Raw genomic sequence first — 71,425 nt, 5'->3', positions numbered from 1 at the left:
CCCCCACCCCCCCCCCCCCCCACCCCCCCCCCCCCCCACCCCCCCCCCCCCCCACCCCCCCCCCCCCCCACCCCCCCCCCCCCCCACCCCCCCCCCCCCCCACCCCCCCCCCCCCCCACCCCCCCCCCCCCCCACCCCCCCCCCCCCCCACCCCCCCCCCCCCCCACCCCCCCCCCCCCCCACCCCCCCCCCCCCCCACCCCCCCCCCCCCCCACCCCCCCCCCCCCCCACCCCCCCCCCCCCCCACCCCCCCCCCCCCCCACCCCCCCCCCCCCCCACCCCCCCCCCCCCCCACCCCCCCCCCCCCCCACCCCCCCCCCCCCCCACCCCCCCCCCCCCCCACCCCCCCCCCCCCCCACCCCCCCCCCCCCCCACCCCCCCCCCCCCCCACCCCCCCCCCCCCCCACCCCCCCCCCCCCCCACCCCCCCCCCCCCCCACCCCCCCCCCCCCCCACCCCCCCCCCCCCCCACCCCCCCCCCCCCCCACCCCCCCCCCCCCCCACCCCCCCCCCCCCCCACCCCCCCCCCCCCCCACCCCCCCCCCCCCCCACCCCCCCCCCCCCCCACCCCCCCCCCCCCCCACCCCCCCCCCCCCCCACCCCCCCCCCCCCCCACCCCCCCCCCCCCCCACCCCCCCCCCCCCCCACCCCCCCCCCCCCCCACCCCCCCCCCCCCCCACCCCCCCCCCCCCCCACCCCCCCCCCCCCCCACCCCCCCCCCCCCCCACCCCCCCCCCCCCCCACCCCCCCCCCCCCCCACCCCCCCCCCCCCCCACCCCCCCCCCCCCCCACCCCCCCCCCCCCCCACCCCCCCCCCCCCCCACCCCCCCCCCCCCCCACCCCCCCCCCCCCCCACCCCCCCCCCCCCCCACCCCCCCCCCCCCCCACCCCCCCCCCCCCCCACCCCCCCCCCCCCCCACCCCCCCCCCCCCCCACCCCCCCCCCCCCCCACCCCCCCCCCCCCCCACCCCCCCCCCCCCCCACCCCCCCCCCCCCCCACCCCCCCCCCCCCCCACCCCCCCCCCCCCCCACCCCCCCCCCCCCCCACCCCCCCCCCCCCCCACCCCCCCCCCCCCCCACCCCCCCCCCCCCCCACCCCCCCCCCCCCCCACCCCCCCCCCCCCCCACCCCCCCCCCCCCCCACCCCCCCCCCCCCCCACCCCCCCCCCCCCCCACCCCCCCCCCCCCCCACCCCCCCCCCCCCCCACCCCCCCCCCCCCCCACCCCCCCCCCCCCCCACCCCCCCCCCCCCCCACCCCCCCCCCCCCCCACCCCCCCCCCCCCCCACCCCCCCCCCCCCCCACCCCCCCCCCCCCCCACCCCCCCCCCCCCCCACCCCCCCCCCCCCCCACCCCCCCCCCCCCCCACCCCCCCCCCCCCCCACCCCCCCCCCCCCCCACCCCCCCCCCCCCCCACCCCCCCCCCCCCCCACCCCCCCCCCCCCCCACCCCCCCCCCCCCCCACCCCCCCCCCCCCCCACCCCCCCCCCCCCCCACCCCCCCCCCCCCCCACCCCCCCCCCCCCCCACCCCCCCCCCCCCCCACCCCCCCCCCCCCCCACCCCCCCCCCCCCCCACCCCCCCCCCCCCCCACCCCCCCCCCCCCCCACCCCCCCCCCCCCCCACCCCCCCCCCCCCCCACCCCCCCCCCCCCCCACCCCCCCCCCCCCCCACCCCCCCCCCCCCCCACCCCCCCCCCCCCCCACCCCCCCCCCCCCCCACCCCCCCCCCCCCCCACCCCCCCCCCCCCCCACCCCCCCCCCCCCCCACCCCCCCCCCCCCCCACCCCCCCCCCCCCCCACCCCCCCCCCCCCCCACCCCCCCCCCCCCCCACCCCCCCCCCCCCCCACCCCCCCCCCCCCCCACCCCCCCCCCCCCCCACCCCCCCCCCCCCCCACCCCCCCCCCCCCCCACCCCCCCCCCCCCCCACCCCCCCCCCCCCCCACCCCCCCCCCCCCCCACCCCCCCCCCCCCCCACCCCCCCCCCCCCCCACCCCCCCCCCCCCCCACCCCCCCCCCCCCCCACCCCCCCCCCCCCCCACCCCCCCCCCCCCCCACCCCCCCCCCCCCCCACCCCCCCCCCCCCCCACCCCCCCCCCCCCCCACCCCCCCCCCCCCCCACCCCCCCCCCCCCCCACCCCCCCCCCCCCCCACCCCCCCCCCCCCCCACCCCCCCCCCCCCCCACCCCCCCCCCCCCCCACCCCCCCCCCCCCCCACCCCCCCCCCCCCCCACCCCCCCCCCCCCCCACCCCCCCCCCCCCCCACCCCCCCCCCCCCCCACCCCCCCCCCCCCCCACCCCCCCCCCCCCCCACCCCCCCCCCCCCCCACCCCCCCCCCCCCCCACCCCCCCCCCCCCCCACCCCCCCCCCCCCCCACCCCCCCCCCCCCCCACCCCCCCCCCCCCCCACCCCCCCCCCCCCCCACCCCCCCCCCCCCCCACCCCCCCCCCCCCCCACCCCCCCCCCCCCCCACCCCCCCCCCCCCCCACCCCCCCCCCCCCCCACCCCCCCCCCCCCCCACCCCCCCCCCCCCCCACCCCCCCCCCCCCCCACCCCCCCCCCCCCCCACCCCCCCCCCCCCCCACCCCCCCCCCCCCCCACCCCCCCCCCCCCCCACCCCCCCCCCCCCCCACCCCCCCCCCCCCCCACCCCCCCCCCCCCCCACCCCCCCCCCCCCCCACCCCCCCCCCCCCCCACCCCCCCCCCCCCCCACCCCCCCCCCCCCCCACCCCCCCCCCCCCCCACCCCCCCCCCCCCCCACCCCCCCCCCCCCCCACCCCCCCCCCCCCCCACCCCCCCCCCCCCCCACCCCCCCCCCCCCCCACCCCCCCCCCCCCCCACCCCCCCCCCCCCCCACCCCCCCCCCCCCCCACCCCCCCCCCCCCCCACCCCCCCCCCCCCCCACCCCCCCCCCCCCCCACCCCCCCCCCCCCCCACCCCCCCCCCCCCCCACCCCCCCCCCCCCCCACCCCCCCCCCCCCCCACCCCCCCCCCCCCCCACCCCCCCCCCCCCCCACCCCCCCCCCCCCCCACCCCCCCCCCCCCCCACCCCCCCCCCCCCCCACCCCCCCCCCCCCCCACCCCCCCCCCCCCCCACCCCCCCCCCCCCCCACCCCCCCCCCCCCCCACCCCCCCCCCCCCCCACCCCCCCCCCCCCCCACCCCCCCCCCCCCCCACCCCCCCCCCCCCCCACCCCCCCCCCCCCCCACCCCCCCCCCCCCCCACCCCCCCCCCCCCCCACCCCCCCCCCCCCCCACCCCCCCCCCCCCCCACCCCCCCCCCCCCCCACCCCCCCCCCCCCCCACCCCCCCCCCCCCCCACCCCCCCCCCCCCCCACCCCCCCCCCCCCCCACCCCCCCCCCCCCCCACCCCCCCCCCCCCCCACCCCCCCCCCCCCCCACCCCCCCCCCCCCCCACCCCCCCCCCCCCCCACCCCCCCCCCCCCCCACCCCCCCCCCCCCCCACCCCCCCCCCCCCCCACCCCCCCCCCCCCCCACCCCCCCCCCCCCCCACCCCCCCCCCCCCCCACCCCCCCCCCCCCCCACCCCCCCCCCCCCCCACCCCCCCCCCCCCCCACCCCCCCCCCCCCCCACCCCCCCCCCCCCCCACCCCCCCCCCCCCCCACCCCCCCCCCCCCCCACCCCCCCCCCCCCCCACCCCCCCCCCCCCCCACCCCCCCCCCCCCCCACCCCCCCCCCCCCCCACCCCCCCCCCCCCCCACCCCCCCCCCCCCCCACCCCCCCCCCCCCCCACCCCCCCCCCCCCCCACCCCCCCCCCCCCCCACCCCCCCCCCCCCCCACCCCCCCCCCCCCCCACCCCCCCCCCCCCCCACCCCCCCCCCCCCCCACCCCCCCCCCCCCCCACCCCCCCCCCCCCCCACCCCCCCCCCCCCCCACCCCCCCCCCCCCCCACCCCCCCCCCCCCCCACCCCCCCCCCCCCCCACCCCCCCCCCCCCCCACCCCCCCCCCCCCCCACCCCCCCCCCCCCCCACCCCCCCCCCCCCCCACCCCCCCCCCCCCCCACCCCCCCCCCCCCCCACCCCCCCCCCCCCCCACCCCCCCCCCCCCCCACCCCCCCCCCCCCCCACCCCCCCCCCCCCCCACCCCCCCCCCCCCCCACCCCCCCCCCCCCCCACCCCCCCCCCCCCCCACCCCCCCCCCCCCCCACCCCCCCCCCCCCCCACCCCCCCCCCCCCCCACCCCCCCCCCCCCCCACCCCCCCCCCCCCCCACCCCCCCCCCCCCCCACCCCCCCCCCCCCCCACCCCCCCCCCCCCCCACCCCCCCCCCCCCCCACCCCCCCCCCCCCCCACCCCCCCCCCCCCCCACCCCCCCCCCCCCCCACCCCCCCCCCCCCCCACCCCCCCCCCCCCCCACCCCCCCCCCCCCCCACCCCCCCCCCCCCCCACCCCCCCCCCCCCCCACCCCCCCCCCCCCCCACCCCCCCCCCCCCCCACCCCCCCCCCCCCCCACCCCCCCCCCCCCCCACCCCCCCCCCCCCCCACCCCCCCCCCCCCCCACCCCCCCCCCCCCCCACCCCCCCCCCCCCCCACCCCCCCCCCCCCCCACCCCCCCCCCCCCCCACCCCCCCCCCCCCCCACCCCCCCCCCCCCCCACCCCCCCCCCCCCCCACCCCCCCCCCCCCCCACCCCCCCCCCCCCCCACCCCCCCCCCCCCCCACCCCCCCCCCCCCCCACCCCCCCCCCCCCCCACCCCCCCCCCCCCCCACCCCCCCCCCCCCCCACCCCCCCCCCCCCCCACCCCCCCCCCCCCCCACCCCCCCCCCCCCCCACCCCCCCCCCCCCCCACCCCCCCCCCCCCCCACCCCCCCCCCCCCCCACCCCCCCCCCCCCCCACCCCCCCCCCCCCCCACCCCCCCCCCCCCCCACCCCCCCCCCCCCCCACCCCCCCCCCCCCCCACCCCCCCCCCCCCCCACCCCCCCCCCCCCCCACCCCCCCCCCCCCCCACCCCCCCCCCCCCCCACCCCCCCCCCCCCCCACCCCCCCCCCCCCCCACCCCCCCCCCCCCCCACCCCCCCCCCCCCCCACCCCCCCCCCCCCCCACCCCCCCCCCCCCCCACCCCCCCCCCCCCCCACCCCCCCCCCCCCCCACCCCCCCCCCCCCCCACCCCCCCCCCCCCCCACCCCCCCCCCCCCCCACCCCCCCCCCCCCCCACCCCCCCCCCCCCCCACCCCCCCCCCCCCCCACCCCCCCCCCCCCCCACCCCCCCCCCCCCCCACCCCCCCCCCCCCCCACCCCCCCCCCCCCCCACCCCCCCCCCCCCCCACCCCCCCCCCCCCCCACCCCCCCCCCCCCCCACCCCCCCCCCCCCCCACCCCCCCCCCCCCCCACCCCCCCCCCCCCCCACCCCCCCCCCCCCCCACCCCCCCCCCCCCCCACCCCCCCCCCCCCCCACCCCCCCCCCCCCCCACCCCCCCCCCCCCCCACCCCCCCCCCCCCCCACCCCCCCCCCCCCCCACCCCCCCCCCCCCCCACCCCCCCCCCCCCCCACCCCCCCCCCCCCCCACCCCCCCCCCCCCCCACCCCCCCCCCCCCCCACCCCCCCCCCCCCCCACCCCCCCCCCCCCCCACCCCCCCCCCCCCCCACCCCCCCCCCCCCCCACCCCCCCCCCCCCCCACCCCCCCCCCCCCCCACCCCCCCCCCCCCCCACCCCCCCCCCCCCCCACCCCCCCCCCCCCCCACCCCCCCCCCCCCCCACCCCCCCCCCCCCCCACCCCCCCCCCCCCCCACCCCCCCCCCCCCCCACCCCCCCCCCCCCCCACCCCCCCCCCCCCCCACCCCCCCCCCCCCCCACCCCCCCCCCCCCCCACCCCCCCCCCCCCCCACCCCCCCCCCCCCCCACCCCCCCCCCCCCCCACCCCCCCCCCCCCCCACCCCCCCCCCCCCCCACCCCCCCCCCCCCCCACCCCCCCCCCCCCCCACCCCCCCCCCCCCCCACCCCCCCCCCCCCCCACCCCCCCCCCCCCCCACCCCCCCCCCCCCCCACCCCCCCCCCCCCCCACCCCCCCCCCCCCCCACCCCCCCCCCCAAAGAAGAAGAAGAAGAAGAAGAAGAAGAAGAAGAAGACTCAAAGGGGCTGACAATCTCCTTGCCCTTCCCCCCTTCACAACAAACACCCTGTGAGGTAGGTGGGGCTGAGAGAGCTCCGAGAAGCTGTGACTAGCCCAAGGTCACCCAGCTGGCATGTGTGGGAGTGCCCAGGCTAATCTGAATTCCCCAGATAACCCTCCCCAGCTCAGGTGGCAGAGCTGGGAATCAAACCCGGTTCCTCCGGATTAAATACACGAGCTCTTAACCTCCTACACCACTGCTGTGAGCATGTGCAAAGGTTGTGCAAATGAATATGTAAGAAATAATGTCAGTAACATGCAAACTTACATAAACACCACCAATCTGGCCAAGCAAAATGGAACAACAGGTCTGTGGGGAAGTTGGTAGGAGTCTCATCAGGCTGTGTGAGAAAGGATATGTGTGAAACACTTCCAGTTGTACTGTATTGCAATGTTTGAAAATGTGAAAAGTAGCACAATATACAAGCTCAAACTGTTCACAAATATCCAGACTGATGAACAAAAAACTGTATTCTTGTTTTCAACCCGCAAACAGCTGATCGAGTAAGTGTCAAGCATCCCTTTGTTATTAGTAAGACATGGCCAGACCCTGTAGCACAAAGCTACTTCACAGGCATACAATGGCTGAGGATCATGCTCAAGATGAATTCAGAGAGAAATCATAAAGGCTATCCAGTCAGGAGTTCAACTCACATATAGTCATTCTGGGCTCAACTTTTGTTGGGAAAGAGGATAAAAGTTAAATAAATAAATAAATTATAATCAAAGATGTTCAGCGAAGGTGAGTTTACTGGAACATGGCTTTTGTCAAAGTTCTCAACATGTATTTTTTAATTTTAAAATGTCACTGGGCCTTTCTCCACTTACCTTAAGCCCCGCGCTACTTGAGGAGAGTAGCGCGGGGTCCCCCAGCAGTCCCCACGACAGGGGCGGCAACAGCGCAGCTGCCCCGACGCTGCAGCTGTCGGGCCCCCTCAGCGTGCGGCATCCCAGGCGCTCTTCTTAATGGTGCCTTTTGATGTCGCACGCTGAGAGCAGCGCGCAGCATAGAGGGGATCAGGGTGAGTGGGGAAACGCCCACTGACTCCAACTACACTAATCAAATAGGAAACTGCTCTACAATTCTTACCTCAGCTGAAATGACTAGATGCATCATTTGATCTGGAGTAGGACAGGCATTCCTATTTGGGATCAGTAGCTGTTATGTCTGTGTAGTTGAGCTCCAGAGTTTATTATTCTACACATTCTGTGGAATTAGATTTATTTCCCTGCTCTTTTGACAAAACAATTATGGGAGCCTTTGTTGTATAGTTGTTTATTGGTTGGTTAAGACTGGAAAGACTGAGAGTCTAATGCCCACTCAACCCTGAATGGGGTGGGGAAAGAATCGTATATTGTCCTCCAAACTTACTGAGGGAAGGAAGGAAAAAATATGATGCTGGATGGACGGACGGACGATTCTCACTGAGTGATCTTGGGTACTAGTCTACCTCTCAGGGGTTGTTTTTAAGATAAAATGTTGTTAAGGTAGGTTGCCCCACTTTAAGGCTCCTGACCATGCTGCCAATCAGCTGGTTGGCGTGGGGAATTACCAGGAGCAAAAGAAGACCTAGGGCACCATCTCCAGCAATGCACACTGGAAGGGTTTTCATCATATTGTTGGAACCACAGGGTATTTTGGTATTGCACTATTGGAACCACAGGGTATTTGGACAAACCTTAATGATACAAAGGACTTCCACTCACAGTCACAGCCAACATTATGAGTAGGTTAGGATGGTCACTTCCTGATCTACGAGAGCTGCTAGTGGGCACACTCACCGTGGGGGCTTCTGTGAGGAAAGGAGAAAGTCTGGAGGAATCAGCTGAAGGTGGGGGAGGAGTAGTGGTGGGATCCAAAAATTTTAACAACAGGTTCCGATGGTGGTGGGATTCAAACAGTGGCGTCGCCGCACACACGCCCCTCCAGTCCCTATTGGGCAGGGAGGTTGCTTTAGTAACCCCTTCTCGGCACTCAGAAAAAATTAGTAACCACTTCTAGAGAAGTGGTGAGAACTGGTTGGATCCCACCTCTGGGGAGGAGTCGCTTCCTTCTCAACTCCCCTCTATCCCCTCTGTTCCTTTCCTCTCCCCAGCTTTTCTCTCACTGTCTGTACACAGCATTTGCTCTTGTGTGCTTAGAAGGGTTTAGTATTTAGAATGACAGAGTGGACGGACAGCCCCCGAAGTGGACGGACAGCCCCCGAAGAGTAGCAAAAGTATCGTCAGACTGGAAAGACAACTCCTGTGATAGAGGCCATTGTAAGACATTTCATGTCTGCCAATCTAGATGTATTCCAAAATAATGATTTAAAAAAAGATATTTCATTCCATGTTAAGGTTTATGATCATAGATGCAAAGCACTGATTTCAATCGCAGAGGGCATCATTCCACCCCCAGACCTGCCATTCCAGTCCCAGAACAGTTTTCTACTCTCAGGCGCCATCATTCCACTTTGGAACCTGTCATGCTCAGTTTGCGTTGACAAGGACGGAGAATTCAGCTACCTGGGAGCAGCAGTGGCGTAGTGGCTAACAGCAGTGGCTAAGATAAGGTGCACTCTGATCTGGAGGAGCTGGATTTGATTCCCAGCTCTGCCACTTGAGTTGTGGAGGCTTATCTGGGGAATTCAGATTAGCCTGTACACTCCCACACACACCAGCTGGGTGACGGCTTTTCGGAGCTCTCTCAGTCCCACCCACCTCACAGGGTGTTTGTTGTGAGGGGGGAAGGGCAAGGAGATTGTAAGCCCCTTTGAGTCTCCTACAGGAGAGAAAGGGGGCATATAAATCCAAACTCTTCTTCTTCTTCTTCTACCTCTGCCTATACTCTTAATAGGAAAAAGCTGACACAGCTACTTGGTGCTACCCGACAAAGCTCCAAGGGTTGTACACTAAAAAGATTCTGACATGTTGTACTTTTTAGGATTATCAAAACCTGAGATTACATTCTAAGATAATTTTAACTTGCAGATCTGTGAAATCCCGAGGTAATTCTTTTTAAAAAACAAAGTTCAAAATCTAGCTTTGACTTTTTGTCCTAATAAACTGGGCATTTTCGATTGCTTCTGTTTAATTTTTGTTTCAATGAGGTAGTATGGTGCATGAGATTTAATTTTTGAATTGTATGCATATACAAAACACCATGCAATTACATTTTTCTCCATGTAGCAACAAGACATTATTCAATAGTTAGCAGCCTTTGCACTAGTTTACCTACAGAATGCTTTATCTTGGAATTGAAAATTGATTAGTGATTATATTTAGAGTTGGCGATTCGGGTAGCCCGAATCGCTGAATATGCCCAAATTGAGCCTGATTCTGGCATTTTAGGGCCACATTCAGCCCGAATACAATGGCCCCGAATATGAGCTGATCCAAATACAAATTATTCGGATTGCCTTATATTGACATTCGGGATTGGGCGGCATTTGAGGACCGTTGGGGGGGGGTGGACTCTTTAGTTTGTTGTGTTCTGTCCTTCAACATTGTTTCAAGGGAGTGAACTCCCTTGAAGCAATGTTTAAAGACAGAACACAACAAACTAAAGATTCCCCACTTCCCCCGGGAATCAGATGTATTTGGGAGTCCATTTAAACGATTTCCGCATGCAACTGATTCAACTCCCTTGAAACAATTTTTAAAAACAGAACACAACAAACTAAAGATTTCACCCCACCCCAGGATTTTAAAGAAAGAAAGAAAAAAGAATCCACCACCCCCTCCCAGACAATCCCCGCAATACTTATTGGGGTGCTTGTCAGGGGTGCATTTTTAAAGTTAGCAGCACCAAAACTGAAGGGTATCTTCAGGAGTATGACCTGAAGATACCACCCAAATCTGGTGAGGTTTGGTTCAGAGGGTCAAATTTTATGGACCCTCCAATGGGTAGCCCCTTCTTATATTTGCTCCCACTGGAAACAATGGGGGATGGGGGCACCCCATTTGGAGGTTCATAAAATTGGACCCCCTGACTCAAACGTCACCAAACTTAGACAGCATCATCAGGAGAGTCTTCTGAATATACCCTGCAATTTTGGTGCTAGTTTCAAATATGCGCCCCTGACAGGCAAAAACCTGAAAAACACCTAAAATACAAAAAAATTCAGACGAATTATTTAGGACACCCGAATATTCGGGTATATCAAATATGGTATTTGATGTATTCGAGTATACAGATAATTTTACTGAATATTTTTGGTATTGCTCAACCCTAGTCATGGACATTTGAGGCTAGGTTTTAAAAATGCATCACTCAGTCTTTAGCTGGACTTACTATGTAATCTTGACCAGGCCACTACAGCTTTTTTAAACCTACCTCTCAGGACTTTTTTGATTTATTTACTTCATTTGTACACATTTATTTCCAACAGGCACTCAAAGTGAGGGTTTGATTTTAAAATGGTGGTAGGGCTGAAGCAGCCCAGATTATGTTGGAAAATTTCAGCATGATTTGGGATCCACTTTTTGGCACTGTTTAAATGCTGCCATTTTTTTGAGAGAAAAACAATCCAGAAAATACCAGTAAAGGGGCGGGGGTTCAGCTTTGAAATACACACAGCCCTATATACTACACAATAAGAGAACATCAACAAATTGACAAATGTTCACACTATAACAGGACTATATCACTTCAGTCTTGGCCAATCTACATTAGGTTCTGTTTTGTTTCCCAGCACAATTCAAGGTGCTGGTTTGACCTTCAAAGCCCTATTTGGCTTGGGACTAACATACCTGAAAAATCCTCTATTCCCTTAGGAACCCTGCTTTGGGTGCCCTGACATCTGAGATAAGATGGATGGCAAGCTGGGAGAGGACCTCTCAGCTGTGGCACCAAAGCTCTGAAACTCTCTCCTTGGGGCCATTCATATTCTTTTGCCATCTTTTACCAGTGGGTTTGTTCCCTCCTTCATGACCAATGTTTCAATTGCTGTTTTTATGCCTTTGTACATATTTTATCTGTTTTCAATTGTTTTAGTGATGTTTATGTTGGAGATTGATTTTAATGGTTTTAAAGTGTGATTTTTATCATGCACGCTTTAATTTGTTAGCTACCTTGGTGGCCCTTGTGACAGCAGAAAGCAGGAATATGAATTTTATGAAATACAATAAATAGATCAACATGTTTTAAGAGGATAGCTTTTCATGTGCAATTGACATGTTAAAGGTATTAATTGTCTGCTGCCTGAGGGGTGTACAAATGTCCTTTTTCATTTCTTTTTGTTTACCTCTTTGCCCATATACATTTCTGGTATCTCTAACTGATTTGTTTCTTTTATGATATTTTTATCCCAGCTTTACCTACATCATATGCCATTTGTGCACAATGGACACAAACACAGTGTTAAAAGTTATATATATAACTTTTATATATACTTTTTAATATAAATATATATTTATAATATACTTTTTAATATAAATATATTTTATAAATATAATTTATAATATATATATATTTATACATAATAGGAGACATTCAGCTCAAGGAAGCAGCAGGTGGCCCAACCTTAAAGACTCATGAGTTTGATTAATGCAAGGGGGAAATGAAAATGTGACGGGGCTTTTCAAGTTGGCAGCATTCCTGTTCTGCAAGGGATAACAGCACAACTAATCAGCACTTTACAGAATTGGGTGCTAGGATTCCTCTGCAATCAAAGGCTACAATTGTGCCTTCATAGTGGCTCCATTGGTACATAAACCCATGGAGGCAGAAGAAGCCTTTAAAGCAGTGGCCATTTATGGATTTGTGGTCTGCCCTACAGTTACAGTCCATTCCCTTTGGGACAGTTTCTCGATTGCACACTTGTTTTCCCCTTTCCTGCACTCACTGCACTGCAGATCAGATAATCCCAGTGGTTTCCAAAATAAAGTTTGATCCCCTCACCCCCAGCCTGTGCAGGGAAAGTGAAGTAAGCCAGTGTCTGTTTTGATTGCTTTGGGCTTTCCCACTCTTTGGCCAACATTTCCAGGGGATCAGTGGGACTTCTTTTTTTAACTTTAACACTTTAGGTATATCACAGGAGTGATTGAACTTTGAAAGTCTCCCCACCCCAAAAAAAGTTCGAAATGAAGTTTGCAGATGGGACCCAGAAGCAGGGCACAGACAAAATGGCAGCCAGGCTTGAAGGAATCAGTGGGGCACTTCCTTGTGTGTAAACAAAGAAATGTAAGGAGACACAAACACATACACACACACGGAGCAAATATCCTTGGAGTAAGTACAGTTTTCTATTTATTTTTTCAACTTATATACCGCCCAACCCCCGAAGGGCTCTTCAAGATATATCTTCAAGATATATCTTCAAGATAGCTACAATTGAAGAAATACATGGTTCCATATCATTTTTGGCTTCTTCATATGGGTTCACTTTTGGAGTCCAGTTGTATCTTAAACTGCCCATTATATAAACCTCAACCGTCTTAAGTGTGCAAATGATCTAATAAATGAAGAGTTCCTTAATGATAAATAATTAGAACAAGCCCATATGTTACAATTAGATATTAGATGAAGCTGAATTTGCTGACTTGCGTAAGGTTGCATCATGTTAATTTGTACCGCACTAATTACTGTTGCAAAAATCAGTTCTTCTGGGTGTGACTCGGAGCTCATTAGTGCAGATTAACAATGTTCTTAAAGATAATGCAGTGTAAGGATCCAAGACTCGCTTTGTAAGATTTTACAAACGATTTTCCACTGACTTCAGAAGAAAGCACAGTTCACTCAGTGTTAAATGTGATTAAAAATGGTGCAATACAGAACTGAATATCTTTTAATGTTCAGTGTGCACATAAAAAAGGGCCATCATTAGTTTAGTTTAGTTTTAAAAAACGCCCACAGGGTCCTCAACACAGTGAAAAATAAGAACGTTAAGACAAGATTAAGAAGACATAGAAATAGGTTAAAAACAATTTTTTAAAAATTGATATTAAATACATAATCAGAGGGAAGGGCAATTGAGAATCAGCGAGGGAATGCCAGACGAAATGTTAAAAAAGTCTTCCCCCACTGACCGAGGACAAAGAGAGAAGCATAAGCATAAGCATTTTATTGTCATTGTGCACATACAACGAAATTTACAGCAGCATTCCTCGATGCACACAATTTCAGACTCATACCCCATCCTCACTTTCCCCTTCCTCCACCCATCCCTACACAGCCCCAAACACATCAACACGAAGCCACGGAGTTCAGCATCGCCACAGCTCTTGAGTAGAAGCTGTCTCTAAGCCTCTTTGTCCTAGTTTTGATAGACCTAGATCGTCTGCCAGATGGTAACAGTTCAAAAAGAGAGTGTGCTGGATGAGACGGGTCTCTCAGAATATTTTGGGCTTTCTTTAGGCTTCAGGAATTATAGAGTTCTTCCAAGGAGGGGAGAGGGCAGCCGATAATCCTCTGTGCAGTATTGATCACCCTTTGGAGCGCCTTCCTATCTGCCACTGTGCAACTGGAGAACCATACACAGATGCAGTAGGTTAAGACACTCTCTATAGCACAGCGGTAAAAGGACACCAGGAGTTTTCCATCCAGTTGTTGCTTCCTTAAAAGTCTCAGATAGTACAGTCTTTGCTGGGCCTTCTTAACCACCGGACCACTGTTCATGGGGAGGTAATAACATAATTTTGGTGCTACAATGCATCCATCAATCTTTATTATGGGTATAGGTAAGTAAATTTACCTTATTTACCATAAGGTAAATAAAATAAAACTAAAAGGATAAAATGTATTAAAACGGTAATGATATATCTAAAAAGAAAACCTGCATAAAAGGAAATTGGAATTGCCACCCATCTAGCCTGAAATGGCAGGGGCCCCTGAAGCAAGGTTTCCAAAGATGACTGCAGTGGTTGCGTATGTTTGTACAGGACTAGGTGGTCTTTAAGGTATGCTGGTGGGTTCCCAGGTAATGGCAGACAATCTCTTGGCAATTCCTGATGCTGCCCACCAACACTCAGCTGTTGCCAAGAGATTGTCTGCCATTACCTGGGAACCCACCAGCATACCTTCAAGACCACCTGCTCCTGTACGAACATACGCAACCACTGCAGTGCCCTCTATCACTCTCCCAAAAACTCTATTAAGACCATACAGTTTGGGGACAGAGTTGGTGGCGAGACTCCAGATGTTATGGACTAGGATTCCCATCAGTCCCTGCTAGCATGGCCAATTGGCCATGCTGGCAGGGGCTGATGGGAATTGTAGTCCATAACATCTGGAGTACCGAAGGTTCGCCACCACGGATTTAGACCATACAGTTTGGGGGACAAGTGCTAGAGCATCCACGCAGTGTGATGCTGATACTTCCATATCACACCAGAAGTGACATTAATGTGCACTGCCCCTTATTATACCCACCTCTCAATATCTACCATCAGTTGCCAGGAGAAACCTGGTAACCCTATATGTTGGCCCTGGGCCATGTACAGCTTTAAAGGCTAATGCTAATTCCTTGAAGTGAGCCTGGAAGCAAACTGGGAGACAGCGGAACAAGGTGAAACAATTTTGGCTACCGGACAGCCTTCAGATTCGAAGGATGGAACCTGATGCCCTCTTACAAATATGACTTATATACATACCTGCAGGAAGATTCATAATATCAACCTTTCCTTTACCACATGGCTCTTTTCAGGGGTGGCAGGTATAAGACAAAAGGCAGGTATAAGACAAAAGTATGACCTGAACGCAATTAATTAATTTTGTGTCATGTACAGACTCGGACATCCTGACTCGTTCCCTGGCAGTGCCCTGAACATAACCCCCCTCCCCCCCCAATGACTTGGGCAGAGTAAAATCAGTGAAAACCAGCATTTGCTGAGTCAAATCAGCAGTTGAGTGATCACCTGCAATTGAGCAGTGAAGGTTCTGAAAGTTCCGACAAGGTGTATTATTTCAGCCGGTCGTCATACAAGGTATTACGTGGCTTTTGACATTAATTTTTGCTATGAGCTATGGGCCGTTGCAGCTAAGCGCTTTTTTGATCTATGTTGCAAATGCTAGAATATAGCTGCTATAAAAGGGGCATGTATCCAGAAGACCAAAAAAAACCTGGCAAATCTCATGCATACATAAACCTTTATTGGCATAGTCAGAAAGAGTTACATAAATCGGGAACAATTGCATGGATAGATGATAGATAAAAAGCCCCAAGGGGGGGCACAACAAATACGTTCTACTGGGAACTCTCAACTATCTCCGCAATGAAATTGGCGATCTCTTCACAAAGACCAGGGTCCGAGTTGTTTAACAATAGAGATAACCTCGTCAGATCAGGCAGCCCAGATTGGAAGAAAAAATGTATTTAGATTTGATGTTATCAAATCGGGCACAGTGCAAGGGTTGGTGAGTCAGGGTTTCAACCACATTAAGTTTGCAACTGCATAACCTTGCGGATTTATCTAAATTGCTGAACCTACCCTTTAATAGGGCAGAGGGCATAACGTTAAAACGTGCAATGGTAAGGGCTCTCCTTGCGCGTGGGTTTGTTAAAAACCTGGCAAATCTCACTACTTTACACTACCACAATTTGACTCTGCTTAGAGCACCGACTAACATTATCCTCCTGTACAATAATACAAGGACGATTGTGTTTTTCCTTTGTTCTCAGATTTTCAATAAAAAATAGAATTAGATCTCTTCTGGTTTCATGGACTAACCACAGTTGAACTAAGTCATACTTTCAAGTTGTGTCTGAACCACATCTTTATGTTACACAACATATTTCCCCGATTTAAAGACACACACAGTTCCAAGATGGCAGCCTGTTGGCTTTGTATCCACGGACAGAATGGCACATGGCAGAGAACACAGGATCGCTATTGAAAATGGCAGCACTATAATCCCCTCACCCTTCCCAATATCTCCAGTCAGCTGCAGTCAATGAAGGGGCACAGCAGTGGGAAAAATGTACATAGCAATAATATCATTAGACAGGATAAGCTGGATAAGGTTTTGTGGGGTAGGTGGGAAGGAAACTACACAGTGATGACATTTGGGGCGGCAGCTTTATATTTGTTTGTAATTTGCAGTTTTGGCATCTGAGTTTTTGGTTAGTCACATCAATTTTGGATAATCACCTCAGTTATATTGGATTGACAATATTCATTGCTGAGCGTCTCAAGTCATCAAATGTTGGTCATTTGGTGTAACATGTTTTATATTTTCATTGGTTTCTCTTCATATTGGAAAGGATCCCAAAGGCTGTGTTTATTTCCAAGGATACACCAAGACTACAGGCTCCATTTCTTGCAGCTGTTCTACTTCACCTGAAGATGTGGAGGGACGCATACTACCCACACACATCTTGCGAGTTCATGATAGTGTTTCCAGTATTTGTACGGCTGGACAACCGAAAGCTAGGGCCCACACTGCATATTTTGCTATTGCTACTGCAAAATTTAGTTATTCATTTAGAAGAAGAAGAAGAAGAAGAAGAAGAAGAAGAAGAAGAAGAAGAAGAAGAAGAAGAAGAAGAAGAAGAAGAAGAAGAAGAAGAAGAGGAGGAGGAGGAGGAGGAGGAGGAGGAGGAGGAGGAGGAGGAGGAGTTTGGATTTATATCCCCCCTTTCTCTCCTGCAGGAGACTCAAAGGGGCTTACAATCTCCTTGCCCTTCCCCCCTCACAACAAACACCCTGTGAGGTAGGTGGGGCTGAGAGAGCTCCGAGAAGCTGTGACTAGCCCAAGGTCACCCAGCTGGGTGTGTGGGAGTGTACAGGCTAATCTGAATTCCCCAGATAAGCCTCCACAGCTCAGGTGGCAGAGCTGGGAATCAAACCTGGTTCCTCCAGATTAGATACACAAGCTCTTAACCTCCTACACCACTGCTGCTCCTCCTTCGCTTAAATAAATAGTGGCTTACAAGAGGGCTTACATTGTAGATAAAACACATAAAATAGAGAATGTGGGTAGCTGTGGGGGAAGAGAAAGAAGGAGGGAGAGGGAGAGAGAGAGAGAGAGAGAGAGAGAGAGAGAGAGAGAGAGAGAGAGAGAGCAGGGGGAGAGCCAAGAGCCAGGTCAGGCTTTACCTCATGGAAGCCCGGGGAGGGTGACCCCTCGAGGGCCACCAGCTGAGATTTGTTCATAAAAGGCCCAGGCCTGGCCAGGACCTGAATCAGGTCACCACACAGGCTGAAAGATCAGGCTGCAGAATGAGCCGAAGATTGCCCTTGCAGGGTAGGAGGGATTGCAGGTGGCCCCAAAGCTGGCCTGGCCCAGGGACCACTACACGAACATTTTTTAAAAAATAACTTCACAGGACTTCCAAATGTGGTACTCAGTAGAACCATCTTTTAACTGTCACCTAAACATCAAAGCCCCATGGAGCAGAGAGGTAAGCTGCAGTACTACAGTCCAAGTCCTGCTCATGAACTGTGTTCAATCCCAATGGAAGTTGATTTCAGATAGCCAGTTCAACAGTGACTCAGCCTTCCATCTCTCTGAGATCAGCAAAATAAGGACCCAGTTTTCTGGGGGGTACAATGTAGATGACTGGAGAAAGAAATGGCAAACCATCCTGCAGACCTGGGGGCTTTCCACACTACAGAAGGGAGCTAAGGTCGACTCGGTTCCCTTCAGTGGAGGGCGATTCCAGGCTGTCCCCACAGCAACTGAGTTGGCCCCCTGGGACCGAGCTAAGTGGGCGGGATCATCTTGGTGCCTGTTTCGCTCCTCGATTGTGATTGGAGCTTGTGTTATGGTGGGAAACGGGAGCGTTCTTTTTTTAACAGTTTTTATAATTTACAGTTTACAGTTACATGCGCTTTCTGCCCACCACGACTCTCCCATTCTGCGCATGCCACAAAAGCGACTCGTGATTGGTTGAACGGATGAGGTGTCGTTTCAATGCTTCCCCACTTCGAAGCTTTGAAGTGGTATCGACCTTGTTCCGGCAGAAAAGTGTAGTTCATAACTGTGACAAGGATGTTGCAGTTCTGAGGGGGGGGGGGGACTGAGACAAAACAATGTTGAGCTCGGTGGCAGTGGGGATTCACTGAGGCGAACCTAGGTAGAAACCAGTTCAACTCTGTCAGTGGGGAAAGCCCCATAGTCTGCCGAGTAAATGTCAGAAAATGCCATCATCCCATGGGTCAGTAATAACCCGGTGCTTGCACAGGCGACTATCTTTAAAGATCAAAACTGGGGGTGCCAGCCACACCTTCATGGGGAGTTTGTTTATAATCATGAGGTTGCCCCTGAAAAAGTCCTCTTTTTTGTACCCACCAAATGAGTTTCTCTGATTGATGGGACAGTCTGGAGCACCTCTTCCTGTGGTCTTCATTCCTTCTCAGGAACAAAAGAGAGAAACAATTCATCAGATACTCTGGTCCCAAGCCATGTAAGGCTTTAAGGATCAAAACAAACCTTTTGAATTGGGCTGAGGAACGGATCGGTAGTAAGTCTAATTGCTGTAATATGGGGGTCACATGCTCCTGATAGCTGACTTCAACCAGCATCGTAGCTGTAGCATTCTGCAGTCTCCAGTCGCCAAACACTCTTCAAGAGTAGCCCCAAGTAGGGGCCACTGCAGCAGTCTAGTCTTATGGGCACATAAGAAGGCATCAGAAATGTGAAGTGAGATCAACGCGGCACATCAGTTATGCAGAAAAACAGGATTGGGGAGTTGCACACATCAAGCTGCACCGATGCTGACTCAAGTCCGTCCACTGGTCTATCAATGTGTTTCATGTGCTGGACTGACCGGATATATTCATCAATCCTTCAGGCACAGTATTGGCTGCTTTGACTGCCCTTTCCACGCAGCAAATAATGACCAGGTTGCAGCTGGGCTACACGAACCCGGCATAGCCCTGGGGCTTTTGCATAAGTGGCTGTCCCATGGACAGCCAGCGCATTGGCTGTGGCATGTGCCTTCGCACGGAGGTGCAGTTTTTTTAGAAAAACGTACCTTCCACCAATTCACAGCTCCACAGGCCGGCACCCAGGCTCCCCCAGAGCTTGATGAGGGCAGAATCCTTGTGTGGCTCCACAGATGGGAGCCATGAGGTAAGCAAAAAAAGAACCCCACCGCTGCATAACACGCCTTGCAGTCATTTTAACTGCGATGCACATTAAAACAAAAGAATCGCACATATCGCGATTCTTGAATAACCAGGGGTGGGGGGCACGGAGCAGATCTGCGTTAGGAGCAGGATCAGTGGTGGGATCCAAAAATTTTAGTAACAGGTTCCCATGGTGGTGGGATTCAAACTGTGGTGTAGCGCCAATGGGGCAGGGTGGGGCATGGGATGGGGCTGGCATTCCGGGCACTTGGGGCAAAATTGCTGGGCAGGGCTGTGACAAGGACGCAGCTGCTGCGCCGGTCCTTGGGTGGGAAACGAATGCACGCAGGCGCAGGCTGCCATGCACGCCGGTGCACCTCCTGCTAGACTGCGTCAAGTTCTGCGCGCTACTGCTGAGGAGTGGAGGAGGGGCGTAACTAAGGCAAAAATCACGTGGCAAAATCACCAATTAGTAACCCCCTCTCAGCACACACAAATAATGAGTAACCTACTCTTGGGAACCTGTGAGAACCTGCTAGATCCCACCCCTGACCAGGATCCATGCAAATCCCCCTACCCCAACCCTGACAAGATCAGGCTATACCATACCACATACAGTGAAGGAACAGAGAAATCTCATAATAATAAATGGGAGCATTAGAGTTGCCTGGTCCCCCCTGAGCACCAGGAGAGGAGGAGGGGAAGGGTTACCAGGTCCGGGTTGGGAAACATCTGGAGATTTGGGGTTGAGGCCTGAGGAAGACACACCCTCCAAAGCATCTGTTTTTTTCTAGGGAAACTGGTCTTTGTACTCTGGAGATGAGCTATAATTCTGGAGAATTCTTAGGTCCCACATGGAGACTAGCATCACAAGAAGAAGAAGAAGAAGAAGAAGAAGAAGAAGAAGAAGAAGAAGAAGAAGAAGAAGAAGAAGAAGAAGAAGAAGAAGAAGAAGAAGAAGAAGAAGAAGAAGAAGAAGAAGAAGAAGAAGAAGAAGAAGAAGAAGAAGAAGAAGAAGAAGAGGAGGAGGAGGAGTTTGGATTTATTATCCCCCTTTCTCTCCTGCAGGAGACTCAAAGGGGCTTACAATCTCCTTGCCCTTCCCCCCTCACAACAAACACCCTGTGAGGTAGTTGGGGCTGAGAGAGCTCCAAGAAGCTGTGACTAGCCCAAGGTCACTCAGCTGGCGTGTGTGGGAGTGTACAGGCTAATCTGAATTCCCCAGATAAGTCTCCATAGCTCAGGCGGCAGAGCGGAGAATCAAACCCAGATCCTCCAGATTAGATACCTGAGCTCTTAACCTCCTACGCCACTGCTGCTCTTATGGTCTTATGATTTGATATTATAGGAGAGACTGTTGGCTTTGGTATTCTGTTTTATGCTCTTTGTAATCAATAAAGCTCAAAATACTGACTACAGACCCTGGTGTTCCACTGAGAATCATTTAAACCTGTTTAGGACCATGATGCAAACAGCAAGCATGAGGCTAAGGAAATAGATTCTGCTGCACCCAGTCCCTCGAGGCTGCTGTGTCGGCAAACTCAGATTTAGAAATGGCTGTGCTGACTGCAGCTGAATGAGGTATCCAAAGTGGTAACATTCTGCCTGCGTTGCACAGCAGACAGATCAACCGGATCAAACATTGAGATGGTGCATCGGCGGGGTAACAAGAGGTCAAATGGTGATTGAGGCGTCCAAATAAGATAATATTTATTTCATCGTCTACAGTTTTTGGGCTCCGTTCCAAACAATAAAACGTAATCGAGAGATCTATGCATGTGCTCTGCCGTCTGCAGCTGAGGGCATCTTTGAATGCTCTTCTACGAACCATGAACAATAAAATTCTACCTTAAAAATGTTGACGCTAGTTTAGTGGGAGCATTGCTGCTTTTATATTTGACAGATCCCCTATAGTGTTGCCAGTTTTGGATTGGGAAATACCGGGAGATTTTGGAGGATCGAAACTGAGGAGGGCAGGATTTCGGGAGGACGGGGACCGCAGCGTGGTTCAATGTCATAAAATCCACCCTCCAAAGCCGCCACTTTCTTCAGGTGAACCAATCCATGTCACCTGGAGATCAGTTGTAATCCCAGGAGATCTCCAGCCATTATCTGGAGATTAGGAACTTTACCCTCTTAGGAAGTTCACCAGGAAATGTGTAGGAGTTACTAACATATTGAAACAAAATTGTCTTTGAGGCTCTTTCCGCATGGGCAGAATAGAGAGCCTCAGGGACGGCAAAAACACCATCCCTGGGGAGGGGCTCACACAGCCGCCGCTGCTGCATTGCAGCAGCGCCGGCCTCGCCACCCCCAAGTGGTGCGAAGATGCTGCTTCCGAACTTCGCTCCCTGAGCGAGGTTTTTCGGAAGCAGCGTCTTCCAACCGCTGACGTGCGAACAGCAGTGGCTGGAAGGCGCCATTTTCCCCTCCCCCACCATCCCTGAACACCGAACCTCTCCTTCTGGCTTCCGGCGCATCGCAGAGGCCAGGGGACATGCCCTCCTGGCCTGCGACTGCAGAGCCTCCACTCCAGCCTGTAGGAGGATGTCCCCTGGCTTCTGCGACGTGCCGGAAGCCAGGAGGAGAGGGACGTCGTTCAGGGACGGCGCACCCTGTGTGAAGGCTGCGCCGCCGCCTGCCACCCTGCTGGGACTGTCCGTCCGAACGGTCCCAGGGAGGTGCTTTGGCATTGTTTATGCTGATGCACCCCCGCTTGGTGCCCGTGCGGAAAGGGCCATAGAATCATAGGCAGCACGGTATATAGCAGTGGTTCTCAACCTGGGGGTTGGGACCCCTTTGGGGGTCGAATGACCCTTTCACAGGGGTCACCTAAGACTCTCTGCGTCAGTGTTCTCTATCTGTAAAACGGATAAATGTTAGGGTTGGGGGTCACCACAACATGAGGAACTGTATTAAAGGGTCGCGGCATTAGGAAGGTTGAGAACCACTGGTATATAGCCCAATCTCATTAGATCTCAGAAGCTAAGCAGGGTTGGTACTTGGATGGGAGACCGCGGGGAGAAACTCGACAGAGCAAGAAAACCTCCTTGGTTTCTCACTTGCCTTGAAAGCCCCTTGATGGGGCTGCCATAAATTGTTTGCAACTTAATGGCATTTATAATTGTATGAAGTTTCTGTCTCCCTTCTCTTGGGTACTTTTGGGGATCTATCTGAAACGTAAGAGAGCCCCATCCCTCTTTCTGCTTTTTGGCAGTTTCTGTTTTATCCAGACTGACAAAGAGGAAGATGGTAAAAAAGGCAGACTTCAGAATATTTGAAGCCATGAACACACCAAGCAATTATTTCAAGAAGTTTGCTGATTTGAAACATGACGTACAGACCGAATACTGTATTTTCAAATCAGCAAACTTCTTGAAATAATTGCTTGGTGTGTTCATTGCTTAAAATATCATTCTTGTTCACCTGATAGGAGTCCATCATTCAGGTGGAGGAGTTTGGAATCAAACCCAGTTCTCCAGATTAGAGTGCACCAGCTCTTAACCACCAAACTACACTGGCTCTCAAGTGGAGACTGCCTATTTAGGGTAACAGCACTGGTCAGATAATATCACTTTGGGTCCTGGAGCAGAGGTGGGATCCAGCAGGTTCTCACCAGTTCCCGAGAGTGGGTTACTAATTATTTCGGTGTGCCGAGAGGGGGTTACTAATTGGGTCTGCTTTTCCGTTAGAAATTCCATTAGGTCCAAAAAATCATCAAGTCCTGTTGCTCCTAAGTGTATTGGCTAGCTTGCAGAAAACGGGGATAATTCTCCCTGTTGGGCTGCTTTAAAAACATGTTTTAGAAATATGGTAAAGTTCCTTGTTTAAGGAAAGTGTCCTTCTTTTGATTTCTAGAAACAAAATTAAGTATTTGAAAGTATTAAGTATTTGACACAGGCAGTCAATTAGGAGGGGAGAAGTAGTTTGCTCTGCTGGCAGTAGATCTACAGGACCTTGCTATAAATGAGTTTAAATTATGGACAGAAAGATACCAGCTGGAAATTAGGAACTTTTTTTTACAGTAAGAGTTTTTTACAGTAACAGAGAAATTACAATGCCTCACTGGAATGCCCGCCACTGGCTGTCGTGCCACACTCAGTCCCATTGGCGCTACGCCACTGTTTGAATCCCACCACCATGGGAACCTGTTACTAAAATTTTTGGATCCCACCACTGTCCTTGAGCCGGACATTAAGTTTGCTGATATGAAAATACAGTGTTATGTACGCATGTCTTGTCACCAATTTAGGGTGAGCCCAGTAAGGGGCTTTCAAGGCAAGCTGAGAAGCTGAGGTAGTTGGGCATTGTCTTCCTCAGCAGAGTTTTCTTGAGGTTCTTGAGGAGGTGAGGGGAACACCATCTTTAAATGTTTCCAGGGGCGTGTACAAGGTTGTCATGGGTCTTAATGGGGAATGAACTGCAGGCATCTTTTAGAGTGAAGGCGTTGAATGGGGTGTTACTTTGTTGGTTTTAAATTGTAATGATATAATTGCGACTTCCAAGCTGCCTTCAGCCATGCGGAAAGGCAGAATATAAATACCTTAATTAATAAATAAATGGCAAGTGTTGCACTGTGAAATGCAATAATAATATTTGTTGCATTGCAATGAATTGGCAGAGCAAATAATAAGGCAGAGATGCAAGTGAGTTGTTTTGTCGAACTTTACTAGATAAAGTTAACACTAGATACAGGAACAGGAAATTCTATGCAAGGGCTCAATCTGGGTATTTGTGTAGTCTCCATGCGCCTGCGTGAATGTTTCCCCTCTTTCGCTGGAAGAAGAAACAGATATATATTTCCAGAAGTTCATGCAATTCTAGTCATGTGACTTTAACAGTTAACTTTTGAAGAAGAGAAGAAGAAGAAGAGTTTGGATTTATATCCCCCCTTTTTCTCCTGCAGGAGACTCAAAGGGGCTTACAATCTCCTTGCCCTTCCCCCCTCACAACAAACACCCTGTGAGGTAGTTGGGGCTGAGAGAGCTCTGAAAAGCTGTGACTAGCCCAAGGTCACCCAGCTGGCATGTGTGGGAGTGCCCAGGCTAATCTGAATTCCCCAGAGAAGCCTCCACAGCTCAGGCGGCAGAGCGGGGAATCAAACCCGGTTCCTCCAGATTAGACACATGAGCTCTTAACCTCCTACGCCACTGCTGCTTGACTGAATGAAGCGGGCACTTGTAAAATGCTTACAAATCCCTTCTCAAGTGTCAGCTTCTGAAGTCGGCCAGGCATAATTTCTGACAAAGATTCTCAAATGTCATCTTTGCAAGTGGTTTGGTCAGTATGTCTCCTGTCGTTTTCTTGTGTAAAGCGTCTAATTCTTTTACTGCCATCATCCGTTTTTCTTTTTCATTTGAAGGCAACGTCGTCATTTTATCCCAGCTTTTGGGTTCGTTATGGCTTTGCACAGTTGTGCGGCAAGTGTATCTGTTTGGTGCCATCTTCTTTGGGTTTCTTTCTGACCTCCTTATACTTACTATGTCCTTCTGTTGGTTTGGCACCATCTTCTTCCCCTTCTGGTTGGGAAGTCTCTTGTTGGGAAGCTGTATAGGCAGGCCGTGCTGTTATCCACTCTGTAAATGTGACTTCTTCAGTATCACGCCTGCTTTCTTTCGCGGGCCCCTTCCGCACACGCAAAATAATGCGTTTTCAAACCACTTTCACAACTGTTTGCAAGTGGATTTTGCTATTCCGCACAGCTTCCAAGAGCAGTTTGAAAGTGGATTATTCTGCATGTGTGGAATGAGCCGTGGAGTCATCTTGTTTTGAAGTGCGCAGAATGCTTCTTTCATCTACGTAGGCATCATTGCATAACTGTATATCATAGGTCTTTGGATCTATGACTCTGTGGCCTCTTGGATTTGGACTGTAGCCAACTAATATTCCAAGATCAGCTCTTGGAGCTAATTTTCTTCTCTCTCTGGGATGTTCCATGTAAGTTTTTTTCTCCAAAGGGCTTCCAGCATTTCAAATCAGGTTTCTTCTTATGCCATATTTTGAAAGGAGTCATTCTTTAATCATCAATGACAGTTCTGCGTAGGAAGGAAGTGCACAGCCTATCTCTGGACAATTAGCATCCGTGGAAAAAGATGAAGCAGTCATTTTCAGCTGGTAACTAATGCATGATCAGCCAATATAAGAAGCAATGAAATGGCAGACGGGGCCAGCAAGTGGTAGTATGGGGCTGGGGGCAGTGGTGGGATTCAAACATTTTAACAACAGGTTCTGATGGTGGTGGGATTCAAATAATGACTGTTAAAAAGTATTTAAAATTATTTTTAATATCACATTTTTATTTTAAGTATTAAAAATATGAATACTTAATAAAAATATTTTAAGCATTCAAAAAGTGATATTTTAAATTTTAACAACAGGTTCTACAGAACCTTCGGAACCCCCTGAATCCCACCTCTGGCTGGGGGGACAACATTTCCAGAGCCAAAGTCAGGTGAAGGACCCCAGAAACCAGTGTAATGCTGCAGTCATGGAATTCGTATTTTAAAAGTTTTAACGCAGTTCTGCATTGCAGCTACTGGGGCCACAGGGAATCCAGAGCACAGTAAACAGGAGTTATTCTGCCTCTGCTGACCAAGGTTTCCTTGAAGGCTAAGGAAAATCCTTCTCAGAGCCTGCTAAGCCCATCAGCCAAGCCAGCGCTGGAAAAAGGGCAAGTCCAGCTAGGACAAGCACTAGTCATGTCCGGGATGCAGCCACCTAACAAGATCATTATCTCCACCAGTTTATGGTTTCCCTCTTCCTTTAGTTCCACCCAACTCCATCGTTTTGTCTGCATGGACAGATCTTACAGCCCATTCCATCCCCTAGGCAATTATGTTAGGATGTTCTAAATTGGCAACCAGAATAGATCAGAAGGTGTTAAGTCCAAGACCAAGACTGAAAAATAAGGGGCGGGGGCAGAGGTGGGATTCAGCTGGTTCGCACCACTTCAGCAGAACCGGTTGTTAAAATGGTGCTTGTAAACAACCAGTTGTTAAATTTTTTGAATCCCAACACTGGATGGGGGCAGAGGGGGGATCCAGCAGGTTCTCACAGGTTCCAGAGAGTAGGCACTAATTATTTGTGTGTGCCGAGAGGGGGTTACTAATTGGTGATTTTGCCATGTGATTTTTGCCTTAGTTACGCCCCTCCTCTCAGCAGTAACGCGCAGAACTTGAAGCAGTCTAGCAGGAGGTGCACCGGCGTGCATGGCAGCCTGCACCTGCGTGCATTCGTTTCCTGCCCAAGGACCGGTGTAGCGGCTGCGTCCTATCCACAGCCCCGCTCAGGAATGCCCCGCCCCCGGAATGCCCGCCCCCGTCGTGCCCCACCCAGCCCCATTGGCGTTACACCACAGTTTGAATCCCACCACCATGGGAACCTGTTACTAAAATTTTTGGATCCCACCACTGGATGGGGGTCGGGGAAAAGAAGCATTAGAAGTGGGGACAGACGAATAGGAGATCATGAAAGGAAGAGAGAAGAACAGAGGAGGAGGAATGCATGGAAAAGAGAGAAATTAAGGAAAGGACAATACACTTTTTTTAAAAAAATGCTACTTTACACTAACAGGGCTGCAAGATCTGGCTGTACAGACAAAACTGTGGAGTTGTGTGGGAAAATGTTGACTGGAGAACAGAGAGTTGTAGACCTCCAGGAAGTGGGCATTGAAGTGAACGTTTGTGGATGATTTAGAGCTTGAAAAGCAGAGACAAGGAAGACCAATGATTGCAGAGAAGTGTACATAGAGATGGACCCAGACAGCTTTTTTGTCCAACCTCACCCAATTTTCCACCTTATTTTAGCCTGTACCCCATGTGGATTTTGCCGTGCCAGGCCCATGACCCCCAACCAGTGGTGGGATCCAAAAATTTTAGCAACAGGTTCCCATGGTGGTGGGATTCAAACAGTGGTGTAGCGCCAATGGGGCTGGGCGGGGCACGACGGGGGCGTGGGCGGGCATTCCAGGGGTGGGGCATTAATAATGTCTCTGTTACTGTAAAAAACTCTTACTGTAAAAAAAAGTTCCTAATTTCCAGCTGGTATCTTTCTGTCCATAATTTAAACTCATTATAGCAAGTCCTATCGTCTACTGCCAACAGAAACAACTACTTCTCCTCTAATTGACTGCCTGTCAAATACTTAATACTTAATACTTAATAGGAAGGCGCTCCAAAGGGTGATCAATACTGCACAAAGGATTATCGGCTGCCCTCTCCCCTCCTTGGAAGAAATCTATAATGCCCGAAGTCTAAATAAAGCCCAAAATATTCTAAGGGACCCGTCTCATCCAGCACACTCTCTTTTTAAACTGCTACCATCTGGCAGACGATACAGGGCCCTCAGAACTAGGACAAAGAGGCTTAGAGACAGCTTCTACTCTAGAGCTGTGGCTATGCTAAACTCCGCTGCTTCATATTGATGTATTTGGGGCTATGTAGGGATGGGTGGAGGATGATGATGTATGAGTCTGAAATTGCATGAGTCTGAAATTGTATGAGTCTGAAATTGTGTGCATCGAGGAATGCTGCTGTAAATTTCGTTGTGCGTGCACAATGACAATAAAATGCTTATGCTTATGCTTTCAAATACTTAATTTTGTTTCTGGAAATCAAAAGAAGGATACTTTCCTGAAACAAGGAACTTTACCATATTTCTAAAACATATTTTTAAAACAGCCCAACAGGGAGAATTATCCCGCTTTCTTCACGCAACGTGTGATTGGTGTTTGGAATATGCTGCCACAGGAGGTGGTGATGGCCACTAACCTGGATAGCTTTAAAAGGGGCTTGGACAGATTTATGGAGGAGAAGTCGATTTATGGCTACCAATCTTGATCCTCCTTGATCTGAGATTGCGAATGCCTTAACAGACCAGGTGATCGGGAGCAACAGCCGCAGAAGGCCATTGCTTTCACATCCTACATGTGAGCTCCCAAAGGCACCTGGTGGGCCACTGCGAGTAGCAGAGAGCTGGACTAGATGGACTTTGGTCTGATCCAGCTGGCTTGTTCTTATGTTCTTATGTTCTTATGTTCTTATGTTCTTACCTTCGCTAAACAGCCACATACGAAACAACAGGCCTTGATGATTTTTGGACCTAATGGAATTTCTAACGGAAAAGCAGACCCAATTAGTAACCCCCTCTCGGCACACACAAATAATTAGTAACCCACTCTCGGGAACTGGTGAGAACCTGCTGGATCCCACCTCTGCCCCCAACATATCTTCCTCACTCCTTTTTTCACCAGTGGAAAATCTGGTTGCATCCAACCCACAAGCGCTGACTCGCTCTTGAATACCTAACCCAGAAGATACTATTAGCAGCTTTCAAAATAAGTCTGTTGCGTAACGTTCAATATCTTCTAAGCGTTATCTGAAAAGCGTGGCTTTGATATAAAGCCAAGTCATCTCTGTAGATCTAATTATCTTTAGCACGAACAGTTCGTTGGAAGCTATTAATAGGATTCAGTTGCTACTTGGATAGTCTATACACGATTATAAAGCCACGTTTAGTGTGAAATAAATCTTTTTTAAAATCTTCTTAGAGTTGAAAGGAAGCAATGGTAAACTGTAAAGGAAAAATGCTACAAAACGAAGAGCTGCAAATGTTGCCGGGTTTTTTTCTTCCATAGGCTCATTCCGCACATGCAGAATAATGCACTTTCAAACTGCTTTCAGTGTTCTTTGAAACTGTGCGGAAAAGCAAAATCCACTTGCAAACAGTTGTGAAAGTGGTTTGAAAACGCATTATTTTGCATGTGCGGAAGGGGCCATAGAGTGGGATCCATCATCTCACTTCTGCTGTGCAAAGTTCTATGCTCCAGCTGAAGGAAGACGCTTTACTTAATGGATGGACATCATTGGGTCCAACCCAATGATAGTTTCACAGAAAAACGGATGCATTTACATATATTGTAGACTGGTTCAGTTGTATTAATTTTCACTTCTAAGAAGCTGGGAATCTATGTCCGGTTTGTGAGTCTGAAGAAGAAATGGTTGAGTTTGACAAAGACACATACATTATATGTAAACGTACCCAGACACATATGCACGCACACACTGTCATTCCAATGACCTTGGTGTATGTCTCAATTAGATATTTCATGAGTAGGAAAGTGCTGACTCGCGTACAGCTGTATCTTGCTCACCCGTGTTCTGGCTGATGAGTGGCATGGCAATCCAGCCCTTTTGCGTGAGACATCACCATTAGGACTTGCCAACATGTTTATTCAGAGGGGAACTAGATTAAGCACAGCAGATAAACGTGGCATAAGTTTCACTCGTCTGGAGAAGCTCATTTTGTCCCCAATGGATTTTCTTTTGGATGTCACTTCTCATCAATCCTTAGACAGAAGAAGAAGAAGAAGGAGGAGGAGGAGGAGGAGGAGGAGGAGGAGGAGGAGTTTGGATTTATATCCCCCCTTTCTCTCCTGCAGGAGACTCAAAGGGGCTGACAATCTCCTTGCCCTTCCCCCCTCACAACAAACACCCTGTGAGGTAGGTGGGGCTGAGAGAGCTCTGAGAAGCTGTGACTAGCCCAAGGTCACCCAGCTGGCTTGTGTGGGAGTGTACAGGCTAATCTGAATTCCCCAGATAAGCCTCCACAGCTCAGGCAGCAGAGCTGGGAATCAAACCCGGTTCCTCCAGATTAGATACACGAGCTCTTAACCTCCTACGCCACTGCTGCGCCACTCGCCCTTTTTCTTATTGTTCAAACATTTCCTTCTGGTTCCTCCAGTAACTAGTGTCGACGTAACAAGGAGAAAGAGGACGTCAGAGGGGGGTCTTTGCTGGAACTGCATCCATGCCCAGCTTCTGTTTCTTCACCCTCTGGGGCTGTAGGCAGAGGTGGGATCCAGCAAGTTCTCATAGGTTCCTGAGAGTAGGTTACTAATTATATGTGTGTGCCGAGAGGGGGTTACTAATTGGTGATTTTTGCCACGTGACTTTTGCCTTGGTTACGCCCCTCCTCTCAGCGGTAGTGCGCAGAACTTGAAGCCGTCTAGCAGGAGGTGCACCGGCGTGCGTGGCAGCCTGCGCCTGCGTGCATTCGTTTCCCGCCCAAGGACCGGCGCAGCAGCTGCGTCCTTGCCACAGCCCCGCCCAGGAATGCCCCACCCCCGGAATGCCCAGCCAAGCACCCGTCGTGCCCCGCCCAGCCCCATTGGCGCTACGCCACAGTTTGAATCCCACCACCATGGGAACCTGTTACTCAAATTTTGGGATCCCACCACTGGCTGTAGGCATGGTGGGGCCAGTGAGTAAACCAGAACACTGGTTGCCACTCCGAGAGGGAAGCTGAAGACATCAATGGTATCTGGTCTCCCTTCCCCCTCCTTCCCCCTTCCCCCTTCCCTTCCCCTTTCCCTTTCAGCCTATTCTGTAAATATACCAGTTTTTAGGGGGGATTTGGTTTAAATTTTTGATGGTGTTTATTCCCCCTTGGTTGATATAAACAGCACTGGAATGTGGATGAGATTGTTTTACATATTGATTTTATTGCTTTATATAATTGACTGTCGCAAGCCTCTCTGAGTCTGTATGGGGAAGGGTGCCCTATACGTTGAATAAATATGGCAGCCCAACCTAATGAGAAACCCAAGTCTGTCCTTCAAAGAGCTGAAAGGGAGCGATTCCTGGCAGCAAGCAATCCAGTTGGGTTCCACGGGTGCAAAATAGTCGTTCTTCTAAGAGGCTGAACTACAAACCAGGAATCCTACCACTGCCATCAGTTCACTGGCTGGGCTTAGCAAGCATCATGTCCAGAGGTGGGATCCAGCCAGTTCTCACTGGTTCCCAAGAGTGGGTTACTAATTATTTGTGTGTGCCGAGAGGGGGTTACTAATCAGGTCCGCTTGTCCATCTCCACGCCCTCGCCTCCCCGAGAGGCCTACTGCCTTTGAACGTGAAGGTTCCATATAGCAATTGCTACTAATAATGTAACTCCCTGAACTGGGTTAATCCCTTTCAGGTACTGCAATTCATTGATTCTCAGCCTTTCGTACTTTTTATCTCACCAGTCTCTATCGAAGAACCTGTGTGTTTCACCATTGCTGTGTTCAGATGTGTGAGTTGGGGCATTTTCTATAATGTGATGATGATTTAGAAATGACCTGATGCAAAGCAGGGATAGGTGCAAGGAACAGAAAATGGAGGAGGAGGAGGAGGAGGAGGAGGAGGAGGAGGAGGAGGAGGAGGACGACGACGACGACGACGACGACGACGACGACGACGACGACGACGACGACGACGACGACGACAACGACAACGACAACGACGACGACGACTGAATAGATGTAAGTAGGACTCTGCATAGACCTACATGGGGTTGTTATCTAAGACCATTTCTGCATAGACAACTTGCCCCATGGCAGAGAGGCAATCTGTTCTGTAACTTTGCTTCACAGTGGGGTTTGCCTGTTTAGACCATTCTTTGCTTTCCCACAGTGTTTTGTTCACTGCAAAGTGCCCTAGCCAAGCCAGTCTGACATTTTGCCTGCCCACCTGCTTCATTATTATTTCCATGCAGCCTCCATTTGGGGAGGTTGCCTGCCACTTTTTTGTTGTTGCTGTTGTTTTCACCTTTAACTAGCATTATTTTGCTAGACCAGTCTTGTTGATTTCGCTGGGCTCACAGCTCGGCATTACATTTTTAAAAAGCCCTTCTGATTGTCCTGAAAAGGTGGCCTGAAGAGCGGGAGGAATTACTGTGGTCTGGGTGTCAGAAGGCAGGGAGGAGTGAGAAAGCCCGAGGAAGGCTTAATGCATGGTGATCTCCTTCATAATCTCTGTGGAGGGAGAGGAAAAGTGGCACTTAAAGATTTTTTTTTAAACTGTGGGGATTCTCTGATCTGACAGTGGGGCAAGTGTATAAACAAGAATCAAGGGAAATGTGCATAGCAGGCAAGAATCAAACCTGAAGGGAATGTACACTCAAACAGGAGGAGATAATAAGTGTTTAAATGGCCTAAGTCAACAGGGAAAGACACTTCTTCACACAACGTGTGATTGGTGTTTGGAATGTGCTGCCACAGGAGGTGGTGATGGCCACTAACCTGGATAGCTTTAAAAAGGGCTTGGACAGATTTATGGAGGAGAAGTCGATCTATGGCTACCAATCTTGATCTTCCTTGATCTCAGATTGCAAATGCCTTAGCAGACCAGGTGCTCAGGAGCAGGAGCAGCAGCAGCAGGCCATTGCTTTCACATCCTGCACGTGAGCTCCCAAAGGCACCTGGTGGGCCACTGCGAGTAGCAGAGTGCTGGATTAGATGGACTCTGGTCTGATCCAGCAGGCTAGTTCTTATGTTCTTATGACAATACCTTCCCATTCAACCACATTTCCATTTCTCACCATTTAAACATTATCTTTACAGATCTTCATTAAGTCCCTGTGTTATCCTAATTGTCACTTCTCTCCGGTCTTATTGTTTGCCAGCGTTATTCAATGTGTCATTCAAACTTCTACGCACACCCCAATATCATGAAAAGCTTTCATTTTCCTTATTTATTTATTTCAATCCTTTTTAATTTGGTGGGTTCTGTGAAAGTCCCAAAACTTCAATGTTTGTACTTTTCTGTACATATTAAGGTTTTATCAGTGCTATCGGCTGCCTGGCTGAGGAGCACCTCAAGCTGAAACTGGAACGTGGCAATGTCACAACCTATTTCCAGGAACGCAATCTTTTCCCCGCAGCGTTTTGCAAGTGACTGATGATCAAGATCTAATGGTTTTACTGTTCAGACAGGATGAAATTGCATGTGTGCGAGAGAGCAGTCTAAGTAATGTTTAATTTATGTTTAATGTATCAAAATGCAGCAAAAGACTTTTAATAAGATGTATGTTCCTTTACTATCCATAACTCATATACCAACTACGGGATATCATGTTGATAATTTATGTCCATTACCATCTTCTGACAGATCAAAATGTAAAATGTGCCCTACACAAAGGATGCTGCTGCATAAAAGGGCGGGGTCCTGCAAATGCTTGCTGTGGAATAAAATAGCAATCGGGCATCTCCAAAGAGAGAAGTTTCAGGATTGCATTCAAGATGCTAAAAATACCTCATGTGTGGGGAAGAAGGTATGAGAAGAATTGGAACAACATAAAATGTGAGAGTCACTGACCCATGACGATGGCCAATGGCCATGCATTGACATTTCTTTTTTTAAAATTTAAAAGGTAAATTTATTAAAGAAAAAAGGATACTGTTGCTATTGATACACTACAAACATTGTGTTAAAAAAAAGAAAAGAAAATAATAGAAGTAAAACAATGCCTTAACAGACCAGGTGCTCGGGAGCAACAGCCGCAGAAGGCCATTGCGTTCACATCCTACATGTGAGCTCCCAAAGGCACCTGGTGGGCCACTGCGAGTAGCAGAGACCTGGACTAGATGGACTTTGGTCTGATCCAGCTGGCTTGTTCTTATGTTCTTATGTTCTTAACAATACAGCATTGTTGCAAAGTCCCCTTAATTGGGACGGTCGATAAATATTAACTTTCTCCATTGGTTACTTCACCATCCGTGCCCCCACCCCCCCCCCCCCCCCCCCCCCCCCCCCCCCCCCCCCTCCCCCCCCCACCCCCCCCCCCCCCCCCCCCCCCCCTCCCCCCCTCCCCCCCCCCCCCCCCCCCGCCCCCCCCCCCCCCCCCCCCCCCCCCCCCCCCCCCGCCCCCCCGCCCCCCCCCCGCCCCCCCCCCCCCCCCCCCCCCCCCCCCCCCCCCCCCCCCCCCCCCCCCAAAACCCCCCCCCCCCCCCACCCCCCCCCCCCCAACCCCCCCCCCCCCCCAACCCCCCTCCCCCCAAACACCCCCCCCCCCCCCCGCCCCCCCCCCCCCAAACCCCCCCCCCCCCCCCCCCCCCCCCCCCACACCCCCCCCCCCCCCCACCCCCCCCCCCCCCCACCCCCCCCCCCCCCCACCCCCCCCCCCCCCCCCCCCCCCCCCCCCCCACCCCCCCCCCCCCCCACCCCCCCCCCCCCCCACCCCCCCCCCCCCCCACCCCCCCCCCCCCCCACCCCCCCCCCCCCCCACCCCCCCCCCCCCCCACCCCCCCCCCCCCCCACCCCCCCCCCCCCCCACCCCCCCCCCCCCCCACCCCCCCCCCCCCCCACCCCCCCCCCCCCCCACCCCCCCCCCCCCCCACCCCCCCCCCCCCCCACCCCCCCCCCCCCCCACCCCCCCCCCCCCCCACCCCCCCCCCCCCCCACCCCCCCCCCCCCCCACCCCCCCCCCCCCCCACCCCCCCCCCCCCCCACCCCCCCCCCCCCCCACCCCCCCCCCCCCCCACCCCCCCCCCCCCCCACCCCCCCCCCCCCCCACCCCCCCCCCCCCCCACCCCCCCCCCCCCCCACCCCCCCCCCCCCCCACCCCCCCCCCCCCCCACCCCCCCCCCCCCCCACCCCCCCCCCCCCCCACCCCCCCCCCCCCCCACCCCCCCCCCCCCCCACCCCCCCCCCCCCCCACCCCCCCCCCCCCCCACCCCCCCCCCCCCCCACCCCCCCCCCCCCCCACCCCCCCCCCCCCCCACCCCCCCCCCCCCCCACCCCCCCCCCCCCCCACCCCCCCCCCCCCCCACCCCCCCCCCCCCCCACCCCCCCCCCCCCCCACCCCCCCCCCCCCCCACCCCCCCCCCCCCCCACCCCCCCCCCCCCCCACCCCCCCCCCCCCCCACCCCCCCCCCCCCCCACCCCCCCCCCCCCCCACCCCCCCCCCCCCCCACCCCCCCCCCCCCCCACCCCCCCCCCCCCCCACCCCCCCCCCCCCCCACCCCCCCCCCCCCCCACCCCCCCCCCCCCCCACCCCCCCCCCCCCCCACCCCCCCCCCCCCCCACCCCCCCCCCCCCCCACCCCCCCCCCCCCCCACCCCCCCCCCCCCCCACCCCCCCCCCCCCCCACCCCCCCCCCCCCCCACCCCCCCCCCCCCCCACCCCCCCCCCCCCCCACCCCCCCCCCCCCCCACCCCCCCCCCCCCCCACCCCCCCCCCCCCCCACCCCCCCCCCCCCCCACCCCCCCCCCCCCCCACCCCCCCCCCCCCCCACCCCCCCCCCCCCCCACCCCCCCCCCCCCCCACCCCCCCCCCCCCCCACCCCCCCCCCCCCCCACCCCCCCCCCCCCCCACCCCCCCCCCCCCCCACCCCCCCCCCCCCCCACCCCCCCCCCCCCCCACCCCCCCCCCCCCCCACCCCCCCCCCCCCCCACCCCCCCCCCCCCCCACCCCCCCCCCCCCCCACCCCCCCCCCCCCCCACCCCCCCCCCCCCCCACCCCCCCCCCCCCCCACCCCCCCCCCCCCCCACCCCCCCCCCCCCCCACCCCCCCCCCCCCCCACCCCCCCCCCCCCCCACCCCCCCCCCCCCCCACCCCCCCCCCCCCCCACCCCCCCCCCCCCCCACCCCCCCCCCCCCCCACCCCCCCCCCCCCCCACCCCCCCCCCCCCCCACCCCCCCCCCCCCCCACCCCCCCCCCCCCCCACCCCCCCCCCCCCCCACCCCCCCCCCCCCCCACCCCCCCCCCCCCCCACCCCCCCCCCCCCCCACCCCCCCCCCCCCCCACCCCCCCCCCCCCCCACCCCCCCCCCCCCCCACCCCCCCCCCCCCCCACCCCCCCCCCCCCCCACCCCCCCCCCCCCCCACCCCCCCCCCCCCCCACCCCCCCCCCCCCCCACCCCCCCCCCCCCCCACCCCCCCCCCCCCCCACCCCCCCCCCCCCCCACCCCCCCCCCCCCCCACCCCCCCCCCCCCCCACCCCCCCCCCCCCCCACCCCCCCCCCCCCCCACCCCCCCCCCCCCCCACCCCCCCCCCCCCCCACCCCCCCCCCCCCCCACCCCCCCCCCCCCCCACCCCCCCCCCCCCCCACCCCCCCCCCCCCCCACCCCCCCCCCCCCCCACCCCCCCCCCCCCCCACCCCCCCCCCCCCCCACCCCCCCCCCCCCCCACCCCCCCCCCCCCCCACCCCCCCCCCCCCCCACCCCCCCCCCCCCCCACCCCCCCCCCCCCCCACCCCCCCCCCCCCCCACCCCCCCCCCCCCCCACCCCCCCCCCCCCCCACCCCCCCCCCCCCCCACCCCCCCCCCCCCCCACCCCCCCCCCCCCCCACCCCCCCCCCCCCCCACCCCCCCCCCCCCCCACCCCCCCCCCCCCCCACCCCCCCCCCCCCCCACCCCCCCCCCCCCCCACCCCCCCCCCCCCCCACCCCCCCCCCCCCCCACCCCCCCCCCCCCCCACCCCCCCCCCCCCCCACCCCCCCCCCCCCCCACCCCCCCCCCCCCCCACCCCCCCCCCCCCCCACCCCCCCCCCCCCCCACCCCCCCCCCCCCCCACCCCCCCCCCCCCCCACCCCCCCCCCCCCCCACCCCCCCCCCCCCCCACCCCCCCCCCCCCCCACCCCCCCCCCCCCCCACCCCCCCCCCCCCCCACCCCCCCCCCCCCCCACCCCCCCCCCCCCCCACCCCCCCCCCCCCCCACCCCCCCCCCCCCCCACCCCCCCCCCCCCCCACCCCCCCCCCCCCCCACCCCCCCCCCCCCCCACCCCCCCCCCCCCCCACCCCCCCCCCCCCCCACCCCCCCCCCCCCCCACCCCCCCCCCCCCCCACCCCCCCCCCCCCCCACCCCCCCCCCCCCCCACCCCCCCCCCCCCCCACCCCCCCCCCCCCCCACCCCCCCCCCCCCCCACCCCCCCCCCCCCCCACCCCCCCCCCCCCCCACCCCCCCCCCCCCCCACCCCCCCCCCCCCCCACCCCCCCCCCCCCCCACCCCCCCCCCCCCCCACCCCCCCCCCCCCCCACCCCCCCCCCCCCCCACCCCCCCCCCCCCCCACCCCCCCCCCCCCCCACCCCCCCCCCCCCCCACCCCCCCCCCCCCCCACCCCCCCCCCCCCCCACCCCCCCCCCCCCCCACCCCCCCCCCCCCCCACCCCCCCCCCCCCCCACCCCCCCCCCCCCCCACCCCCCCCCCCCCCCACCCCCCCCCCCCCCCACCCCCCCCCCCCCCCACCCCCCCCCCCCCCCACCCCCCCCCCCCCCCACCCCCCCCCCCCCCCACCCCCCCCCCCCCCCACCCCCCCCCCCCCCCACCCCCCCCCCCCCCCACCCCCCCCCCCCCCCACCCCCCCCCCCCCCCACCCCCCCCCCCCCCCACCCCCCCCCCCCCCCACCCCCCCCCCCCCCCACCCCCCCCCCCCCCCACCCCCCCCCCCCCCCACCCCCCCCCCCCCCCACCCCCCCCCCCCCCCACCCCCCCCCCCCCCCACCCCCCCCCCCCCCCACCCCCCCCCCCCCCCACCCCCCCCCCCCCCCACCCCCCCCCCCCCCCACCCCCCCCCCCCCCCACCCCCCCCCCCCCCCACCCCCCCCCCCCCCCACCCCCCCCCCCCCCCACCCCCCCCCCCCCCCACCCCCCCCCCCCCCCACCCCCCCCCCCCCCCACCCCCCCCCCCCCCCACCCCCCCCCCCCCCCACCCCCCCCCCCCCCCACCCCCCCCCCCCCCCACCCCCCCCCCCCCCCACCCCCCCCCCCCCCCACCCCCCCCCCCCCCCACCCCCCCCCCCCCCCACCCCCCCCCCCCCCCACCCCCCCCCCCCCCCACCCCCCCCCCCCCCCACCCCCCCCCCCCCCCACCCCCCCCCCCCCCCACCCCCCCCCCCCCCCACCCCCCCCCCCCCCCACCCCCCCCCCCCCCCACCCCCCCCCCCCCCCACCCCCCCCCCCCCCCACCCCCCCCCCCCCCCACCCCCCCCCCCCCCCACCCCCCCCCCCCCCCACCCCCCCCCCCCCCCACCCCCCCCCCCCCCCACCCCCCCCCCCCCCCACCCCCCCCCCCCCCCACCCCCCCCCCCCCCCACCCCCCCCCCCCCCCACCCCCCCCCCCCCCCACCCCCCCCCCCCCCCACCCCCCCCCCCCCCCACCCCCCCCCCCCCCCACCCCCCCCCCCCCCCACCCCCCCCCCCCCCCACCCCCCCCCCCCCCCACCCCCCCCCCCCCCCACCCCCCCCCCCCCCCACCCCCCCCCCCCCCCACCCCCCCCCCCCCCCACCCCCCCCCCCCCCCACCCCCCCCCCCCCCCACCCCCCCCCCCCCCCACCCCCCCCCCCCCCCACCCCCCCCCCCCCCCACCCCCCCCCCCCCCCACCCCCCCCCCCCCCCACCCCCCCCCCCCCCCACCCCCCCCCCCCCCCACCCCCCCCCCCCCCCACCCCCCCCCCCCCCCACCCCCCCCCCCCCCCACCCCCCCCCCCCCCCACCCCCCCCCCCCCCCACCCCCCCCCCCCCCCACCCCCCCCCCCCCCCACCCCCCCCCCCCCCCACCCCCCCCCCCCCCCACCCCCCCCCCCCCCCACCCCCCCCCCCCCCCACCCCCCCCCCCCCCCACCCCCCCCCCCCCCCACCCCCCCCCCCCCCCACCCCCCCCCCCCCCCACCCCCCCCCCCCCCCACCCCCCCCCCCCCCCACCCCCCCCCCCCCCCACCCCCCCCCCCCCCCACCCCCCCCCCCCCCCACCCCCCCCCCCCCCCACCCCCCCCCCCCCCCACCATCACGGATGGTGAAGTAACCAATGGAGAAAGTTAATATTTATCGACCATCCCAATTAAGGGGACTTTGCAACAATACTGTATTGTTTTACTTCTATTATTTTCTTTTCTTTTCTTTAACACAATGTTTGTAGTGTATCAATAGCAACAGTATCCTTTTTTCTTTAATAAATTTACCTTTTAAATTAAAAAAAAGAAAAGAAATTTCAATGCATGGCCACTGGCCAGCCTCGTGGGTCAGTGACTCTCACATTTTATGTTGTTCCAATTCTTCTCATACCTTCTTCCCCAAACATGAGATATTTTTTAGCATCTCGAATGCAACTCTGAAACTTCTTTCTTTGCAGATGCCCGATTGCCATTTTATTCCACAGCAAGCGTTTGCAGGACCCCGCCCTTTTATGCAGTAGCATCCTTTGTGTAGGGCACATTTTACATTTTGATCTGTCAGAAGATGGTAATGGACATAAATTACCAACATGATATCCCGTAGTTGGTATATGAGTTATGGATAGTAAAGGAACATACACCTTATTAAAAGTCTTTTGCTGCATTTTGATACATTAAATATAAATTAAACATTACTTAGACTGCTCTCTCGCACACATGCAATTTCATCCTGTCTGAACAGTAAAACCATTAGATCTTGATCATCAGTCACTTGCAAAACACTGCGGGGAAAAGATTGCGTTCCTGGAAATAGGTTGTGACATTGCCACGTTCCAGTTTCAGCTTGAGGTGCTCCTCAGCCAGGCAGCCGATAGCACTGATAAAACCTTAATATGTACAGAAAAGTATAAACATTGAAGTTTTGGGACTTTCACAGAACCCACCAAATTAAAAAGCATTGAAATAAATAAATAAATAAGGAAAATGAAAGCTTTTAGTGATATTGGGGGGTGCGTAGAAGTTTGAATGACACATTGAATAACGCTGGCAAACAATAAGACTGGAGAGAAGTGACAATTAGGATAACACAGGGACTTAATGAAGATCTATACAGATAATGTTTAAATGGTGAGAAATGGAAATGTGGTTGAATGGGAAGGTATTGTCATAAGAACATAAGAACATAAGAACTAGCCTGCTGGATCAGACCAGAGTCCATCTAGTCCAGCACTCTGCTACTCGCAGTGGCCCACCCGGTGCCATTGGGAGCTCACATGCAAGATGTGAAAGCAATGGCCTTCTGCTGCTGCTGCTCCTGAGCACCTGGTCTGCTAAGTCATTTGCAATCTGAGATCAAGGAGGATCAAGATTGGTAGCCAGAGATCGACTTCTCCTCCATAAATCCAGGTTAGTGGCCATCACCACCTCCTGTGGCAGCATATTCCAAACACCAATCACACGTTGTGTGAAGAAATGTCTTTCCCTGTTGACTTAGGCCATTTAAACACTTGTGATCTCCTCCTCTTTGAGTGTACATTCCCTTCAGGTTTGATTCTTGCCTGCTATGCACATTTCCCTTGATTCTTGTTTATGCGCTTGCCCCACTGTCAGATCAGAGAATCCCCGCAGTTTCCAAAAAAATATTTAAGTGCCACTTTTCCTCTCCCTCCACAGAGAACATGAAGGAGATCGCCATGCATTAAGCCTTCCTCGGGCTTTCTCACTCCTCCCTGCCTTCTGCCACCAGAAGTTAGAGAACAGATTGCCTCTCTTAGATAACAACCCCATGTAGGTCTATGCAGAGTCCTACTTACATCTATTCAGTCGGTGGCGGGGTGGCGGCAGCGGCAGCGGCGGCGGCGGCGGCGGCGGCTTCTTCTTCTTCTTCTTCTTCTTCTTCTTCTTCTTCTTCTTCTTCTTCTTCTTCTTCTTCTTCTTCTTCTTCTTCTTCTTCTTCTTCTTCTTCCATTTTCGGTTCCTTGCACCTATCCCTGCTTTGCATCATTTTAATTGTTAATAAGCTTCCTGTACTCTGACAAGCCAAACTAAAGGTGGTTTGCAGATTAAAAATATACCGTAAAGAAGACGACCCAGGGTGGTGCAGTGGTTACCAGCGTCCTGTAGCAGTTAAGAGCAGGCAGACTCTAATTTGGAGAACCATGCTTGATTCCTCACTCCTCCGCATGAATGGTGGATCCTTATCTAGGGGACCAGATTTGTTTTCCCATTCCCATATTCCTGCTGGGTGACCTTGAACTAGTCATAATTCTTTGGAACTCTCTCAACCCCACCGACATTACAAAGTGTCTGTTGTGAGGAGAGGAAGGGAAGGAGTTTGTAAGCCCCTCTTGAGTCTCCTTACAGGAAAAAAAAGGGCAGGGTATAAATCCAAACTCCTCCTCTTTTTCTAAAATACTTAAAGCCAGTAAAAAAAATTACATACACAAACACATTAGAAACAGCAAAATAATTTTGAAAAGGACCTCCTAGTAAATTCTATCTCACAAAGTCTACAGAAGGAGAGACGTGTGGGACCTTTCCTAACTTGCTTTGGGAAGAGGTGACCAAAACCCAAGCAGTTAACAGGTCACATTTTTTCATCAGGAACATTGGCTGGTCAGGCAAATGAAGCTGACACAGTGAAACGTAATGGAAGAGCTGGTCCTACAGGCCCTGAAGCGTTTTATTGCTAATCTTGAAATGAACCTGGGAGTTAATTGGCCAATTAAGTGAATGAAAAATTGGGGTCATCTGATCACTCTAGTTTGCTTTGCTCTCAATAGTAATTGAACTGTGGTACCTCTCACAGGCTGAAGTTTCTGAATTATCTTCAATGGCAGCATCATGTACCGCATGATGCAAATATCTTGTCACATGGATCCACATGATTAGATTGGCTGGCCACATCCCATGCCAAATATCTGGGGATGGGGCTGCCTTCCAGCACTCAGCAGCGCTCCTCACACTCAGAGGTGGGATACAGCAGGTTCTCACAGGTTCCCGGGAGTAGGTTACTAATTATTTGTGTGTGCCGAGAGGGGGTTACTAATTGGTGATTTTGCCACGTGATTTTTGCCTTAGTTACGCCCCTCCTCTCAGCAGTAGCGCGCAGAACTTGAAGCAGTCTAGCAGGAGGTGCACTGGCGTGCGTGGCAGCCTGCGCCTGCGTGCATTCGTTTCCCGCCCAAGGACTGGTGCAGCAGCTGCATCCTTGACACAGCCCCGCCCAGGAATGCCCCACCCCCGGAAGTCCCAGCCACACCCCTGTTGTGCCCTGCCCAGCCCCACTGGCGCTACGCCACAGTTTGAATCCCACCACCATGGGAACCTGTTACTAAAATTTTTGGATCCCACCACTGCTCACACCCCTCCCCTTTCATGGACGCCCACCATGGACGGCAGGAAACCTTGCAACTGGACTTACCAGTGGACAAAGGCACCTCATGGAAGCCAGAGGCCTGGGCAGGAAGGTCTGGGCAGCAGGAGCCAGCCTCAGCAGTTCACCATAGCAGGGAGGGCTGATGCAATTGAGGCCAAGTTGCAATCAGCAGGCCCCAGCAGTTCTCAGCTGGGCCTCAGGTCTTCTGAGTGAAGAACCCTGCTGTCTCCACCTTCTGTTGTGGTGCTAACCGGTCGTGAGCGTCTGAGCCTATCCTGTGACGATGGTGGGGAGGGGTGGCACTCATACCAGTTACATGCAGTTTTCACAGAAGGAGTTACCTGTTTCTCCAGAAACTGTGCTGGATCATGAACAATCCTCATGCCTAACCACATCAGCTGCACCCCATCAAATGCGTGGAGTACAATACCTTCCAAGGCCACGTCCTTACCAACCAGCAACAGCTTTGTCTAGTCAGGATTCAGTTTCTATTTGTTCACCTTTAACAACCTGAACATGGGAATTAAGCCATGGATTGCCGTGGCAAACAATAGGTGGCTTAGAAAAATGCATATATAGCTGGGTGTCATCAGCACATTATTGGCATCCAGCATCTAACAATACATAATTGGCTAAGGGTTCAACCATTCAACAATGAACCCTTAGCCAATTGCAGTGCAGGAGACCCAGGGATCCAAGCCCTGTGTATCCTGGGCCCCCTTTGGCCATTGCTGAGCTCGTGAAGCAGCTGCTCTGGGGACTTCGCAAGGCCCTCTAATCTCCCCCCAATAAAGCCCTTCCCCACCACCCCACTTCACTCCAGAAGTCCAGCTGAGCCCTTCCACCCTCCCTCATCCCCAAAAGGCCACCCCAGTCATCTAAATTCCACCCTAGCCACATCTTTCAATCTCCCCCACCCCAACTTTCACATTTCCACTCTCTCCCACCCCAATTCTCACCTTCAATCCCTCCCCTTACTCCTAGCTACACCTTCCAATCCTCCCCCACCCTAATACTCACCTGCCAACTCTCCCCCATCCCAAGCCTAATCTTTCTAGCCTCCCCACCCCAAGCCTCTCCTTGCCACCCTGCCCCACCAGGACTCTCACTTTTCTGCCCTCCCACACCTCAAGCCCCTCTGTTCTACCTGTTGGAATAAGCGACTTCTGCATGCCTGGACACTGGGGGGTGCTGTATATCACACTAACTGTGATGTTGCCTCTCTTGTTTGCCCTCCTTGTCTGGGCCAGGAGACCGCCCACTAACTTCCTTTCTTCCCTGCTGGCTTCACTTCTGCTCTAGCCTTTGAACCGAGCGCATGGTCAATGGCAGCCTGCTCAGTGGGGCCTTTGCCACTGCAGCATCCACTCACTTCCACACACGTGATGGCGCGTTAGTTGTGCCCACTTGTCATAGGGAAAGTAATCTCTTTAGATAGGGTTCTTTCTATCTACCTTTTCTTGGAACAAAGTTGTGAACTGAAGATGATTGAATAAATGTAAGTTTTACCTTTTACATTTATGTCTCTGGAGAAGTTTCTACAAACTGCATTCACACACACTACTGGGCACATCCATGACTCTAAACGAAATCTAACACTACCCTCTCCCAATCTGCTGCCCCAAACCTCCCCTTTCAACCTTCTGCCACCCCAAGCCACTCCGTCACATCCTTCCCCACCCCAGCCCCCACCTTGCCACCCTCCAGCCGCCCCAAGACACTCCTCTCCACCCTCCTCCTATCCTGACCTACCAACCAACCCCAAGCCACACCCCTTCCACCCCTGAGTCACAGACCCAGACCCAGGTCAGTGTTGCACCATGAGGAAGGGTAGGGTGGAGGCTGCTACAGCTCCACTAAAGCCCATTGTGGGGGGAGATGCTTCCTCTTCAACCCCATTGCATTTCCCCACAATGGGCCCATTGCATTTCTAGGGCCCATTGCATTTTCCCCACAATGGGCTTTGCTGCTAGTCAATGATATTTCTCAATGGCCTTACCTGTATGTGTCTTAAGTGCTGACAACGTCACTTCCAACTTAGAGTGACCTCATGAATCAATGTCTTCGGAAACATCTTATCATTAACAGCCTTGCTTAGGTCTTGCAAACGGATGACCAGGGCTACCTTTTTATCCTCAATCCATCTCATGTCGGGCCTTTCTCTGTTCCTGCGGCCTTCTCCTGAATGCATCCCCAGAAGATTAGATTCCAGCAAAAGTCATCTAAAATGAAACAGACCCTTAATCCAACATGGCTTTTGTCCATTAGTGTTTCATGATCCTCAGCACAGGTATTTCGGCGGTCAGCTTTTCCCAGTGGCAAAGCTGGTTGGATCCAGCCTGTTTTACTGTTGTAGTCCTAAATACAGATGAGGGACATGATCAGTGGTGGTGGGATCCAAAAATTTTAGTAACAGGTTCCCTCGCCAGCCCCCCCCCCCTCAGCAAAGGGGGCAGAGGCAAACCTGAGCCCTGGGCAAAACCTAAGTTAGATGCTTCCCCCCCATGGGCAGCCACCCCACCATGACCCCCCAAATTTTTTTTGCACCAGGTCATTTCTAAATCATCATCACATTATAGAAAATGCCCCAACTCACAAATCTGAACACAGCAATGGTGAAACACACAGGTTCTTTGATAGAGACTGGTGAGATAAAAGGTACGAAAGGCTGAGAATCCATGAATTGCAGTACCTGAAAGGGATTAACCCAGTTCAGGGAGTTACATTATTAGTCGCAATTGCTATATGGAACCTTCACGTTCAAAGGCAGGATGCCTCTCGGGGAGGCGAGGGCGTGGAGATGGAAAAGCAGACCCAATTAGTAACCCCCTCTCGGCACACACAAATAATTAGAAACCCACTCTCGGGAACCGGTGAGAACCGGCTGGATCCCACCTCTGGACATGATGCTTGCTAAGCCCAACCAGTGAACTGATGATGGTGGTAGGATTCCTGGTTTGTAGTTCAGCCTCTTAAAAGAGCAACTATTTTGCACCCGTGGAACCCAACTGGATTGTCTGCTGCCAGGAATCACTCCCTTTCAGCTCTTTGAAGGACAGACTTGGGTTTCTCATTAGGTTGGGCTGCCATATTTATTCAGTTTATGGGGCACCCTTCCCCATACAGACTCAGAGTGGCTTGCGACAGTCAATTATATAAAGCAATAAAATCAATATGTAAAACAATCTCATCCATATTCCAGTGCTGTTTATATCAACCAAGGGGGAATAAACGCCATCAAAAATTTAAACCAAATCCCCCCTAAAAACTGATACATTTACAGAATAGGATGAAAGGGAAAGGAAAAGGGAAGGGGGAAGGGGGAAGGAGGGGAAAGGGAGGCCAGATACCACTGATGTCTTCAGCTACCCTCTAGGAGTGGCAACCAGTGTTATGGTTTACTCACTGGCCCCACCATGCCACCATGGATCCCAGTGGTGGGATCCAAAATTTTTAGTAACAGGTTCCCATGGTGGTGGGATTCAAACTGTGGCGTAGCACCAATGGGGCTGGACGGGGCACGACGGGGACATGGTCAGGAATTCCGAGGGCAGGGCATTCCTGGGCAAGGCTGTGGCAAGGACGCAGCTGCTGCGCCGGTCCTTGGGCAGAAAACGAATGCATGCAGGCACGCCGGTGCACCTCCTGTGCACGCCGGTGCACCTCCTGCTAGATGGCTTCAAGTTCTGCGCACTACTTCAAGTTCTGCGCACTGAGAGGAGGGGCGTAACCAAGGCAAAAATCACGTGGCAAAATCACCAATTAGTAACCCCCCCCCCTTGGCACACACATATAATTAGTAACCTACTCTCGGGAACCTGTGAGAACCTGCTGGATTCCACCTCTGCCTACAGCCACCAAGGGTGAAGAAACAGAACCTGGGCATGGACGCAGTTCCAGCAAAGACCCCCCTCCGATGGCCTCATTCTCCTTGTTATGTCGACACTAGTTATCTTTATCTTTATTAACCTTTAATAGGCATAGATAGATCAGGATTTACACAGACACATTCTGCAGTCTCAAGTCGACACTAGTTACTGGAGGAACCAGAAGGAAATGTTTGAACAATAAGAAAAATAAGAAATTTAGTATTGTATTTTATCTTTCCACTTGTCTGTTTCATGTTAAGAACATAAGAACATAAGAACAAGCCAGCTGGATCAGACCAGAGTCCATCTAGTCCAGCTCTCTGCTACTCGCAGTGGCCCACCAGGTGCCTTTGGGAGCTCACATGCAGGAGGTGAAGCAATGGCCTTCTGCGGCTGCTGCTCCTCAGCACCTGGTCTGCTGGCATTTGCAATCTCAGATCAAGGAGGATCAAGATTGGTAGCCATAGATCGACTTCTGCCCAAGCCCCTTTTAAAGCTATCCAGGTTGGTGTGCATCACAACCTCCTGTGGCAACATATTCCAAACACCAATCACACGTTGAAATGAAGAAATGTTTCCTTTTATTAGTCCTAATTCTTCCCCTTAGCATTTTCATTGTATGCCCCCTGGTTCTAGTATTGTGAGAAAGAGAGAAAAATTTCTCTCAGTCAACATTTTCTACCCCATGCATAATTTTATAGACTTCAATCATATCCCCGCTCAGACATCTCCTCTCCAAACTAAAGAGTCCCAAACGTTGCAGCCTCTCCTCATAAGGAAGGCGGCTCCAATCCCTCAATCATCCTGGAATTGCTTTTCTCTGCACTTTTTCTATCTCTTTTGATATCTTTTTTTGAGATGTGGTGACCAGAACTGAACACAGTACTCCAAGTGCGGTCGCACTACTGCTTTATCTCAGAGACCTTGATGACAATCTTTGCAATTTTATTCTCAATTCCTTTCCTAATCCATCCCCAGCATAGAGTTTGCCCCTGCTTTCACAGCTACATGCACTTTGAGTTGACATGTTCCATGGAACCTCCACTGAGATGTCCAAGTCCACTTTCCTGGTCTGTGACTGATTGCTTTTGACCCATGTAGCTTGTATGTGAAGTTTGGATTTTTTGCCCCTATGTGCATCACTTTACATTTTGCTACATTGAACTGCATTTGCCATTTCTTAGCCCACTCACCTAATTTATCAAGGTCCACCTGAAGCTCTTCACAATCTTTTGCAATTCTCACCACACTACATAATTTGGTATCATCTGCAAAACTTAGCCTGCACGCTACCCTGCCCTACTTCCAGGTGATTTATGAATAGATTAAAGAGCACTGGTCCCAAAACGGATCCTTGGAGGACACCACTCCCTACATTTCTCCATTTTGAGAACTTCCCATTTACACCCACTCTTTGCTTCCTGTTTCTCAACCAGTTTGTAATCCATATTTAGGAGGACTTCCCCTCTTATTCCTTGATTGCTGAGTTTTCTCAATAGTCTCTGGTGAGGAACTTTGTCAAAAGCCTTTTGGAAATCCAAGTAGACAACAACCTCACTGGTTCCACACTTATCCACATGCCTGTTTACACCCTCAAAGAACTCTAATAAGTTTGTAAGACAGGACTTGCCTCTGCAAAAGCCATGCTGACTCTTCCTCAGCAGGTCTTGCTTTTCTACATGTTTAATAATTTTATCTTTAATGATAGATTCTACTAATTTACCAGGAACAGATGTCAAACTGACTGGCCTGTAATTTCCTGGGTCCCCCCTAGACCCTTTCTTAAAGATTGGTGTGGCATTGGCCATCTTCCAGTCTTCAGGGATGGAGGCAGATTTCAGGGATAAGTTGCATATTAAAGTGAAAAGATCAGCAATTTTATGCTTGAGCTCTTTAAGAACTCTTGGATGAATGCAATCTGGGCCAGGGGATTTGGTAGCATTTAGTTTATCAATGGCTGCCAGAACTTCTTCCTTTGTCTACCACTATCTTCACTAGTTCCTTGGATTCATCTCCTAAGAAGATTGGTTCAGGTGCAGGAATTTTCCTCACCTCCTCTTGGGTGAAGACAGATGCAAAGAATTCATTCAGCTTCTCTGCAATCTCCCTGTCCTCCTTTAGCACACCTTTTGTTCCTTCGTCATCTAACGGGCCTACCACTTCCCTAGCTGGCTTCCTACTTTTGATGTACTTGAAGAACTGTTTGTTGCTGGCCTTGATGTTCGCAGCCATGCGTTCCTCATAACCCTTTTTTGCCTCCCTTACAGCTAACTTGCTTTTCTTTTGCCTTTGTGTTCCTTTTTGTATTCCTTTTTGTATTCTTCATCAGTCGAGCTGGACTTCCTGTATCTCTTTCTGGTCATGGGAAAATTTATTCCCTGGGTTAGGAGGACCTGCATGGAGCTATAGCCATTGCAGGTCATGGGGCTGAGATGTGGAGGAGCAAGGAAATAAAATTAACCTTTCTGCCAGTATAGCTCCACTGACAGAAGACAAAGGAGACAAACAGAGATTTTGGAGATTTGTGGGAGGGATGCTTCAGGAATGCAGAGTTTGTGGAGGGGGGAATATATGATTGGGTATATGGATATATTATTCTCAGTGGATATATGATTCTCTGAAGCTTCCATTTCCTATGTAGGTAGGGATGCACATTCAGAAATGTTCACTCTGAGTATATACCTGAAAATGTGTGTTTGTGTGTGTGTCAAGTGCTGTCAAGTTATAGCTGACCTGGCACCTCAGAGGGGGGCTTTCAAGGAAAGTGAGAAGCAGAGGTGATTTGCCATTGCCTTCCTCTGCAGTCTTCCATGGTAGTCTCCCTTCCAAGTGACCCAGTTTAGGTTCCAGTTTCTGACAAGATCAGGCTATATCAGTGATGGCGGACCTTTTCGCGACCGAGTGCCCAAACTGCAACCCAAAATCCACTTATTTATCGCAAAGTGCCAACACAGCAATTTAACCTGAATACTGAGGTTTTAGTTTAGAAAAAACGGTTGGCTCTGAGGCGTGCGCTACTTGGGAGTAAGCTTGGTGGTAGTCGGCGGCTTTGCTTTGAAGCAACCGTGCAACTCTTCCAACGGGTGACTAACGACCCTAGGAGGATTTACTCAGAAGCAAGCCCCATTGCCAGCAACCAAGCTTACTCCCAGGTAAAGGATAGCGCTTTAGTTCTTCACAGGAAAATCAGTGGGGTTTAACAGCGCTTGACAGGGTTACCTACATTGCTTCCCCAAAACTAGGTTTTAGGTTTAATGCTAATAATTGAGCCCAGCGGCCCAGGCCAGCCTAGATGTGTGTGAGGGAAGGAGGGGGGCGACTCTGTTTGCACGTGCCCACAGAGAGGACTCTGAGTGCCACCTCTGGCACCAGTGCCATAGGTTCGTCACCACTGGACTATACCATGCCACCTACCCTCCATCTGAAAAAAACCTTATTTGTGTCCTCGGATATATTCAGGCATCCAAATTGTGAAAGGGTTTTGGGAGATACCAATAAAGGAGACTTGCAAAATTCCAGAAATATTCAGCAATACACAGGAATATTTGGGACTAAAAATTTAAGGTTCCCATAATGTATTGTCAAAGGCTTTCCCGGCTGGAATCACTGGGATGTTGTGTGGTTTCTGGGCTGTATGGCTGTGTTCTAGTAGCATTTTCTCCTGACGTTTCGCCTGCATCTGTGGCTGGCATCTTCAGAGGATCTGATGGTAGTAAAGCAAGTGGAGTATATATACCTGTGGAATATCTTGGGTGGGAAAAAGAACCATTTGCCAGTTAACAAGAGTAAAGAGTAAAGCAAGCTTGATTTGCATGTGTTGAGTGGATTGTTAACAGGCAAATCCATGGAGCTTGCAAAAGCAGAAGATGAAAATGTATGGGGTTTTTTCTTTTTCTTTTTCTTTCTTCTTCTTTTTCTTTGCTTTTGACTTCCTGTTAAAGGAACTAATTTTTTTCCAATTTACAAAGTGTCACTGGTAGTATTGTCGAAGGCTTTCACGGCTGGAATCACTGGGGTGCTGTGTGGTTTCCGGGCTGTATGGCCATGTTCTAGCAGCATTCTCTCCTGACGTTTCGCCTGCATCTGTGGCTGGCATCTTCTGAAGATCCTCTGAAGATCCTCTGAAGATGCCAGCCACAGATGCAGGCGAAACATCAGGAGAGAATGCTGCTAGAACATGGCCATACAGCCCGGAAGCCACACAGCACCCCACTGTCACTGGTAGCTTAAGAAATGAATTCATGGATCAGAGCTGGGTGAATGAGAGTATGAGTATGGGCTGAAGACCCAAGCCAGAAGAAGACTTGGGAAACCAGAGTAAAGAAACCATCCACAGGAATTTTGCTATATGACCCGAATCCTGGTGATTGAGAAGGACCATCATCAAAGTTCCAGAATATCTGTGAGTCAAGGTCACCCCGCTAGGTCACCAGGCCATGAGGCAAGACCACTTCACTGAGTCACAGCACCTGAGTTGATGGGTACCAAGATGGCCATACTTGGCAAGGCCTTTTGATGGGCTAGCAAAGGTAAGGAGAAAGAAGAGTGGGCTATAAAATCTTTATATGCCTCCCAAAGAGCGTTTCACTTAACTGGTAACAACTTATTGGTGATCCCTGACTCAAAAATCTATCTGGCTGTCCTCAACCAGATCTAGAACTTTATCTGTAGCCCAGTGGAACTCTCTGTCAAATAAGATCCTGAGGGATCTGGCTCAGTTCTTCCTGCAAAACTCAGATGTTCCAGTAGGCTTATGGTTGAGGACAACTGTTCGGTTCTACCTGGCCTCCCTCTTCCTGTCCATTCCCTTCTCCTCCCCTTTTTCTTCTTGTTTTGCCCTGCCCTGCCCTTACTTTTCCTCTTCCCTTTCCTCTCTCTTTTCATCACCTCCCAATTGTTAGCGTATGCACTATATACACTCCTTGTTTCCTCCCACTTCCTTTTTCTCTTCTGTTTTTTCTCTCTTTTTATCACCTTTCTGATTGTTAGCCTACACACTATACAAGACATTCATTTTTAACTGTTTTTGTAAATGTTCTTAGCTAGCCCGAACTGCGCTTTGGTTGAGAAAGGGAGGGGAAAACCAAATACATAAAAAAATAAATGAATAAAGACATTTGGGTTGGAGCCGAAACCTCAGGACAGACTTCAGTTGAAGAGTTCACCTGATCTGTCAGCACCCAAAGGCTTGGTCAGCTATTTATTTCCCACTGGATTTACATCTAAATCATCGAAGGCCCCTTCCTTTAAGCAGAGAATATTTTTACTTTTAGCCCATTTTCACTGGTGTTTGCAAATTAGTTTTGCTAGATCTACAGCTGCAAAGTGCATTGAAAGTGGATTGGAAGTGCATTATTCTGCATGTGCGGAAGGGGCCTCGTCCCTTTATACACTTACTTGCTGCCTCACAGCCAGTTTACTTTCCCATTGGTTTTAGTTTTTGTGCATGCACTCTTTTTAGCTGCTCCCAAATTTATTGCACCCCAGGTCCTAGAAGATGATCCATGGCATTAGAACCCTGCCAAAAGGTGACTTTTCCAACCTCTCTGCTTTCCCAGCAGAGGAAATCGAGCTGCCTTATTCTTGCTTCAGGTTTTCTGGGTTTCCTGGCTCCTCTCCTGCCATCCCCCCCCCCATCCAAACAACAGCTCTTCCAGCCACATGTTCAAACTCAGGTCTGTGTCCTGCTTCCTCTCTGCACGAGGTCATCAAAAGGCGCTGTTTACAAGAGCACCAGGGATGCCGCGCACTGAGGGGGCACGACAGTGGCAGGGCGGCTGCGCTGTCGCCGCCCCTGTCGTGGGGAGTGCCGGGGGACCCCGCGCTACTTGAGGAGAGTAGCGCGGGACTTAAGGTAAGTGGGGAAAGGCCCTCTGATGGAGCTGGGTCATCATGCCAGTATTCCTCAACTGAGGAATCCTGGATGATTGCTGGGGAGCCCACGAGAAAGGGCTTATATTATGTACTATAAAGGGACTAAAACTGTGATAGAATGCAACAGTTGAAGGTACCTTTATAAAGGCTTACATTTGCAGTCTTGTATGTCTCATCTTACTTTTATAGAATTGGTTCTCCTTTTGTAATGTCATTTTCTGCACTGGTACATCTTGCCTTGGACAATTTATTGTTTACATTGTTTTCGAACTCTAATCTGATGATGTCTGATTGTATCGTTTCACATTCTGTAATTTGCCTGAAGTCCCAGTGAGAAAGGTAAGCTATAAATCAAGTAAATAAATCTAATGTGTACTTCATTGAATATTCCTCTGTGCTTCATACAATATTTTCATATTTCTAATATAGGGACATGGGGGATTTTAGATTCAGATTTTAGATATAGGGATAAATGCTATTCCAATAAATATTTTCTGGCAATATGGTGACTTCTTGATCAATGACCAGACTTTTTCCATCTTCAAATAATGTAGGGGGAATGAGGCAAAGGGTATTTTCGAAGCATATTATTTGTATTTCTACGATTGTATTTCAGACTCAATCTCTGCATTTGTTTTCAAGGAGACAAGGAGTGAACGCTATGCTTAGTATTTATAGTTAGGGCATTTTTATTGAATGAAAATAACATCTTTTTCATTCCATACAGACAAGAAAACAACCATGTTTCATTGGAATGCTTTTATAGTAATTAAAATTGCATTGTCAATGTTACAAGTGTCAAGTTTCAAACAAAAGTTACCAAGTGAGGGAGCAGGGAGAGAGAAGAGGCCACATAAGTTCTTATCTAACCAACAAGTAACATTATTCTAAAATAAAAGCAGATCCACTTTCCAAGGGTCTTCATCAGTAAGAATGAAAATATTAGTTCTGTCAGGAGAGCAATAAGGGAAATAGACCTTTAGGAGTAACAGATTTTCATTCCAGATGAGAATCTGGCAGGTTTTGAGCACTATGATAAGTGGAAGCTCTTGCCCCAAAATACAGATTTTGTTTTGTTCCCCAACCATATTGCACTGTGGCTCCCCTGCCTGTTTCCTCCTGCTCACTGTAGTGGTATGTGAAGCGGCATCAAAGGATCAGTATGAAGTGCATTTCCAAAATATTCTCAAAGGCGCCAGAACACAGTTGTGGGAAAATCTAATCCAATAACCATATAGTCAATTCTGTAGGCTTTTTCCCCACTCACACTGGGGGCTAAAGATCTCCGGTCCTGTTCATCAGAAACGTTCCTTTATTCTGGTATAGTAAATTGACCAAGGGCAAGAAGGCTTTGTGTGTTATTGTGCATAACATAGTATATAAAAGGACGATTGGCCACAAAATCAACAGGTTGACGTCGTGATAGGTGCCTGCCCTTGGCAGGCTGAGGCTCCTCTGGTTCCTGACCACCCTCTTCATCAATCTCCAGAAAAGCATCGTGGAAAAGGTGAGTGAGAACCGCACCTTCAGTGCTGGTTGCTCCAGACATGTCAGCTTTTTTGGGATCTGTCAGATGAGCCAGGAAATACGTATTGGCTTCAATCCTTTTCTCGATGCTGAGTTTGGGGATAACCACTCGCACTTCTTCAGGCTTCAGAGTGGAGGCCAAGTTCAAAAGTTTCACATGGGTCAGTTCGTCTTCTAGCTTCCATTGCAAAGAGAAGGAAATTACAATGGGGTGAACATCAAGAAGTCAGATTTAGATATCACTGTGAGATTAAAATCGCCCATTTGACAACAAAACTGAGACAATTGCACAGTTTATCTCCTGTTTCCCCGAAAATAAGAAGTGTCTTATATTAATTTTTGCTCCCAAAGATGCGCTATGTATTATTTTCAGGGGATGGCTTAGTTTTCCGCTCCACAGCTGCATGCTCTGGTCGACGGGCATGCTTCCAAACAAAAACTTTGCCACATCTTACTTTTGGGGGATGTTTTATATTTAGCACTTCAGCAAAACCTCTACTACGTCTTATTTTCAGGGGATGTCTTACTTTCGGGTAAACAGGATATCTATCTATCTATCTATCTATCTATCTATCTATCTATCTATCTATCTATCTATCTATCTATCTATCTATCTATCTATCTATCTATCTATCTATCTATCATCTATCTATTTTATAATACCCACCCTAGTATTAAACAGATGATTAGAGATAGATAGATAGATAGATAGATAGAGAGAGAGAGAGAGAGAGAGAGAGAGAGAGAGAGAGAGAGAGAGAGAGAGAGAGAGAGAGAGATGGAGGAGATATATATATATATAAACAGGAGATATATATATGACATATATATGACATACATATATGACATATATATGACACACACACACACATATATATGACATAAATATATATGTGACATATGACATAAAACAAATAGTATAAAATAAATATGCAATGGTCAATACACTTGTAACTCCAACTGGCAGACGTAGTAGAACAACTGCATGTTTGTGTCACAATAATTTATAGAGAGCCTGCGTGGTAAAGTGGTTAAGAGCAGTGGACTCTAATCTGGAGATCTAGGTTTAATTCCCTGCTCCTCCACATGAAGCTGCTGGAAGACCTTGGGCTAGTCACAGTTCTCTCAGAACTCTTTTAGCCCCACATACCTCACAAGATGTCTGTTGGAGAAGAAGAGAAGGCAATTATAAACCACTTTGAGATTCCTTTAAGGTAGAGAAAAGTGGAACATAAAAACCAACTCTTCTTCTTCATATATTAAATTTTAAAAATTTGAATCTTTAAAGTGCCATGAAACTTCTACTTGCTCTTAAGAGCCAGTGCGGTGTAGTGGTTAAGAGTAGGTGCACTTTAATCTGGAGAACCAGGTTTGAGCTGTAGACGCTTATCTGGTGAACCAGATTAGTTTGCGCACTCCTCAGGCTAGTCACAGATCTTCGGCGCTCTCTCAGCCCCACCTACCTCACAGGGTGTTTGCTGTTGCGGGGAGAAGGGAAAGGAGATTGTAAGCCAAAAATGTGTTGGGTGGGAAATGGTGCCCGTAAACAACACCTGCTATGAGAAGGGCATAGGGAGGCATAGATGGAACAACTGAAGGAAATGAAACACTACAGAGCCAGCCTGGAAAGGGAATCATGAAAGAGACTGTAGGAATTATCTGGGATTAAAACCAAAAATTTTATAGTCTAAAGCTGGGACTTTCCCAGCAAACAATTGTGGGGAAAACACCATAGGAACAAGAATTTTACCTGCTGAAGAGACTCAATCTTGCTGTCCTTAGGTAGCATTATGAACAAACTTAGTGTCTTATTCTTGTAGGGGATCTCAAGTATTTGCACCTCAGATCCCTTAAGCTTGCCTATGTTGTATTGGCCTTTCCGGCACATCATCTGTACATTTTTAGATTTCACCTGGGGAGCAAGAGAACTGTTATCAGTTTATCTGTCTGGTTTAAAAAGCATTCCAACAATATATTAGCGCCACCTATGTGTGAGGTGATGAAACTCATGATGTTTCCAGAATGTGATGAAATATCAAACCTCCAAGCGGCTGCATAATTTTTCATAATAACCCCAGATGACTGATATTCCTGTAATTTTGCTTGATCCTGCATTTAGCTTATACAAAAACCATTGATTTTTTAAAAATGTGATCATAATGTTTGTAATAATAACGAAGAATAATGAGTACAACTTCTATTGCTCTTCAATATCCAGAACTCTGGCCCATTTAATTAATTTGGTTGGCATTTGTTTCAGGGCCCCCCAAAAAGTGTTTATTTAAATAAATATAATTATCTTACTGACATTGTTGCCACATAATGTGATGGCAGCCGTTATTATCTTTTTATTTTGGTTGGGTCTGATCCACTGATAACATCACGGGCCCTACCTATCTCCTCCCTTCCTTGGCCTTGGTTCGGGCACCTGTTTTAAACAATTTTGTTTTAAAATACTGCTGTTTTAATTTATTGCTGTATAGGTTTTAAGGGATTTAAGTTTTATGTTGTTGATTTGCTGTCTGTTAGAACAGCCATGTTGTGAGCCGCCTCGAGCCCTTCGGGGATGAGGCGGCCTATAAGTTTAATTAATAAATAAATAAATAAATAAATAAATAAATAAATAAATAAATAAATAAATAAATAAATAATCAAAAGAATATTAAAAGCAATATATCATTGAATACCAGGCAGGAAGAAGGATAAGATTAAATAGCAGGAGGTGGCTATCCCAATTCATTTTATGAACTTTTGGAGGGTATCTGCTTTCTCACTAGAGGCAGGCAGTAACCCCAAAAGGCTACGCTAGTAACTTTGGGACCCGCATAGTTGTGTTATTGTGGGACAGCTCTTAAAGGACTCAACTGGAACAGTGGAATTTCCACCACTTCCAAATCATGCCTGCAAATCACAGTGGTGAACCTGAGCTGATTTCTCAATGTTCTCTTTGGTCGTCAGAAAGATTCAAGCAAGAAGAATGAACTAGAGGAATATTTCTGGATCCTACCTCGTTGAAGTAAAACGGTGCTTCTTTGGTGAGTTCTTTGTCAAATTGCACTTCCCATTGCCCTTTGAAGTAGAGGCCATTCACTAGCAGCATAGCGGCTTCATTGTTAAAGCTGTCCTCGTGAAGTAGATTTTTTATTTTACCTTTAAAGGACATAGACACGATTCAACAGTTGGTTGCTGGGGGCTGAGGCTTTGAACCATGGGGCTTTCCCCACTTACCATTTGCGGCGTGCTACTCCCAGCGCGCTCCCGGCACGAGTGATTTCTGCTGCGGGGTTGCGTTTCCCACTGCCCCGCGCTCTGCGGGGTGCCGTTCCTTCAGCGCCAAAAATGACGCGCGCTGAAGGGGCGGGAGAGCGGCAGTGTCAGGGTGGCTGCGTGGTTGCCGCCCTTGCAAGTTGGGAGCGCCGCAGGACCCCGCACTACTTTCCCGGAGTAGCGCGCAGCAAATGGTAAGTGGGGAAAGCCCCCTTGCTTCCAGGGTTTGTGACCAAAAATGCACATTCTTCTCATTTCCCTCCTAAGTTGTCTCTCTTAGGACCGTTCCGCACAGGCCAACAAACACAGGTGTAGTATGGTAAGAAACCCATGGGGTGGGGGGAACTTCTCACAGATCCTGCCCCTAAAATGAGCCAGCCCCATGTTATTTCCTCCAAACTGGGTTTTTTGAGAATCGCGTTATTAGCAAGACTTTTCAAAAATTGCAGGTTGCAGCCACTCACGAGTGAATGGCCGGGTTGGAGGTGCTTTATTCATTTTCCTTTTTTCTAAAAAATTGCATGGCTTACATCTGTGTAGCTACATAGGTGCAGATGTTTGTATCGTGAGATATCAGCATGGCTATGGAGGTTCATTTGTACATGCCTGCATAGCTGTGCATCTGCGGAAAGCAAATTTTAAAGAAGAGATCCGAATTGTTTCCGTGGGCTCCAATCTCTGCCTGCACAGATGCATGTGAACCCGAAAACAGGCAAACAAGTTACTTTATCTCGACTGCAACTTATTATACATTTGGTGTGTAGAAGGGGCCTTAAAGTCAACATTTATAATTTAAGTTCTGTGGGACAAGGACCTGGAATCTTGTTTGGATAACTCTGTAAAATTTAGTTTACCTAAACGTCTCTTTACAAATAACAATCTATTGGAGAATTTCCAATGTTAGACGCATATAGAACTGACCTCAATGAAACTGAGAAGGGTGTTACTCTGCTTGGGGCTACAGCATAAGTGAACTGAACTGTAATCTTAAGAATACTTATCTGGGAGTAACCCCCACCAAGCAATCTCGAGAAGAATCCTGAGGAGACCTGCTTAGCAGGAATACGTTCCTGGGTGATAGCCCCGCTGCGTAAGATAAAGCTTCCTTCTGACTAGACCTGCTCAAGATTGCTCTTTTAATTAGTTAAATACAGGGATCAATAATCTTTTGAAAGTCTAAACAAGGTGCCCTGGGCTATTTTTGTAGTGTTATTTCAATGCAAACAATCACACACACACAAACCTGTGAGTGATAAGTACTATCTCAGAAGCCATATTGCCATTCCTTTCACACCCAAGAACGAATTACTTTTGTGGCTGTGACATATTTATGCATATTATAGATATAGATTTTAAGGGATGTAGGGTTTCTGTCTGAAACAGTATTGTTTTATTCATCAGCAAAGTTCACGTGTTCAAATAACTAGTTGATTAACCAGCTAACGCCCATGCAATTATTCCGCACAGGTTTGTTTAAGTGACAGACCTAATCAATATACTTAGATTTGTAAAAGGGATCAGAGCCACACAGTGACTGGCCTGTAAGAAACATTGAGGGCCTTTCCCCACTTACCTTAAGCCCCACGCTACTCTCCTAAAGTAGCGAGGGGTCCAGCTGCACTCCCCACTTCAGGGGCGGGGAGAACGCAGCCGCCCCGACGCTGCCTCTCTTGCGCCCCCTCAGCGTGCGTAATTCCTGGCGCCTTTTCAAATGGTGCCTTTTGATTACCCTTTTGGCGCCTTTTGAGCGCGGGGTCATGGGGAAGCTGGGGTGCACGCCAGGAATTGCGCACGCTGGGAATTGCGCGCAGCAACCTTCCAACAAAGGTAAGTGGGGAAAGGGCCATAGACATAGATGCCCATGCTTTTGGACCAAGCAGGGGAAGAGGGGTATTTGAGGAAATGGTGTTTTATCTGCTTAAGAATAAAATCCTTTCTTGCTTTAATGACTTCTTTCTTATCCACTTTTCTGGTTATTCTATGTAAATTGCTCACTTGCTCACTTTGCACATTCAACATCCAGTGGGAAATGTTAATGGTTAGATATTCATACCATACGTCCTCATTTCCACCCACAGGTTTATCAGCTTCCGGATATCTTTTGGAGCATTATGAATGTCAACTCTGTCCACCTCAATCAGATACAATTTCAGAGCACAGTACAGGAATTTCTGTACACAAAGAGAGGCATTTTTGCAATTAAACATCAGTAAAGGCATCCGTGTCCTACAGAGAACATGACCTAATTCATAATGTCTGGAATTGAAGGTATTATAATAATACAATACACAGTTACACAAAGTATTGAACTAACAATATTTATTTACTTATACTGTATTCATTTATTTCATTTTCACGCCACTTCCCCCCCCCCACTGGAGATCCAAAGTGTCTAACAACATTTCCCCTATTCTCTGTTTTATCCTCACAACAACCCTGTGATGTAATTGTGTGTGTAATTGGCACAAGGTCTCCCAGAATGTTTCCATGACAACGAAGGAATTTGGACCTGGGCCTCCCAGATCCTTATCCAACAGTGTTAATAACTATACTCCATTCATTCCCATTTAGTGTCAAAACATTTTCTTGTTTAAACTAATGGCCTGAAGGCTCAAGGGTGGTTCATTAAGCAATCCTTTTGATACCATGTTCCTATTGGAAAACTGCCCCCTGTAAACACCCATGATCCCATTGATGCAACTTACCTGGAAGAAAAAAATAGACTCGTCTGCAAAAAGCCGGTTGGCAATGCTGAGCTCATAGTCAGTGCTGGGCTGGTTGAGTTCCGTAAGGATTTTGTTCATCACGCTGTGAACACCTTCTGGTTTGTCGCATACATAATCAGGCACCTTCAAACAGCAACATGACTATCACTGTACTTTATAGATATTAGCATCAAAGTCTGAAGACACACAAGGACATCATTTGAAGACTACAACAGGAAGGGGCAACATACACAGGCGAATAAGGTCGTTTCCACACTTACCTGCTGCTGCGCACCTAATTTCTCCCCAAGTAGCGCGGGGTCCCCCGGCACTCCACTACAGGGGCAGCGACAATACAGCCGCCCCAATGCTGCTGCTGTCGCGCCCCCTCAGTGCGCATCATTCCTGGCACTCCTCAAAATGGCGTCTTTTGATGACCCCGCACAGAGCACGGGGTTGTGGGGAAGCCCGGGAGCGCACCAGAAATGACGCACACTGGGAGTAGCGCGCAGCAACCTTTGGTCAAGGTAAGTGGGGAAACGACCTAAGCTATTCCAAATTATTACTATTACTATTCGTATTTTGTTTGATAACACAGCTGCCAGTTCTTTAGCTGGCTTCTGGCCTTTCATTACAATTCAAGCCTCGCCCAGAAGTCTAGGACACTGTAATGTATCAATGTAGTACTTGTGCGGATCCCAGCAAGGCTGCCTGCGGAATCTGACAGATGTTGATCTTGTCGATTTGAAGATGTTTCAAGCGCAGCCCTGGTGTTTTCGGAAGGTTGCCCAGGGTGCTGATTACCGCTGGGTTGACCTCAGCTGGTTTGTGCCATAGATGCTGAATCTTGATTTTCAAATCATGATGTTTAGTGACCTTCTCATGCTCTTTTTCATTGACCCTGCTGTCACTGTAAAGTCAGTTATTTTATGTGCCAACATTTTGTCCATTTGGAATTGAAATATCATTTCGATTTAATATGCTTCCCCTCCCCTTCTGGTTTCAGGGTAGACCACAACACATATAAAACATTTAAAACATCTAAGAAAACCTTTTAAAGTATCATAAAACCAGGTGGCATTTTAAGTTTAGAATTCAATAAAATTTTAATAAACAGAAAGCAGCATCAAGGGGTGCTAATAATATCTATAGTTGGAGATTGGACGGGGAAGCTTACATGGTTAACCATAGCAGCCTCTACCACATATGGGTAGAACTTCCTTATCCCACAATGTACCATGGAATTATTTATTTACTTACTTACTTATAAAATGTATTAATTGCCCCTCCCATGTCTGGCTCGGGGGGATGTACAAACAAAATTGCATTATGTAAAAACTGTTTTGACAAAAAGACCCATAGTTTAAGAGACAAAATCATACTCATAATAATAAATAAAACCACATAGTCCATAAAATCAGGAATTAATACAACCAACTACTAAAAATTGTGGAACCAAGAGGAAGAAGTAAAACCCACCTAAGGGGTAAGGTGACACATAGCCCCAGGGTGATCAAAGATCAGCCTCAACGGAAAGCCTGGCGCAACAGCTCCATTTTACAGGCCCTGCGGAACTCCATAAAGTCCCACAGGGTCCTGATCTCCTCTGGGAGGCTGGAGGGAGCCAAGGCCAAAAAGGCCCTGGCCCACACTGAGACCAAACAGACCTCCTGTGGGCCAGGGTAATTAGGAGTTTCTTGGCTCCTGATCTTAATGTCTGTTGGGGGTTACAACGGAAGAGGTGGTCACGCAAATATCTTGAGCCCAGACCATAAAGGGCTTTAAACATCAGTGTTAATACCCTGAATCTGATCTGGCTCTCAACTGGCAACCAGTCCAGCTCGCACAACACCAGTGATATATTTGCGCGTCACAGCTTCCCTAGAGGAGTCGAGCAGCTGCGTTCTGCACCAGCTGGAGATTCCAGGACAGCCTCAAAGGCAGCCCAGTGTAGAGTGCATTGCAGTAGTCCATTACATTTTAGACATTCTCCTGAAATTCACCAAGTCTTGAAAAGCCTGAGATATACATAGCTATGTCAATAAACGTTTGAGTAGTCAAGGCAGCTTTTTAGCATCCATCCATGAGAAGGTTTCATGAAAAGTTTCAGAAGATATAGCCCAGGGAGTGCTGGTTTATTCTTTATCTCACCTGCACTGTGATTTTCAGTAATTCTGAAAGTTAAACCATTTCGGTTAGCGCTAAATTTGTCATGATGCCCAACATAACAAATTATGGTTCAGTACTAACCATACTGAAATCAGAATTTGAAGTGGATTTCTTGTGCACCAATTTTGACATCACATCATAGTTAAACAGGAAGCTTAATGTAAAGAAGTTAGGGGATGACCCTGTGGTATGTTTCCGCTCTAAGCTGAGTGTACATGAATTAAAACATGGTTGAAAATTCTGTTTTCAATAGTTCAGTTGCATTTTTAACTTTAATTTTCATGATACGGCTGGCCTCTAGCCTGGCCACGGCCTTTAGTGCGCTGGCCCCAACCTGGTGGAACACTCTCCCCCCAGCCATCCGGGCCCTGCGGGACCTAGAACAGTTCCGCAGGGCCTTCAAGACAGAGTTGTTCTGCCGGGCCTTTGGGGAGGTCGGCCATTGAAAGTGCCATCCCCTGCGCCCCATATTCCACCTTGGGAATTCCATATTATGCTGAGTTTGTCTTTGTTAATGTTATCATCTGATTTTTAGATGGAAGTTGTTTGTTTTATTGGTTGTACACCGCCCAGAGCCCTTTGGGGATGGGGCGGTATATTAAATCTGATATATAAATAAATAAATGGATGGATGGATGGATGGATGGATGGATGGATGGATGGATGGATGGATGGATGGATGGATGGATGGATGGATGGATGGATGGATGGATGGATGGATGGATGGATGGATGGATGGATGGATGGATGGATGGATGGATGGATGGATGGATGGATGGATGGATGGATGGATGGATTCACTATATTCTTATTCTGGGACCTTATTGCATCCCATTTTCCCCTTGGATAAGTTACCTGTTCACAAGGTGGACACCATGGAGTCTGCTTGTTGTCTGAAGGACTAGAATGTGGACTTGCTTCCTTACGTTCTTTAGATCCAGAAGGGACCCTGGCTTTATCGCTGTCAGAGTGAGACACCTAAAAGAATGATATTAACACTCTATTACTTAATGCTCTACTTGTCAGCATGCTGAGTACAAGATCTTAGGGGGTAAGAATCAGAGCTATAATCAGGGAGGTTCCTGATTCAAACCTCAGTAAATATCCTTAAGCAAGAGGCTCATTCTCTGCTGTTCCTCGCCCTGATGCTTCCACAGCCCTCTTCAGACATTATATCCTTGCAACCTGGAAGCCCCCTAGCTACCCACACTGCTTGCGTGTGGTCACCAAAAAGCTCCCAAGATGCATGGTCTCCATTTTGTGTGAGGCAATACATGGATTTTCTTTTGCATGAAGCATACATGCATGGAAACTCCACATATGGTCCAATTTACACAAAACAGCAACAACAATACTGGATACGTTGTAGGAACAGTCCACTCCCAATATGCTTGGCTAGTGGGGTTTCCAGGCCATGTGGACCTAATTTTGAACGTTGTCCCTCATAATACAAGAAGCACATTGAATGCTAAAAGTGTTCTGCAGTTAGAGCTTTTGCTCTCTCCATTTATGTAACACTTCTAGTGTTGAATACTGGGAGGTTTTTCTTCCTCTCCCATAATACTAGAATTCATGTCACCAATGACTATGATGGGCAACAGGTTGTGGAAAGACAAGGAAGTATTTCTTTACTCAATGAGTAGCTGGATGATGGAGTTCACTACCAGTGGATATAATGGTGGTCATTAACATAAATGACTTTAAAAGGGGATTAAACAAATTCATGGACAAGCGGTCCATCAGTGCTAACTAGCCATACTGAGTAAAGGAACCCTCCATATACTTAGGCAGTAAAACTTTGGATATTAGAAAAGAGGGGGAAGGCCTTAACTTTTACCACTTGTTCACTGGCCTTCCATTAGCCTTGGTTGGCTGCTGTATGAAGCAGTGTTCTGGACTATATGGGTTAGCGATCTAATATAGAAGGGCTCTTGTGTACATAAATGCTTAGTGTTTAAGCTATTTCAAACTATTGCGGCATAATAACATCCTCAACGAAAGAGTGACCTGGTTGATGCATGGCATTTAATCATCTTCCCCATCACAGGAATAATCACTTATTCAAAATAAGCATCTACTATGGCTCATTCCGCACATGCAGAATAATGCACTTTCAAACTGCTTTCAATGCTCTTTGAAGCTGTGCAGAATGGCAAAATCCACTTGCAAACAGTTGTGAAAGTGGTTTGAAAACGCATTATTTTGCTTGTGTGGAAGGGGCCTATGTGAACCAGGGACTTATAGGTTTAAGAAACATCACCTTCCATGGTCTTCAATTTATAGGTTACAGACATTTCCAGGACCACGGATAGGGAACCCAGCATCTGGGAGAAAACCTTACCTTGGAACCCTACCCCTATGTTGTCAATATATAACATGGAGATTTTGAGAACATGGAATGTTGAAATAATTAATGCATTGTATCATTTAAATCTAGTATTTCATGATACTCCACTCATTAATAACCATGAATGTCAGATCACAAGACAGGCCAACCTACTTTAATTAAATGCACAAGGAACATCCTTCAGTCTCAGTATATTGTGAATCATCGTATTTATAAATACTATTCACAGTTATGAAAATGAAGAGCAGAAATGATCATACGTTTGCATAATTCAAACAAAAAGCTCCTTAATCACAATCATCAAGGAATTAGCTAATGTTTTAAACAGGCGAACATGAATGACTCTTTTGTTTTCATCTCATCTGTGAAATTCAATTTGCTTCGCAAACTTGCTTTATGCTAATGTCACCACACACAAAAACAAACCTAGACCTGTAGCCCAGGAACTAGCTGGCTAATTCAAATACAGTATGTAAAATTCAGTCCCACCACCAACCTCCACTGCTTGCTGGCATCCACGTCAAGGTCATGGTAAGGGCAAAGGCTAAATGGGGAAGAATACTCCTTGTCAGTGTTATGGTATTTGTGATTGCTACATTGCTTAAGCAAAGGCAGTATTTGAGACTTTAACCACAAAGACTTATAATGCTCTAGTACAGCTAAAAGTAATGCTAGTTGGAAGTTAGTCCAGTTGTTACTGTACCTTTGCTGTACATTCTCTGTGTGTTGTGTGCTGCCTCCTAATTCTCATGCTTTAAGAGTCTTCTAAATACAGTAAAGGTCTAAGCCTAATTGGTAGCGAACCTTTGGCACTTCATATCTCCAGGACTACACTTTCATCAGCTCCTGCCACTGGGCTGCCATGCTGGCAGTAGCCAGAGATGGGAATTGTAGTCCATAACATCTGGAGTGCCAAAGGTTTGCCACCACTGGTCTAGGCTTTAGACTTCACAGTCCTGGGACCCATTCCCTCCATCCCTTGCCTGCTAAGGCTGCAGTCCTAAAAACACTTTCTTGGAAGTAAGCCTCATTCAATAAAATGTGGTTTATTTCTGAGTAGACCTGTTGAGGATTACTCCCTGTGTTCCAATACCCCACAGGCTGACCCCTCTGTTGATCTAAATGCAGTCCAACTTTCAGCGTGGCTTCTCCTTTCTTCAGCTTCATGTCTCCTCCAGCCATTATTGTTCAGGTCTCTGAGTTTCAGTGCACTGACAGATCTGTCTCTCAGCCCTCTTCGGAGCTTGCTTAGTCCCTCTCCCTCATAATATATAACCAGTGGTGGGATCCAAAAATTTTAGTAACAGGTTCCCTTGGTGGTGGGATTCAAACAGTGGGGTAGCGCCAATGGGGCTGGGTGGGGCACGATGGGGGCGTGGCTGGGCATTCCAGGGGTGGGGCATTAATAATTTCTCTGTTACTGTAAAAAAACTCTTACTGTAAAAAAAAGTTCCTAATTTCCAGCTGGTATCTTTCTGTCCATAATTTAAACTCATTATAGCAAGTCCTATCATCTACTGCCAACAGAAACAACTACTTCTCCTCTAATTGATTGCCTGTCAAATACTTAATACTTTCAAATACTTAATTTTGTTTCTAGAAATCAAAAGAAGGATACTTTCCTGAAACAAGGAACTTTACCATATTTCTAAAACATGTTTTTAAAACAGCCCAACAGGGAGAATTATCCCATTTTCTACCTTCGCTAACCAGCCACATAGGAAACCTCAGGACTTGATGATTTTTGGACCTAATGGAATTTCTAATGGAAAATCAGACCCAATTAGTAACCCCCTCTCGGCACACACAAATAATTAGTAACCCACTCTCGGGAACTGGTGAGAACCTGCTGGATCCACCTCTGTATATAACTGCTCCAAGCTTAAATGCTTCAAATTTTGCGAGAGCCCCTGGCCCTCTCTGACTAGTTGTCTATTTCCTCAGCTCTTTCTATTATCCTGGTACCTTCTCCTCAGGCAGTTGATTGGATTTGGGATCTTTGTTATGTACCCTACCTGTTCCCACTATGTAGTCTATGTGGGAAGTTTTTCCTCCTAACCTTTCTTTCCCTCATACAGACTGAACTTCAGTCTGCTTTGCTCCCAGACCTTTCTAAGCCACCAGCCCAGCAAGATGATGTCTTCATTGTCACAAGCACAAGGCATAGTATTGATTATTTCAAGATACCGTTGCAGAAGAAGCTTGAGAAGAGGGACGAGATCTCACTTTGTTTCCCGAGGGGTCAGAGCTTTGTGTTTCTTCCAAATACTCTAAGAGTTCAGACTCTGCAAGTTCATCCAGGTGAAGTATCTGAAATGAAATTGTGACATAGCTATAGTTATGGAAGTAAATATCAAGACCACGCCAATTTGTTCATGCAAGTATAACCAAGGAAACTGCAAATGCAATTCCCCAATGAGAGAGGAGAGCAGCAGTGGCGTAGGAGGTTAAGAGTTCGTGTATCTAATCTGGAGGAACCGGGTTTGATTCCCAGCTCTGCCACCTGAGCTGTGGAGGCTTATCTGGGGAATTCAGATTGGCCTGTACACTCCCACACACGCCAGCTGGGTGACCTTGGGCTAGTCACAGCTTCTCGGAGCTCTCTCAGCCCCACCTACCTCACAGGGTGTTTATTGTGAGGGGGGAAGGGCAAGGAGATTGTTAGCCCCTTTGAGTCTCCTACAGGAGAGGAAGGGGGGATATAAATCCAAACTCTTCTTCTTCTTCCTCTCCACTAAAAAAGAGTTCTTCCAAATAACAATGGCGCATTATACAGAATTGTATATTGACACTGCAAACAGTGACTGCAACAGAGGTTGGTTGCACACTTTGATCAGCCTGGGGACGGCCAAACCAATTGCAGCCCACTGACTTCATTTTTTGGTTTGCCAGATGATTAACATCCCTCCCACCTGCACCCATCCTTCATTTACAATGTCAAAAGCACTCCTGGGTAGTTTACTGAGCCACGGTACTTGGCCGTTCAGCTGCAAACGGTACTGCTAGATTCCTACCTTTTCTATTTCAGCTGCCGTATCTGATTTAGTCCCATAAAGGAGCAGGCCCAGGGACGTTATGAGGTTTATAGGAGAACACAGGAGATTTTCATACTGGTGCGCTCTGCTCAGCAGACGGAAGAAGTCAAGGGCAAACTTTGCATTTGTTTCAGAGATGGTCAGAGACATTGTGAAATCCGAGCGCTCTAGAATGATAATAAGGAGGGAAAGGAAGAAGAAAAAGAAAGGCAACAGCAGAAATATCATCCATGGTGCAGGGTCTTTTCCTGGGGCCCCACTGCATGAAGTTCAGAACACGTTTTCAGTCAATTTCCTGCAAGTTACATCATTGTGGTGTATTTATTGTCTCCATTGCAATGGAACAACCCCCCATATTTTTGTACGTAGCTTTACTCTCATGGGGTGGAGTTCCTGCTCTGAGTTCCTTTGCCTTGAGTCCAGTTGTTCCCATTCTTGTAGTACCTTGCTAATAAAAGGATGAGGTTTTGAACACACCCATTTTTGCTGTGTGATCCTAAGAGCAGGAAACTGAGGCCCCTTCCACACAGCACAGGGAGAGTGTGTTGCAGGAACCTGCTTTCCTGTTTTCCCATTTGCATGCCTCCGTGCAGGCAGTGACCAGAGCCTGCGGACACAATGCAGGCAGCTGTTGTGCCTTTGCACAGGGGCAGGCTGGCGTGGACCGTCACAGCCATGCTGCCATCCCTGCAACCCTGCATGGCTGTGCAGCTGCAAGTCGGGGACCTCTACAAACACAGGGAAGCACACCCAGTTAAAGTGGTTCCCTGCCAGCCATTCGCTTGTGAGCGGCTGTAACGTAACGTAAAATAAAAGAATCACGAATAGCGCGATTCTCCAAAAACCCGGGATGGGGGGAACGCAGGGCAGACTCATGTTATGTGCGGAATCCATGCAAAGTTCCCCTCCCAAAATGAGTTTTTTTCCACCCCCAGCTCAGGTTTATTGGCCCGTACAGAAGGGGCCAGAGTGTGTACCCTATTCCTGACTTGCAACAAAAAGGAAACATCACGTGGTATCAGAAGCGATCCTTATGTTTGCCAACCATCTAAGGACCAATATACACATACACTCACATGGTACATTATTTCGGGGACTATGCCCCTAAAAAATGCAGATGGGGAAATTAAGTGTTTGAATGCTCACCTACAGAAACAAATCTCCCAAGATATAGAACTCTAGACTATTGGGGAGAAACCTAACTTCCTGTTCAAGGGCCACAGAACAACACCAGAATATTATTATTATTATTATTATTATTATTATTATTATTATTATTATTATTATTATTATTATTATTATTATTATTATTATTATTATTATTTAATTGGCTTAATAGACCGCCCAACCCCCGAAGGGCTCTGGGCGGTGTACAATGAGACATAAAACAAATACAATATAAGGTCTCATAAATACAATATAACGATAAAACATTAAAATCATTAAAATACATTATAGCAGCAATTTCAGAAATTACAGATAAAAATACATGCCCAGATGCATGCACAGATGGTGCCCAACCCAAAGGCCAGGAGGGCCAGCATTGCCCAAAAATGGATGGAATCAGCGATCAGGCAATGCTGAAGATGGCAAAACTGTCGTGGGGGCTGCAGAATATACAATCCGCACCACACAAAGCTAACGGTAGCTTATATGGTTACAAACACAACCAACGGACTTCACAGGTGGTCTCAAAAGCGATTCTAAATGGCATCTCCATGGCTTTTTAGCCACCAGAAAACCAGATATGTCAGCATATTTGCCCCTGAAAGAAATTATTCTGGTGGCTTTGTAAACGATGGAAAGCATCACAGGGTTCTCTTGACTTGCAGAAAAGGATACAGCACAGTACACAGAATGGGCTGGCACGTGATGCTTTGGGCTCCATTGGCCACACATACGTGAGACATCAAATACAGCCAACTTAGGGTAATATGTTGGCTTCTCAAGGCAAGAGGCATTGGAGATGGTTTGCCATTGTCTGCTTCTGCTTAACGACCCTGGTATTTCTTGGTGGTCTCCCATGCAAATACCACCCAGGGCTGACCCTGCTCAGCAGCCAAGATCTGATGAGATCAGACTAGCCTGGGCTTTCCATGTGTCACTTTAGCATTTCCAAATCTACTTGCTGATTTACAGAGCTTTCCTAAGCAGGTCTCCTGAGAAGCCTCCTCAGATCTGTTCAATGGGCCTTAGCTTATTTTCAGGGAAGTGTTTTTAGGATTGCAAACTTAGATAACCTGGCCTATTTATATACAACTTGAAGATGTTGCCCTTGAATCTAATTCCACGGGACAAGACCTTTTCCCATCTCAGAATCCCTCAGGTCAGCCCATACGTTCCAACCCCATATGTGCCAAGACCAAAGGACTGACATAATAAGGGTTAATAACTTTGCGGTCCAACATTGTTTCAAAAAACCCACCAATATTAAAACATTCAAAACAATACTATTACTGAAGGAAAGACATCTGAAAGCCAACTCTGGCACATTGCTTAGTGCCATTTCTAAGAAAATAAGAACCTAAGAAACAGCCTGCTGGATCAGACCAGAGTCCATCTAGTCCAGCACTCTGCTACTCACAGCGACCCACCAGGTGCTTTTGGGAGCTCACAGGCAAGATGTGAAAGCAATGGCCTGCTGCTGCTGCTGTTCCCGAGCTCCTAGTCTGCTAAGGCATTTGCAATCTCAGATCAAGGAGGATCAAGATTGGTAGCCATAGATCGACTTCTACACCATAAATCTGTCCAAGCCCTTTTTAAAGCTATCCAGGTTAGTAGCCATCACCACCTCCTGTGGCAGCATATTCCAAACACCAATCACACGTTGTGTGAAAAGATGTTTCCTTTTATTAGTCCTAATTCTTCCCCCCAGCATTTTCAAAGGATGCCCCCTGGTTCTAATGTGAGAAAGAGAGAAAAAACTCTCTCAGTCAACATTTTCTACCCCGTGCATAATTTTATAGACTTCAATCATATCCCCTCGCCCCAGACGTCTCCTCTCCAAACTAAAGAGTCCCAAACGCTGCAGCCTCTCCTCATAAGGAAGGTGCCCCATTTCTGTTAGTTACCCAATGAGTTATTTTAGCTAAGGCATCAGCCTCATGATTAAAGAGGCTATGGGCAATAAGACCCTTAATCCTACGAGAGCCAGACAGAAAAGGACACAGCACAAATCACCTCCCCACACCCTCTTGTAAGCAACATCTGGTTTGCAAAGCCCCCAAGGACGCCCTTAGCAAGCCCAGGCATTTACCTTGCCTTCCAGGAGTCCGGTAGTATGCTGTGCACTCTTCGATGAGCTTCTGTCATTTATAAACATCACTTTCCACCCCCACTCTGCTCAAATGAGCCTGCGACTACAGATCTTTAAAACATATGAATACATTTAATTTGACTAATCACGCCAGTGTCAGAGGCATAAAGGTGTTTTTGATTGCTACAGGTAATTAACTGTTTAGCATAGGAAGCAGACAGCAGGAAAAGCTGATAACCACCCACCTTCTGCTGGTCTCACCCATAAAAGTCCTGGCTTTATCTTCAGCCACAAGATTTTAAAACCTAATGGGAATATACTCCTGGGGCAGTTCAAGGGTTCACAATCAGTTATTGTGGCATTTTATGCCAGTGATTTAAAAAAAATTCCTTCAGGGATTCTTTTCCACTTTATTTGCCTTGGGCCTTTTTTTCGCATGCACAGTTTACCACAGATTTTCACAGTGGTCAGACCTTGGAGAGTGCATTGAGAGACTCTCTCAGAAATCTCTCAATGCACTCCCTCCCACCGGACCCAGAAGCAAAGTTCACCAAGACTGGATGCTATTACCAGGAGGGCCTCCTGGAGCCACCTTGAAAGTCGGGTTCCTCTATCTTTAAAAAATGTGCAGCTTGCACAGAAATTTCCCATTGGGTACAATGGAGCCAAGACACTGAAGGGAGCAGAGAATCTTGGGCAATTTCTTGGGGTGCCTGTCAGGGGTGCATTTTTAAAGCTATTAGCACCAGAATCTCAGGGTATTATCTGGGAACTGTCCTGATGTTACCACCTGATTTTGGTGAAGTTTGGTTCAGGGGGGCCAAAGTTATGGACCCTCAAAGGGGTATCCCCATCTCCTGCTTTTGGGGTCCATAGCTTTGTCCCCCCTAAACTAAACTTTACCAGACTTGGATGGTGTAATCAGGATAATCTCCGAATGATTCCCTGAAATTTTGGTGTCACTAGCTTTAAAAATGGACCCCCTGCAGGCTAAAACGCAAAAAAACCAAAAAAATACAAAAAAAATTAAAATGACCCGAATTTTTCGAGTATATCCAGATATGTTATTTATCTAATTTGGGCATACAGATAATTTTGTGCCCAAACAAATCCGAATCTGAATTTTACCGAATTTCTGGGATATTGACCAAGTCTTGTTCAAGGTACCCAACATGGTCCCTGGTTTATCCTCCCAACTACTAAGGATTTGAGTCCAATCCATCTAGTCCAAATCAAAAACTCATCATACAGATGCAAATGATGCATTTGAACACAGCAGTGCCTAACATATAAAGGAACCATTGCACTAGAGCACAGGTGTCAATCTTGCGGCCCTCCAGATGTTATGGACCACAATTCCCATCATCCCCTGCCAGCATCATGCTGGCAAGGGATGATGGGACCTGTAGTCCATAACATCTGGAGGGCCACAAATTTGACACCTAT

At 52.1% G+C, this 71,425-nt stretch overlaps 2 protein-coding genes across 2 annotated transcripts in view; both read right to left on the bottom strand.

The window, feature by feature from the left end:
* LOC125439404 (leukocyte elastase inhibitor-like) overlaps window positions 1-21,817 on the bottom strand; it is a 34,047-nt gene extending 12,230 nt beyond the window's left edge. Inside the window, exons 1-4 of the mRNA XM_048508510.1 lie at window positions 21,581-21,817; window positions 19,031-19,106; window positions 18,281-18,405; window positions 17,151-17,231 (exon numbers count right to left, since the gene is read on the bottom strand). Of these exons, the coding sequence (XP_048364467.1) occupies window positions 17,151-17,231; window positions 18,281-18,405; window positions 19,031-19,106; window positions 21,581-21,817 (519 nt within the window). The remainder of the gene's footprint in view (window positions 1-17,150; window positions 17,232-18,280; window positions 18,406-19,030; window positions 19,107-21,580) is intronic.
* Window positions 21,818-52,756: 30,939 nt separating this feature from the next.
* Window positions 52,757-69,131, bottom strand: LOC125439403 (serpin B3-like). The gene is made up of 9 exons (XM_048508509.1): window positions 69,062-69,131; window positions 66,703-66,890; window positions 65,915-65,998; window positions 62,197-62,319; window positions 59,173-59,316; window positions 58,521-58,638; window positions 56,208-56,350; window positions 54,951-55,112; window positions 52,757-53,378 (listed from the first exon to the last, which is right to left on the bottom strand). Exons 1-9 carry the CDS (start codon window positions 69,129-69,131, stop codon window positions 52,986-52,988), a joined length of 1,425 nt encoding a protein of 474 aa, XP_048364466.1. The 3' UTR covers window positions 52,757-52,985.
* Between the last annotated feature and the right edge of the window lie 2,294 nt (window positions 69,132-71,425).

Source organism: Sphaerodactylus townsendi, linkage group LG09, assembly GCF_021028975.2.
Source record: "Sphaerodactylus townsendi isolate TG3544 linkage group LG09, MPM_Stown_v2.3, whole genome shotgun sequence".
Taxonomy (NCBI): Eukaryota; Metazoa; Chordata; class Lepidosauria; order Squamata; family Sphaerodactylidae; genus Sphaerodactylus; species Sphaerodactylus townsendi.
Note: the sequence above shows the minus strand (reverse complement) of the source record. Positions and strands in the feature narration are given on the sequence as shown.

Coding starts and splice junctions, on each gene's coding strand:
- LOC125439403 (XM_048508509.1), bottom strand. CDS start 69,131: ATGTTGGACCGCAAAGTTATTAACCCTTATTATGTCAGTCCTTTGGTC. Junction 66,891..69,061: donor GGCACATATGGGGTTGGAAC/GTATGGGCTGAC, acceptor TTATCATTCTAG/AGCGCTCGGATTTCACAATG. Junction 58,639..59,172: donor AGTCTATTTTTTTCTTCCAG/GTAAGTTGCATC, acceptor CTTTGTGTACAG/AAATTCCTGTACTGTGCTCT.